Here is a 72,089-nt window from a genome sequence, read left to right as displayed (position 1 = left end):
AAGGCTACGTTGGACATCTTCGGAGGTAATCCTGGTCGTGCTGAGTCTTGCCGAACGTCCAACGTAGCCTTGGATTAAACGTCAGGGATTGAAGAGTTCCATGGACCACGGCCATACAATCCGGAAGAATTCTCAGCAGCTGAAGCATCCGGTCGTGAAAGCCTTCATTGTATGGTATTAGTGGAGTCTCGATCTAAGGGAAAGATATGGGGGCTATAGTTGTTTGGGTGGATATGTGTACGGATATCTGGTTCAGGGCGAGAGGCATTTGAAGTTTTCTTGGGGTAGGACACAAGTGGAGGTGGAGCGAGGGACTGACATGGATTGGAGAGGACTGGGCAGACAATGTGGTTTTGGACTTCTAGTTGAATATTCGTGGCAGACTTGAGTCCATCTTTATCACGAAGAGGAGGAAGTAGGCACGCGTGATCGAGCGGAATCCTGCGGCGGCCAGTGCCTCACATTCCGTGGAGGTTTCCGGTACTGGACTAGTCACGTGCGCAATAACGGGAATGGTTGAATCAGATCAGATTGTACAGCCTGCCACAGACATTTTGCAGGCAACGTACAAGAACGAGGCGGAGGCTGCGGCCAGCGGGGTACTTTCGCAGAGCCGCCAGGACGAGACCGTGATGTAGGCTGGCGTGGCGGTTGACTGGACGCGGCGCTGGAATACGCAGCCAGACAAATGGCGGTGCTAAATCAGCGTGGCACCTGGCCGTCTTGCGGAGGCTGTTTGTAAGCGCGGGGGCAGATAGCATCTCTGCCGCGGACCCCACAGGCGCTCAGCCACGATTAAACTCTCACGGCTCCGTCCAGAGGGGGCTTACCACTCCCATCTTGGCGCACCACCCAGCATTGGCGGTCATTCAACCTGTGCGTCCCCGGCCAGCGTTCACGGTTGAATAAGCTACCTAGCAAATAGCGCTTTCTGCATATTCAGAGTCACAAGTAAAAAGATATACATTGTGATTTATCTCATTTTTGCCTATTTGTTAATAAGTTCAGTGGTATAGTAATTATATTTATTCACTGTTCCGTCGGTCCTTGGAAGAATATCCTAAACGTTATAAAAACACACACGAGATTCGTGTAATATTCTAATGCGAAAATTTTACGTCGCTGTCACCTGTGTTTCCATTTATAATATATAGTAATAAAAACAATTTTATTTATTTGTCGCAGTCTCCATGTGTACAGCAGGCGGTGCATTTTTCAATCATGAAAACGGGTAGAAGTTACTTATTTCCCCCTGCCCCTCCCGTCTGCATTTCCACACAATGCACTGAAATCATCAGCAAAGCTTTTTCTATTGCGTAAAACAAATTTTCTCTATCTAATTTGCACTTTTATTAATTTACAAAGAAAATTGTATTAAATATGGTGCGAATGTTGGCAATGGCAGATTGTTCCGTACCTTAGAAATCGTTCAATCAATGAGAAACCTCGGTACTCGTATTGTGATAATGACGTCACATGCAGCAGGAAAGCAAAAAGGAAAGAAAACTATTCAATGCAGATTTCACCTACCACCTACCTTCCCTTACGATTTAATTAAAAAACATTGATCCACTTACTCAGTGTGCTGACGCAGATCGATCAGAGTAGAGTGAAGCTCTGTGTTGCCACGCTGTCGACCTTCGCGAGCACACTAAACAGACCAACGTTTTCTAGTTAAATCACGGGGGGATGGTAGGTGGATCAATGTTTATTAATAGTAGATCGCACATTCGATATTATATCTTTAGTACCCGAGTGTTCTATAGGCAATCATTCGTGTAGGCCCCCATTGTTTTGGCGTCTTTCAGTTCGTGTGACGTACTGACCGTCGGGAGAACGACTTTTTAAAGTGCCTCTGTGTCTGCTGTAATTAATTCAATCTCCTTCTCTCTAGCCCTACGCAGCATATGTAGAGAGTTAAAGCACATTCCCAGCTAGTTCTAGATTTTGATCCTCGAGCTTTTTGGAGTTTTGACGTCTATCGGCGTCGATATTTTCAGTAAATTTATCCAGTAGTAATAACAATAAGCAGCATTTTTAAAAATTAATATTCAGTACCGTCTCATATTTTCCAAAAAATTATAGACAGCCGACGACGAAATATATAACTCTTCCGACACAATTATCATTGTGCCTAACACATAATTTTTGTTGTCTTTTTTTAATTATTATTATTCAATTTCCCACAACGGGGGCGGGTTGGCAGCGGACAGAAACCACTCTTCAGCCAAAGGTACCAAAAACTGTATTTAAAAATGGCTAAACGTATAAAAGGCGACAATAACAGACGATTTTGTAAACAATACATAGGTGGGAGAAAGTAATGATAAAAAAGGATTTGTAAAATACATATAGATGAAAGTACTAACAGTTTTTAAAACTCTTATGAAGACTTTTTCATTACAGTTCAGTCACTCTTGAATGGGAATGATGCCAGGTTTATTGTTGATGCTAGGTGACACATGAAAAAATTCTCATGATGGGAGTGCGATGAATAGTATGACTATGAGGCCCTGTAGAACCTCAGGTAGTGACTAGAAGTCATTAAGGTGGGTAAGGAGGGAAGGAGAAAATTGGGGGATTGCGTCAGGTCGAGTATTGTGATTAGGGTTGCAAAGAGGCGTATATCTTGGGACGGATTTCATCGTCGGGGAATGGGAGTTGGTTAAAATCAGGGGGGAGGGGATGGCTAAGGCAATGAGTTATATGGGATGTAGCAGTGGAAGTATTTGGATTGGTGATTAGTGGATAGGAAATTGGATGAAGGGACTGGGTTTCGCGGTTAATGTATCGGACCTGAAGGTGGTCTCGGAAGAGAAGAAGGTGTGGGAAGATTATAACTTGTAACAGGATGCGAGTTGGGGAAGGTAGGTAGATGTGGAAGGCAAGACGAAGTTTATGTCTTTTCAGGATTTCAGGGATTTATAGAAATTAGGCGACTCAGAGGTTCAGGCAGTGTTTGCGTATGTTAGGATGGGACAGATGAGGGTTTTACGGTGAGGATGATGGTAGAAGAACGTGGACCTCAGGTACAGCCTGTAAGTAGTTTTAGTCGATTTCTGGCTTTGTGTTGGATGGTAAGGAGGTGTGCGTTCAATGTTTGTTTTCTGTCGAAAGTTAGTCCTAAATACTTTATTGTGTTAGTCAGAGGGATGGGTTGGTTGCCGATGGATAGATGGAAATCTGGACGATGAAAACGCCGAGTGGTGCGGCCAGAGTCGGTAGCTTGGCTTTTCTGAGGGTTTACTTGAAGTTTCCACGTATTACACCATTCGACTAGGAGATTTAGGTGACGTTAGCGGGACACATGCTTGAGTTGAAGAGTGTAACGTGTGCTGAAGTAGGCGGTGTCGTCAGCATATTACAGGAGGTGAGCTGGGAGTGGCGGTTTGACATTGCCTGCAGTGTACAGGATGTAAACGAGGGGTGAGGGGACAGAGCTTTCAGGTACACCTGCAGTAGCGTGAAAGATACGGGAGAATGAATGGTTGATTGTCATATATGTATGATGGTTTTCAAGAAAGAATGCTCTGAGTTGGACATAGCTAATTGGGAGTGCATAGGTTTGTAGCTTGAAGGGCAGTCCAGAATGCCTTACCCAGTCGAAGGCTTTTTGGATATCAAATATTTCGGTCTTCTGTTTATTCAGTTGATTGGAAATTAGGTGGGTAAGGAACAGAGTTTGGTCGTCAATGGAATCCATGGTACGAAGGCCAGATTGGGTATTGGTAATGGGTTGATTCATTGCAAGGTGATGATGGATTAGTTGGGTAAGAACAGCTTCAAATTTTGGCTGAAAACTGACATGAGGCTGACAGATCAATAGGATTAAGTCTGGAAGGGTGGTGTATCACACAGTATCAGAAGTATTTCTGCAGGACATATGGGTGATCACTCCCACTTGGCTCTAGGATTTCTACTGTGGCGCTCCTCAACAGACTGGTGGAGACAATAATGGCATCAGAGGTAGTATCTGTGTCAGGGTGAGTTGAACAGTGAGATGAATATCGTGGCCATTGAAGATGTTGGTAAACTGAGGCCACCGCAGTTTCTAGGCCGATGTGCCGGAATGAAGGTTAAGGTCGGCTGGAATGTGGTGAAGTTTCAGTCTATATGGGTCAGGAAATCGTAAGGGATGGGATGGTTAGGATGGATGTAGGTAGTGGCAAGAGTTAATGAGAGTTTTGGGAGAAAGATGGTGAGATGAGGTGCTCAGTTGGATTCCTGATGAGCAGTTGGGGAGTAGAAGGGATATTTCGGAGGTGGGCGAATGCCTCTCCACCACAGGCAATAGGATGGGGATTGTCAGTGCGATGCAGGATGTAAGGAGACATGCAGATGGAGTGGTGTGGAGACATGCAGATGGAATGGTGTGATTGGAAAAATTTTCGTTGAGAGGGGGAGCATGGATTTTATGTTGTTGGAGTGTATGGACAAGAATATGTTTACTAGAGTGGACGGACCGTGTATTTTGGCAGAGAATGTTGTGTGTATGGTGCGCCTTTTACTGTAAAAAAAAAGGGGTCCGAGGCGCAGGTTAGACTAGTATTTTAGACGGTCGGAAACGAGATGGATTTAATTTTGGGAATACATGACATACGTGTTGAGATGGAAGATGGTGCAGGTAGCGAGGTTTGTTTGCTGTAGGATGAGGGGCCTTTCAAAAGGATGTATGTTGTGCAGGATTAATGTTATGAAACGGATTATAACTTCAAAGGCGGATGGAGGACGGAGGGAATTGTCTGTGTGTGGTGGTTGATCAGCTGTGTGTATAAGAGCGATGAGTTCATGCTTTCGGGAGAGGGTATGTACTAGTGTTTGTGGGAGTAGGTGAGGTGAGGTTGGTCGCAGGTGTTGCATTAGGTGGGGAGTTTAGGTGACGACAGATGGAAGAGTTCCTGCAATGTTCTGTCAGATGGTCATGGTGTTGGAGGCATCGCTGACATCTATACGATATTGTAGTTAATTGAGATGCATCTGCAGGATGCTTCCTGCACTAAATCAAGGCCCCATGTTTTATAAGTGTGTCATTGGTGTCAAGTGATTCCGAGAGTACCCATATTAAGAAGTGAAGTCTATTATCACTTTGAATGCGAAGCGACATGTGCACATTGATTTCCTGCTGCGACTTGAGTTCACTTCCAATCCCTTCGTCGGTGTACACTAAGTTGACGGAAGTTGAGGTTGTTTAGGATGAGGATTTGTAGGCGCTATAATGGTAGTATTTCCATCAAAATAGGGGAATCATTCGCAGGACGAATGAATGGGAATGAAGATCGTTAGTTTTAATAATGATGGAATCACTCCAGGGAATGATTTGCTGGATTTAGATCCGTTTGAGTTAGAACTGTCTTTGGATTGAGAAATTTGGGCTCACATCTCCTGACGAAAATGGGAAATCTTTTGTTTTGCAAGTTTGTATCTCTCTTCTGCATCGGCGCTGCAGCTGCAACAACTTATTCGAGTTCACTTTTATTCCAGTAGAAGCTTCACATACGTTTTGGTCTTATAAGGTTTGTTATTTCCTCAACCAGAGGCGTCGCAGACGCCATATTGTGTCTGATTGGCTACTATCAACATATAAGGTTGCCATGTATGCTAGAGACATATGTCTCTTGCCAACCTAAGATCTGTATTTTGGCGAATATTGTTAATAGTTACGTAATCATAACAACTAATCGTATAAACACTATATGCTTCACTTAAGAAAATGTCAGAGCATACACTACAACCAATTTAGTGTTAGTTGCTTAATGAAAGCTTCTATTCGCCGAGAGGTCCAATACGTGAGTTCAGCTGTGGAAAGGTAAAGCTACACTCATGTAAGATACAAGGAACGAAATGTCACGGTTGGTTCTCTGCGTTTCCTCCTTGTCTGTAGCGCGTTTCTTTTGAAATTCCCGCTTTGCGCTCTGCTGTTTTCTTACAATATCCGGAGGTCGCTGTGGCCTTGCTGAAGCCGGTTGCCTACCGTGTTTGCGGGAGAGCGTCGGTTGGGAGGAGGAACTCTGACTGCGAACGTATGGGAGCGTACAGGAGGCGACCCCGTTTGTTGTTGGTTTGGCGTGAGTCGTGTCAGGTGTGGTGCATGGTTAAAGCCCGTGATAGCAGCCAATGTTACTGTCTTGGTCGCATGTGGATCCAAGGCGATGAGGCCTGGTTGTCCATTGAAACTCCTATCCTACGGATGTCATCGGACTTAATGTAAGACGTTTTGACCATTATTTGCGTTATTTGCAAGCATCTGGGAAATCCGTCATCTGCAGTGATTCGGCGAAGATTATTTGTTTCGTCGGTGTGTAAATGACTGAACAAGGAGCAGTTTATTTCATGTTCACCTTATACTCGTGCTCTGCGTGCGCTGCTTGCGAGTATAAACTTGACTCTCACCTTTGTTTGTTGATCTTAAGCGCATCGTCAGATATTGAATCCAAATAGTGACTTTCAGTTAATTAGCTGGATTCTTTCTTTCCTCATCACGACGTGTGTTAAATGACAAAGTAGAATTGTAGACCTTAATTCGCTACCTCATTTTCGTGGCCTCAAACAACAGAGCCTAACTTGTTAACTAATTAGGGCTTGTGGTAGACAAATGTATTGAAGTATGCTTTTTTAAAAAATAGTATTTCAAATGTGTCAATGATTTATGTTGCGCTAGTTGACTCTGGGATATGAACAGAAGTGTTGGCATGTCTGCCTTGAAATGGTATCCTGATAGTTTTGATTGTTTTGGAAACTTTAATTGAGCGAGAAACTAGTGTGCTTTAGTCCTGCCTTGGGTTAAGGCTATATTGGGGCTCTGGCATTTGTACTGCAAGCTGCAACATCATTCTGTTATTTTATGGTTGTTTTGTTCTAAACTAGGTGTTTGCCCTAAACATGCTTTGGGCTGGGCGTTCCGCCTCTCAGCATTATACTTGGGTTTTAGCTGAGTGTTCAGTCTATTGACTGTCCATCGCACGCCACATCGGTAATTGTCAACCTCTCATCAGTTGATTTCAGTGCTGCAGTTAGTTGTAAATAAGTACTGGTTCCATTACCTTCTGAACAGAGTTCTTGCTCGAAGTTTGTCTTTGAATACGCCGCTAACCTGGTTAGCGTTTGTTGTGGCTGGCTTAAATTAATCACTGCTCAATAGCCCAACACAGTTTGTCGGTCGTCAGAAGCCGTGTATGTGTTACTTATTCCTTCATTCTAGTCAATCTATAAGCATGCTATTCTTAATTTTGTTATTCTAGGTGGCCATTAAGCTGCCATTTTTCAGGTGTTTCGATGGAGTGCTGCTCCTTTGAGTATAGATTTGTCGATTTCTAGTTTAGTGTTTTTCCCGGTGAAATCTAAATGTTTTTTTATTACTATTGAGCTGTACTTAAGGTCACATTGTAAAGAAAGGAACTCGGAGGTTAACTGTTATTCGCCTTAATGTTCTAGTCAATGTATAAACTTGCTAATTATTTTCCCTTTAAAACGATTTTGCCTGCCTTGATGTTTTAAAGATGTTATAAGTGACTGTTTCATAACCAGTTCTTTAACGCACCTACGCGCATATTTATATTTATGGGAGAACTTAAATTGTGTTCGCCTGTTGAACTAAAGTGCAGAAAACTGAATCAGGTGTTTATTATTATTCTAGTGCTATTATCTCTCAAGTGTCTGTTATCAAGTGTAACAATAAATGCAAATTGCAGTGAAGTGATGCGCTATTTTAGTTGTGTAAGGTGTCAGGCAAATCCAACACCTTCCATGAAAACCCTGACACGATAAGCAAATCCAGTAGAATGCAACATAGCTCCGAATGAATCGTGACATTAAATTAACCAAAGTAATACGAGTAACGAGTGAGCAAATGAAATACCACAGACTAACACAAGAATGCCTAAATGCATGTCATACCTTCCCACCGTGAGACAGATGTAGTTCCGAGGGGAGAAAAGAGAACAGAAGCCGAGAGCAGAACCGTGTTAAGCTAGGAGGCTCTAAGATAAGGGACGGACTGAAAACCCACGTCGCAGCTAACCACTAGCACAACCCCAGCTACAAGTTTTTTCGCGTCTCTGTTACGTCAAGGACCACCCCCCCAGCCCATGTTAAAAGATAGAGCCCTCCAGAAGAACAGTATAGATCTTACGATAACGCTAAAAGGACCACACCAGCTGCAAGTTTTAGCGTGAGACTTTTTCGCGCCTCTGTTACGTTGCAAACTTTAAAAACATTGCCCCACCACGAAAATTATAACTTTTCTCATTGGAAAGACAGAATTTTTGTAGGTGGGGCTAAAGGTTAACATTGAGACCCTGATTGGTCAGATAAAAACACAGCCAGATAGTTTTTTTTTAAACTTCGGTAAATTGTAGTAAGGAGAAGTTAGAAAAGAGTTACTTCCGAGACAGCGAGGTGAGCGGAGCTGTGCTGCCCGCCGCCCCCTGACTAACACCGACAAGGTAATGAACGCACGCGATGCAACATAGCAGCGCATAAAGCTTCATTCAAAACTGCAGAAGTCTCATCTGTTACACCCCCTTTTTGCGTAATACTAGTGTCGATGCTCAATTAAAGCTCATGGTGTTCATATTTGCCACTTGAAGTAAAAATCTGAAACGCGATGATTTTTCTGTTGTATAGTTATTGAGAAGCCACATCAGCCACTGTAATTTACGACAAGTTAGATAAGAAATTAAAGATAATTGAGGGCCACTGTAGACCATTTTGTTAGTTTTGTCTTTTGTGAAACTATCCTGTATTAAAACATGTCCTTTTATCAATAGTGCAATTTATAAACAATGTATTGTGAGTAGAATAAAATTTCCAATGGTAAAATTAACTGCTTTTTCGACGTTATTTTACCAGCTAACTAAAAATAGGAAAGCCTTGAACCCCTTCCACTAAATTTAGTTAGTATTAAGATTGATGCCTGAGGGTATTTCCCCATCCCACGTATCTTTCGTACCAGGTGGAGTAATTTTTTCGTGGTTGGCTCTCCCAACGATGTCAGCAGCTCTGAGGCAATGTCGTCTACTCCAGGGTCTTATCTCGGCTTACGCCTTTCAGTGCTCTGTCAGATTCTTCTCATAGTATCATACCTTTCAACTCACCTTCATCTACTCCCTCGTCCCTTTCTACAATATTACTCTGAAGCTCATTCCCCTTGTATAGCCCCCACGCAGGTGCCTTCCTTTTCACCAAAGGCGTATTTAATATTCTTATAGACGGTGTCATTCCCCTTGAAGTGTGTGTATCTATAGCGTTGGCTTTGTCCTCTAGTCATTTCTATTTAACCATTCTGCACGTTTTGTCACTCTCATTTTGTAGGCGTCTGTATTCCCTTTTGCCTGCTTCATTTGCTGAATTTTCGTGTTTACTCTTCTCGTCTATTAAATTCAATATCCCCTTACATACGCAAGGATTTCTACAAGGCCTTTTGTTTCTAGCTATTTCATTCTCTACTGACTTCGCTATTTCGTCTCTCAAAGTGGCCTATTCGTCTTCTTCTCTACTCCTTTTCCCCCTTTCAGCCAATCGTTGCCTAATGCTCCCTTTGAATCAATGACCTCTAGAATTTATAATTTATTCAGGTCTCATCTCTTTAATTTCTTACATTTCTGCAACTTGTTTAGTTTTCATCTCCAATTGACAACCAATAATTTATTAGGTCCACATCTGCCCCTGGAAATACTTTCCATATTGAAATCTGATTTCGGAATCTCTGCGTTACCATCACGTACTTTATATTAAACTTTTCTTCTATTTCCAATTATCTTCCACGTATACTACCTTCTCTTTCACGATTCTTAAAGCAAGTGTCATCGATGGCTAAAATATACTTTGTGCAGAATTCAACAGGACGACCTCCTCGTTCTTTCCTTTCCCCAGTTCATAATTCCTTATTATTTTTTCTTCTCTTCCTACTACTGATTCAGTCGCCCTTACGATTTTAAGTTTCCTCTCCCTTAAGTGTCTGAATAACTTCTTTTATTTCATCATACGTCGTTTCACTATCTTCATCATTTGCGTTGCTAGCTGCCATGTAACCCTGTACTACTGTGGCGAATGTTGGCTTTGCGCCTATCTTGACTACGGTAATGCATTCCCTTTGCTATTCATAGTAGTTTATGCCATTCTTATTTTCGTACTCGTTAGACTTTCTCGGGTCTTACACCTACATGGTTTTATATTTTTAATCCTGTATTCATCTGACCAAAAGTCATGTTCCACCTGCCACCGAACTTCACTAATTCCCACCATACCTAACTCCAGCCTAGCCATCGACCTTATTTTCTAATCTACCTGGCTGATTAACGGACCCAACATTCTACGCTCCGACCCACAGAAAGTCAGTTTTTTTTCCTGATGACGACAGCCTCTTGAGTGGTCCCTACCGTGAGATTTGAATGGGAATTGCTTTATTTCCGGAATATTTTATCAAAGAGAATGCCATCATTTGACTGTAGAGTATAGCTACATGCTTTGGTAAAAATAACGGCTGTAGTTTCCCCTTGCTTTCAAGAGTTTGCTGTACCAACAAATCAAGGCCATGCTGGCTGATATTACACGACTACATAGTCAACCATCCAGACTACTGCTCCTGCAACTATTGAGAGGCTGCTGCAGGAACCACGCGTTGGTCTCGCCTCTCGACAGATACCACTCCGTTGTGGCTGTACTACGTTTCGACTACTTATGTTGTTGAGGGGACGCAAACTACCCCATCTCGGCAAGGTCCGTAGTTCACGTGGAGTTAGTTATTAGTTATAAAGTGTCACGCGAACTAATTTGGTTATAAAAGTCTCTGTCGCCAAGTGTTTAATCTCTCACGATAGTCTGTAGCACTGTGTGTCAAGTGAGTTACATTCTGAAAGATAAGGAGATCGTATTACCAGATGTTGTGATCGCACTCAAAGATTTCACTTTATTTGAATGCATTGGGTTTACATAAAACAAGCGTAAACTATATTTATATTTAAATTATATTCGTGACATAAGGGTTAGGTATAAGTGACCCTGACGGTAACTTTTCCTCCTGGAACACACGCAAAGTGTCAGTTATATTTTTCGATTTTTAATGCTTTTGCCTAAACTGAAGGGAAAAGTGTATTTACCTGTTTTGGTAGAATAATCTAAATAGACTGAAACGCAGTGAACAGTAGTAAATAAAAACCAATCTGTAGTACAACCACAAGCATTAATACTTCAAAAATTAAGAAAATATAAGAAAATAATTATTTTTAATGGATGAGAGCTTAACAATTAACTAGCTAAAACAAAAGAATTAAATTTGGTTTCAGTTTCATTCTTTATGGTAGATTCTGGGAATAGTTCTAAGATTCATACCATCAGAACAACAAACTGTTCTAAAATATGTCTGATGACTATAGTCAGATCGAAAGTTACCCTTATTCTTCCATAACGTCTAAAATAATCAGTAACCACTTTTGCATGGTTGCTGCCGATAGTTCAGGGCTCCTGCCGGTAGAATCGGAGGTGCAAAGAACTATTGTATAATAGGAACATTCCCGTAGAATCAAGAGAAACGTTTAACATTCAGCATAAAATCTGAAACAGCAAGAAACGATATCCAGTATCTGTCCTGACATAGACATGACGATCTGCCATAACACTGGAGACGGAGAAAAAGTTTCGACAGTTATCATCAATGTGGCTCTGAAAGCTCTCTCTGTTAGCGTAACTATGTCACAATAACATTGTGAACATAACAGCTGTAACATGTACTGCAAGCCTGAATTTCAGAGGCAAAACATTTGATTGATTGATTGCGGGGCGTTATGATGACTAAACAGCAAGGTCATCAGTCGCGCAAAGTAAGATCTGAGAAGTTATAAACAAGTCAAGCCAGGTTGCTAACACTCTCGTTCATTGATAACAGAATTACTCGAAACTGAAAGATAATGCGTGTAAGAGCAGAACGCATTTCAAAATTATGTGAAGGAGGAAGTGCGTGTCTTGAGAACCGTTAGCATTTCCATCACGCTCATTCATAAAACAGAACACAGTTTATACTGCGATCCATGTAAAGATATTAGTCTTAAGGCACTGCCCGAATAGTAACAGGACGTATATAGCTAGCACAAGTTAGGTAAATATTTCATATTGTACACCATCTTTATGTTTTGAAGCACGAAGACGAAAAAAGCGCGTATACACTGAGGTGACAGCCAGTCAAGTGATGACGGAATGTTACGTGATACCACGTACTTTTACGTTTGTGACTGTTACAGCGCCATCTACCACAAAGCGAAAAAAGTGGTCCAACTAAAACATTCATATTTCTTTACGTACTACACGAATATGTAATAAAAAATGGGGATTCCTATTTAAGAAACGAAGTTGATATCCGTTTGACCTATGGCAGCGCCATCTAGCGGGTCAACCATAGCGCCATCTGGTTTCCCCCTTCAAGCTAGACGAGTTTCGCTGTTTGTAGTTTTTTCTTTTGATGCTTATTTCGTGAGATATTTGGCCCTATCCCTGTCAATGGACCACCCTATATACAGGTTGTCCCAGATATCTTGTCCACCCAAAATATCTCTGGAATAATAACAGCTATTGGAACACGACTTTCACCGGTATCAATGTAGGGCTGGGGCCCATGAATGTACAGATTTGGAAACGTTCTAAAACGAAAGCATATGTGTTTTTTAACACAAACTTATGTTTTTTTTAATGGACCTCCTATATTTTTTCTTCAGCAATCCATAGCATGACAAGGCGCATACACAATGGCGTTGATTGCATCGCAATATTCTCATTACATCCCAAAATATTGAGACGCGAAGTTGACGCATGAAACACCCGACATGCGCTGCTAGCGCACGTCATGAGGCTCAGGCGTGAACCCCATGCTGCCCGTAATCGCAGCAGGATGGCAGCAGACCGTATTATTCGTTTCGGACTTCTTGATAAGTATGGAAGTGTGATTACGCATGTCAATCACATCGCGATTACGGGCAGCATGGAGTTCACGCCTGAGCCTCATGACGTGCGCTAGCAGCGCATGTCGGGTGTTTCAAGCGTCAACTTCGCGTCTCAGTATTTCGGGATGTAATGAGAATATTGCGATGCAATCAACGCCATTGTGTATGCGCCTTGTCATGCTATGGATTGCTGAAGAAAAAATATAGGAGGTCCATTAAAAAAAACATAAGTTTGTGTTAAAAAACACATATGCTTTCGTTTTAGAACGTTTCCAAATCTGTACATTCACGGGCCCCAGCCCAACATTGATACCGGTGAAAGTCGTGTTCCAATAGCTGTTATTGTTCAAGAGTATTTTGGGTGGACAAGATACTTGGGACACCCTACAATTGTGACGGTAGCACCACGTACACAAGGTATAAAAGGGCAGTGCATTGGCGGAGCTGTCTTTTGTACTCACGTGATTCATGAGAAACGATCTGTGACATAATTACGGCGGTACGATGGTTATAAAAAATTTGAACGCGGAATGTTAGTTGGTGCTAAACGCGTGGAACATTCCATTTCGGAAATCTTAGGGGATTAAATATTCCATGATACACACTGTCAAGACTGTGCCGAGAATACCTATTTTCGGGTATTACCTCTCACCACGGCCAACACAGTGGTCGAAGGCCTTCACTTAACGACTGAGCGCAGCAGAGTTTACGTAGAGTTGTGAGAGCTAACAGAGAAGCAACACTGCTTGAAATAACTGCAGGAATCAATGTGGGACGTACGACGATCTTATCCGTTAGAACAGTGCAGCAAAATTTGACTTTAATGGGCTATGCAGCAGTCGACCGACGTGAGTGCCTTTGTTAATAGCACGACATGGCCTACAACGCCTCTCTGGGACTCGTGACCACATCCGTTGGACCCTAGATGACTGTAGAACTGTGACCTAGTCAGCTGAGTCCTTATTTCTGTTGGGAAGAGCTGATGGTAAGGCCATGGACCCAAGTTGTCAACAAGGCTGTTTACATGGGATGGATTGGTCCTTTGATGCAGATGAAGCTATACTTCACTGGGTGTAGTTATGTTCGGCTGCTTGGAGATCTTTTTCACCAATTTATAGGGCTTGCTGTTCCCAAACAACAATGAAATGTTTTTTAGATGACAGTACGCCTGATCAGAACATTCTGGACATTTCGAGGGAATGATTTGGCCACCCGACATTAATTCCATCGTAAATTTATGGGACATAATCGACAGGTCAGTCCGTGCACAAAATCCTGAATCGACAACACTTTCGCAGTTATGGACAGCTATAGAGGCTGCATGGTTCTATAATTCTGCAGGTGACTTCCAAGACTTGTTGAGTCTATGCCTTGTCGACTTTCTGCACTAAGTCGGTTTCAATCTCTTATGCTCATTATAAGATATAAAATGCTGGCATACTACTAACACGTCAACACGAATTTCTGATAATGGTTTACGAGGCATTGAAACTAGACATAAGTTAATAAATGGTTTGCGAGTGAGGCAGATAATTTTTTTTATATTACCAGCAGTATTGCAATCGCTAAATCTCAGTGACGATGTCACTATTCTACTATTATGCCTCGTGTGAGGGTTTTCAGTCACAGTCATTTCGTACCAGTTGCTCAAACCATCCAGGAGTGGGTCTGCAGTGGCGCAGTATGTGGACTGTGATACATGTGAAGAACTTCCTGTTGCTGCTAAGCTGTTGTTGCCCATGTAGTGGACCCGTAACTGACGACGTATTTTTTTTCTAACAATCGTCAGTCTCATGAACATGTGCTTCATCCAAGGAAGAGAAACTCCTGTTGCCTTGCGTCCACAAAATAAAAAAAATGCTTTTAAATCGTAAAACCTTAAACGCAAGTACCACGTTTAGGCTAAAGTGACGCTGTTTCTCTAAATGATTTGTGGAGTTATATGTCAAATGAAAATCCCAATTACAGAAAACATATTATTGAATAATTTCCAAAATTGATTGCTTACATTTTAAATTTTTATGAAGGATGAATAGAGTGTATGAAAAGTTCATCAGCAACAAAGTTGGTCGGTATGGAATGCAGACCCAGAATGTAAAATCGACCGTGCATTGAATCGAGAATCATTTATTCGCCAAAAGCATCCAAGGAGTATATATGGAGTTCGTGCGAAGATTATAACTGTCAATGACATACTCGACAGAAATTTTAGCTATTTAAGAGGAATTCTTTCCTACCTTCATTATAAGGATCTTTCAGACATACTGCATAAATGCAAATTACGTTTGGCACTATATACTGAAAACTTAGCCACTAAAGAATAAAGAAAATACAATTTATAGTGACAGTAGCGCCTATGAAGTTATACAGTTGTGCAAATTGGTCAATCGAAAGAAGAGGGAAGAAGATAGTGAATGAGCAGACATGAAATTGTGGAGAGAAGGAATTGGATTACACCATTAGAATCTATGTAAGAGCTGGAAACATGATCGTGGAATGAAAGACATTTATTATAAATTAAATCATTAAAAAAAAGCAGAAAATCAGTTGGTGCGAGCACTTATTACGAATGGAATACAAAGGGACTCCGAAAAGGTATTTACTATGTCAAACGATAATACGAAGGGTTGTAGGACTCACATGGAAGAAAAAGGATTTCCATTTGAACGGAATGATAATGATGATGATGCGTGAGAGATTTCAAGGTCACAAGGAAAACAAAAATATGTTTGATCATAGATTGCAAGTCCTGATGGTCTACTGCCCTATTAGCTCTACTAAAACCAGTAAAAGCTCTAATCTGACATACAGTATTCGCCGCTATGCAACGAGTTCATATGACTGTGCCAAGTGACAACACAGCGTGAGAGATTCTTGATACGGAATTAAATTTAAACAGAAGTTGAGAGGCAAAAATAAATCAAAAAAATGGAGTACGATAAATTGCTTACATAATCTACACATCGTCACTGTACGCCACACAAAACATATCTCTTTCGCCAGATCCGCCATAAAAGAGAAGCTATGGCGAAACGCTCGAGGGCATTACACTTCTGACGTCGGCGCATTTTGCTCAGCGCCGAGGGCAGGTAATCCGGCGTTTGGCGTCGACATTAAAAGTTTTATGAAACGTTTCGCAGTGGCCGATGAAAAAGCCCTAAAACGCCGTCTGAGCTGTCCTTTCAAAATCGGAACACAGGATACACTGCAGCACAGCCTCGGGCGCGCGACGAAGCACCGCTTAGCGCCACAAGCGCGTTGCGTTGAACGCTCTCTCAGGCGAGCCGACTGTGCAACAGTTAATTTTTCCGTTTCGGTAATAACCGACTGCCTGCCAGCTAATTTCGTTCGCGAAGCAACGAAATCCAATTAAATTTTATACTGTTTTGACGATTAAGGATGGAGCCTTTTAGTGTGTTCCGAATGACGCACAACCCCACGGCAGTGCTCCCTGCTAACTGCCGAAAACAAAAAGGCCTTAGAGCTGACGCAGACAGCCAGGACGCGCCGATACCTCCCTCCACAGCACCACGTACCGAAAGTGGATGTCAGATTAAGGCATAATTACCTACACACACTACACTCCCAGTGCGAACCGTTTGTTCCTTATCGATACACTGATGCCAAAAACTGGGCTTCTGTTACTTACATTCAACGGTTCGTTGTTTCTTGACTACATACACGGAAACGATTGAACATCCATCAGTCTACTGTACTTATCCATAGTTACGACGCTTATCAGATGCATCTGTTACATACATCGACGCTGGATCACCCCGTAAGTCGTGTAGATGAGATGCTGTTATGACTAATTGGAAGACCATCCCTGAAGTTGTAAATATGCACACAGTAGACAAACTGCCTATTGGCTTCTGTCTCGGGTTCTTCGCCCGACGTTCATCTGATGATTTTACTGTGGCACTGTCAAAGCTTCACCCCCCCCCCCCCCTTGCCGGTGGTGAACTGGAGCCGAGATCTCTCTTTTTTTTTTGCCTTGCTAGAGCTTGCTTTGCTCTTTTTCGGCCGAGTGTGTACGGGAGACATCATTTGATTATTTTATTTTATTCGTTTACAGACGTGCTAATGGGAATTGGGGGGGGGGGGGTACTTGTATCTCCAAATTGGGAATTTATTTGCAATAAGCTCGGGGGACAGCTCCAGTATTCAACTTACGAGCTTCTTCCTCTTCTCTCTTCCTTCGCGGCCGGTACTCCAGACAGCTGCACTGATCTCGGTCTCGCTCTTCATGATTTGCGCATACTTCTTCCATGATCTCGAGATCAATTATGTATCTGCTGTCTGCGATGACTTCTTTCGTCATCACTTCTTTCTCGATCAGCGTGGCACCGTTTGTCTGCACGGCTTGGTCACCTGCAACAGACAGTTGTTATTCAGTTTGTACCGCCGCCGCTGCCATACGCAGCTTGCGCTCGAATGCCTCACGTAGCATGAGGCAGACAGCTTCCATCTCCGCATGCAGCGCGATCTTGAAGCGCGTTTCCACTTCTTTCAGCGCGACTTCAGTGGTTGCGTGCGATTCTTCTTCGCTGCTGTCCTCTCGCGCGCCGCCTTCTGCCACTGCGGCGTCTTCGACTTCTCGGCAGTTTGGTTCCGGCTCACGTCACCTGTTCGCGGTCGGCCGGCCCGCACCTTTGCCACTCTCACTTGAGGTGGGGGCGGCTGTCCGCTCAGGGAGACAGCTTGTTGCCATCTCCTTGTGCCTCCGCACTGGGAACAAGATTGAGGATTTCTTGCGTCGTCTTCTCCGTCGTCTTTTGTTTTCGGCCTTGGCAGGTTCTTCAGGTGCAGCTCGCTGCGCCTAGTCGTTTTTGGCACGGTCCTCCAAGGCCTTGCTGCCACGCCAGCTGGCCACTTGCGGCCCGCCGCAGCGGACGCACGTCGGTGCTTCTTCTAATGGTCCTGAGCATGTGTGGCTGTTATGATTGCCAGAGCACTTGACACCGGTTGACTGGTTGCGGCAGTATTTTGCCACATGCCCCTCTTGTTGGCGGCAACGGCCATGCTGCAGTGGATACACCGGTTCCCGTGAGATCACCAAAGTTAAGCGCTGTTGGGCGTGACCGGCACTTTGATGGGTGACCATTCAGCCACCTCACGCTGTTGCCATTTTTCGGGGTGCACTCAGCCTCGTGATTCCAATTGAGGACCTACTCGAATTAATAGTAGCGGCTTCGGTGAAGAATACCATCATAACGACCGGGAGAGCGGTGTGCTGACCCCATGACCCTCCAATCCCCATCCTCCTCTGAGGATGACACGGCGGTCGGATGGTCCCGGTAGGCCACTCGTGGCCTGAAGACGGAGTGCCTCTTGTTGGCACTTAAAGCACTGAGGACTGGTGTCCAGTTCCGCTGGGAGAGGCTCCATCATCACCTGGAATCCCAGGATGCTGTTGATCCCGAGTACTTTGTCCACCGGAGTCATCCCTGTTGTGTTTACGGCCAGGATGAATAGTGGAGGTCTTCTCGTGTTGGTTCGGTTGTGTAGCTTTACCGCTACATCTCCGAACCCGTCCTCGTAGTGCTCTCCGCACCATTTCCTCGGAGCACAGCCAGGGAAGCCCTCTAAGGAGGGCCATGGTGGTTTCTTTCTTCTCTTTCGGCTGCGGCTTCCTTTGGGCCGGCGCTCTGTGTGCCTCCAGGATGGCAGCAGCGTGAAGTCGTGGACGGCTTGTTCTTCTTCACGTGTTTTATCTTCTCCGTCGTTCGCCAATTTTCCTCCGAGGCGGATACTTCGATCAACGGACTCCTTGTTTCTGCGTTCGTATTCTAATTCGATTTTCTGCTCATACTGCAGTGGCGCTTTACACAACAATTTTGCTCTCGCCGCGAGATCGCGGCCGCAGACTATATGTACAGTTTGCTCAAAAGTATCCGAACGACCTGAACAGCATTTCGCCTGATTCGCATGCAACCGGCATAACGCGGCTGTCGAGCAGGTCCTCTAATCGCTCCTTGGTACAGTCGTTTGACTATTGAAAATGGTTACAACAATGACCACTAGAAAACACTGCTCTGTATCGCAGTAACTCAAGATATAAAGTAATACCACGATGCTACAAATATCAGGGAACACCTTATCACAAATAAGACTGTCCTTAAGGCTTCTAAGCTCACATTTATTACAATAAGTGACATACCTGAAATGTTACCATTCTCATTATTACGTCAGGTAGGTAATGCACGTAGTAAGTTCGTTTTATTCACGATTTCCTCTTCAAAGTAACATACAGTACTTATTATTTAACACAAAATGACATTAAAAATTTAAGTTATTCACGAGCAGTTAGTTGAGAACATGAATGAACCGTCTCGTTCTGCATATGGATTCAAACCCAGGTCAGGCCGACTAAGCAAAGATTTCGTGACTGACACAAACTAACAGTCATTCCTGATTAGGCATACAGAGAGTGATATACCTCGATTTTAAACAGTATGAGATAGCAAATATCAACTTTAAATTACATAACGCAAACATTTTTAACGGACGCGAATTCCTACCCAGCGTCTATTGTCCCTGTTAACGACTACGGAAGATGTTAAATATTGCTTCTTCACAAGTAACTTACATGGAAGGCCGTAAGGCAAAGCTTTGTGTTGGACAGGGATTCGAACCCAGAACCTAATCGGATTGATATCGAAGCACAACCAACTGTGATATATCGGATTTTCTCGGCGTAGCTAGATGTTTTAACTGAAATGACGAGACGAAACATTAATTTTTCCCATCCCAGTACTCCAACCCAGCACCTACCGCTGTTATATTCTAGAGAAAACGAACGTTAAATATGGGTTTGTTGCACCAGCAACGACATGTGAGCATGTCTGAACTAGAAATAATATGACGAAGAGTTCAGTGCTCATTGCTAATAGAGCCCCACACATATCGTTTTTGACTACACACAAAGAGACGTCAGCTACCGAATTTTTCTCCACCAGCAGCTCGGAATAATATCTTGAACTTACAGTGATCTCGCAAATAGTTGTGTGTTCCACTGGGAGTCAAAAACGTCAGATATCGTTAGTGTTGACAAAGAAGGAAAAAACATTAAAAATCAAAATTATTATCCACCAGGCGATAGGTGTTCTCATGCTAGAGCTTGATAATACATAATGAAATCTTTAGTGCCGGGCCAGGATTCGAACCCATTCACGCGTAATATTTGGAGATGTTGAGGAATATGCAGTTTTGAACAAACAACAAATTGTAGCCAAGCTGTATTGTCACGCAGGGATCAAATTCCGCGTTAAGGGCGGTCTGAGTTGCATTATCAGTTCAGAATCAATTTTATCGACATACAGAAACTCAAATACAAGATGGAATAAGTGTCCTGTGACCCTACATAGCGTTTGTTTCGTCACTAGAAATAAATAACTAGTATAACAGCAGGCCGGTGTGGCCTTGCGGTTCTAGGCGCTTCAGTCTGGGACCGCGTGACCGCTACGGTCGAAGGTTCGGATCCTGCCTCGGGCGTGGATGTGTGTGATGTCCTTAGGTTAGTTAGGTTTAAGTAGTTCTAAGTTCTAGGAGACTGATGACCACAGATGTTAAGTCCCATAGTGCTCAGAGCCATTTGAACTATTTTTGAACTAGTATAAGAAAGGTTGCTGATGATAGTTTCTACATGTCACCACTCCAGACTTTATTGTGGTCCAACCTAACGTCTACTTGGCAGAGAAGGAATATCATCTTTAACGTGAATTCCAGACCACACTGTCGTTATATCTTCTTCACGTGGTGTAGCTAGAAGACAATGAAATGTTTCTTTCACTATCTAAAATCATTGACAGAAGTGAGAATCGAACCCAGACCATAGGTATAAGAAATTACCAGTAGTCCAACAGACCACGAAACCATCTTTTCTGTGACTCATTTTCCTATCGTAACGCCGTTGCGCCACACTGGATGATAATTCTGACACACAGGCGCCGTGTACTGGTTTGCAGAATGTTCAGTCAATTCATTTACTTGGTTGACCGAATCGCCATGAACTAGCTGCCTCGGCTACCCAGTGCATACATTCGACTCTATTTTGTAATCACCGAAATAAAATCACATAACTGCCACCTACACAGAACTACCAACAGTGTATGATGCAGAAATTTAAATAGGAAGTGTTCCTTTTCACTTGAGCTATTCTATTGCGCTATCTGTTTGTAGCAAACGTCATGCAGCGCAACAGAAAAGCTGTAACTGTTTGTCTCAGATGTCCAGACCCGGCTATTTGCATTATCTCGCAGCTATGTGGTATGCAGAAGTTCTGGAGGAATTGTTTTTCAGTTTTGAAGCTGTTGTAGGTATGTGTCAGCTGGTAGCGTAATGGTGTCGTGCACCATAGAGAAGATGTCGCGAGTTCCAATACATTTACTCCTAAATTTCTTTAAAGCGCAATTCTGCTGTCTGCTGAAGTTACCAATCTAATAGAACTTTGAACATAATTCCCTTCACTTCTCAATCCAAAATAGTCGCATGAGGAAAAAGGGTTAACTTCTGTGACACTTTGTTCTTTTCAGGTTTAATAGACAGCCAGGCAGCAGATGCGTCTCGAAGCTTTTGTATAATGTATGGGGAGAGTGCATCGTGCCCAAATACGTCAGAAAAGTATTTTCTACATTAGCTGTCGTGTGGTAGTCTCATTTTATTCTTCTTCAAACATAGTTTGACAGTTTTAATTCAGAACAAGTTTTCTACGTGCATGTAATCGATAGACTGCATGTACATCGTCAGACTGTTATAGATAACATCAGGGAATTTGCAATATATCGTTGATGATTAATTTCGCTCTCATGTTTACTATTTTTTCAACAACACTAAAGGAAACCTTACGAAAATTGTGCACTGTATTATAAGAAATGAAATAAAACTACCCATGGTAACCTTACGATGAAAGTCTGTTTTAATAAAATTGAGTATGTGTACACAAGAATGCCTCTATCGACACGAATTAGTAAAATACTACTCACTTAGATTTTGATTGGGTCTGTGTTTAATTGGTATGCTGTGTCATACTCAAGAGGTATGCAAATGTGGCATTTCATAAACATAGTTATGTATTTCTAGAAACCCAAAATTTGCTTGTCAGCAGCGGAAAGAGGCGTTACCTGTTGTGCAGCATTGTAAGTTTTTCACCATTGCACTACGAGCCGAAATTATTTTCTTTCAATTTCCTTATCGACGTTTGATCTGAGTGTTTGTAGCACTTTCACAGAAGGGTTAAAAACGTTGAAGTCAGTAAGACTGGAACTACGAACCATAACAGACGCTTTTTCATAGGTCAGCACGTTACCACAGAGCTGGCGAGGAGAAGTGTGTCTTAGCGTCCTCTTACAAGACTAATAGTGTCTAGAATTCATAAACTGCTATTTAAAGGACGAGATTAGTTGCGATTTCCACCTGCAACGACATTCCTGGGCTGAAAACCGTAAGTTTACAATCTTTTGTTACACCTCAAGCGATAATAATTGAAATTAATCAATGGAAATGACAGGTAAAATCAACTGAACTTTGAGGCTTAATTCCGTGCACACAACGAAGTAACTCTTTGATCACAGAGTTGCCAAACATACGTTGCCTTGTTGCCAAATCTCAGTTACAGTACCAGTAGGAAGAAGACGAACCGATGTGATCTTACATCGGGCTAGGAAGTGACCATAGCTGGTGTCTCCAAGTCGCAGCTGTTACAGCCTGGAATACGTAATGCATCTGATTCGCATTTCTGTAACTAGGTTTAGGTACTGGAGCGTAGACACTAAAAATACTCAGAATTGACTGCAAAATAAGCATCATAAATTCATAAATCAGTAACTTTCATAGTTCTTTTTATATTTCTTTCGTAAGTGTACTCAAAACTAAGAATCTCATTCAAAGGCGTTTTCGTGCCTCACCGGTAGTCGAGCACAACAAACAAATAAAAATAAAAAAAAGAATGTGTGTGTGTGTGTGTGTGTGTGTGTGTGTGTGTGTGTGTGACAGAGAGAGAGAGAGAGAGAGAGAGAGAGAGAGAGAGAGAAATAAAATAGAATGAGAGAGAGAGAGAGAGAGAGAGAGAAATAAAAAAGAATGAGAGAGAGAGAGAGAGAGAGAGAGAGAGAGAGAGAGAGAGAGAGAGAGAGTGTAAAAAATTGTTGTAAGGAAATTGAATCATGGTATGTAAAGAAATCTTTCATTTAAAATGACACGTTCCACATCATTATGAAATGTATTCATGATCTATGGAACAAGAATTAATCTTATCTAATCTAATCTAATCACATCTTATTGATGACTAGCCATGAAGAGTCATGAATTACCGAAATTTTTTGCAAATACCGGTAACCAAATCTAAGCTTGAAAATAAAAGACAACAATTTTTGTAATAAACCGGGACTCCTATCAAGACCCTTTCGTCCCTGTTAACTAACTACGAAAGATGTCTGATATACCTCCATTCTGAAGTAACAAAATGTGCATGCATTTAAAGATGAAGTGCATAGTGTGAAGTTCTGTGACGGAGATACGAACCCAACACGTAATCACATTGTTAACTAAGAAAACTCAAATGTTATGTATCGGTTTTCCTTACGAGCTGCTAGGTGTCTGAATCCAAAATAAGGATACAAACGTTTGTGCCTAAGTGACAATCGAACTGAAGACCTATCGTGCATCCACGAATACATCTTAAGTGTCAGTTGCTTACTCACCAACAATAAGATGTGTGCGTGGTTGACCAGAAATAACGACACCTGTTGCAATTGTTGGCAACAGCTGAACAGACATTAAAAATGCACGTTAATTTTCACTAACAGGTGGGTGTGCACTTGATAGAGCTTGAAATGAAATTATAGATATTTTTGTACTGGATCCTTTGGACGAGACCTAGGGAAGATTGCACGCCTCGGGAAAGGAACGAAATGATTGAACTATACTGTCCTGAGAGATTCAGATCCTCGAAAGAGGAGATACGAATTCGAATCAAAGTCCAGCACCAAATTTTTCAACGTCTCAGGTTCAATCAAGTACAAGTAAAATAAGAGACCTGTTCCTTTAAATGACTATCGGTTCATCAAATAAAATAAAATTTTCTAATGTAAGTTTACTGGCAACTGTACTACTGTTTGCCAAGACTTCCGCTGTGTCATTTCCCAACGTAAACCGGCTCTACCCAGTTGGTAATGAAGGAACGTGATGTTTAATGCGGATTATGGATTATAACGTATTTCTTTTGAGGTTACCAGAGGTAAAATAAATCTGTGTCTGCCTATTAAAAGTAAATTCCTGAACCCACGCAATACACCTGTGATAATTCGTTCCACCAGTCCATTGTGGCCACGTTTCCCAGCCTCAAGAGTGTGCTGAAACGGATGATGTGCTTAGCTTACAAAATTAGTCACGGTGGAAAAAATGCGAGTCTATTAAATAGTTAAGTAGAAGCAAGCTTCTGACGCGGACATTATGCTATTATCATGTCAGCAGCATGTAAAGACTCTTCTAGGCATCATAGGCTCGAAGTAAAGCCATTTTGAATTTTCACAAACTGAGCAAATTTCTTAGTCGAGAAAATCCACTGTGAAGTGTGAAGTTACCGGATAATTCGATTATTACCGTCATTATTACTATCATTTTATTCATACCGCTGCTGGAACACACGTGCTTGAAGATCATTTAATGCCGTTTGGTCAATATACACTCCTGGAAATGGAAAAAAGAACACATTGACACCGGTGTGTCAGACCCACCATACTTGCTCCGGACACTGCGAGAGGGCTGTACAAGCAATTATCACACTCACGGCACAACGGACACACCAGGAACCGCGGTGTTGGCCGTCGAATGGCCGTAGCTGCGCAGCATTTGTGCACCGCCGCCGTCAGTGTCAGCCAGTTTGCCGTGGCATACGGAGCTCCATCGTAGTCTTTAACACTGGTAGCATGCCGCGACAGCGTGGACGTGAACCGTATGTGCAGTTGACGGACTTTGAGCGAGGGCGTATAGTGGGCATGCGGGAGGCCGGGTGGACGTACGGCCGAATTGCTCAACACGTGGGGCGTGAGATCTCCACAGTACATCGATGTTGTCGCTAGTGGTCGGCGGAAGGTGCACGTGCCCGTCGACCTGGGACCGGACCGCAGCTAAGCACGGATGCACGCCAAGACCGTAGGATCCTACGCAGTGCCGTAGGGGACCGCACCGCCACTTCCCAGCAAATTAGGGACACTGTTGCTCCTGGGGTATCGGCGGGGACCATTCGCAACCGTCTCCATGAAGCTGGGCTACGGTCCCGCACATCGTTAGGCCGTCTTCCGCTCACGCCCCAACATCGTGCAGCCCGCCTCCAGTGGTGTCGGAGCAGGCGTGAATGGAGGGACGAATGGAGACGTGTCGTCTTCAGCGATGAGAGTCGCTTCTGCCTTGGTGCCAATGATGGTCGTATGCGTGTTTGGCACCGTGCAGGTGAGCGCCACAATCAGGACTGCATACGACCGAGGCACACAGGGCCAACACCCGGCATCATGGTGTGGGGAGCGATCCCCTACACTGGCCGTACACCTCTGGTGATCGTCGAGGGAACACTGAATAGTGCACGGTACATCCAAACCGTCATCGAACCCATCGTTCTACCATTCCTAGACCGGCAAGGGAACTTGCTGTTCCAACAGGACAATGCACGTCCGCATGTATCCCGTGCCACCCAACGTGCTCTAGAAGGTGTAAGTCAACTACCCTGGCCAGCAAGATCTCCGGATCTGTCCCCCATTGAGCATGTTTGGGACTGGATGAAGCGTCGTCTCACGCGGTCTGCACGTCCAGCACGAACGCTGGTCCAACTGAGGCGCCAGGTGGAAATGGCATGGCAAGCCGTTCCACAGGACTACATCCAGCATCTCTACGATCGTCTCCATGGCAGAATAGCAGCCTGCATTGCTGCGAAAGGTGGATATACACTGTACTAGTGCCGACATTGTGCATTCTCTGTTGCCTGTGTCTATGTGCCTGTGGTTCTGTCAGTGTGATCATGTGATGTATCTGACCCCAGGAATGTGTCAATAAAGTTTCCCCTTCCTGGGACAATGAATTCACGGTGTTCTTATTTCAATTTCCAGGAGTGTAGAAGTGATTTCCCAAGAACAAGTTCTTTCCCTGTCTACGGAATCCTTTCATGATTTTGGAAAGGCTTTCGATTTCTTCTTTTTTTTTTTTGGTCATCTGTCTTCTGACTGGTTTGATGCGGCCCGCCACGAATTGCTCTCCCGAATTTGCCTCTTCATCTCAGAGTAGCACTTACAACCTACGCCCTCAGCTTGTTGCTAGAACCATGAAAGTCATTCTCTGATGTCTTAACTGAAGTCCTATCATACTGTCCCATCTCCTAGTCAGTGTTTTCCACATATTCCTTTCCCCTCCGATTCTGCGTGGAACCTCCTCATTTCTTACACTATCAGTCCACCGAATTTTCAACATTCGTCTGTAGCACCACATCTCCAATGCTCCGATTCTCTTCCGTTCCGGTTTTGTCACAAATCATGTTTCACTACCATACAATGCTATGCTTCAAATATACATTCTCAGAAATTTCTTCCTCTGATTAAAGCCTTTGTTTAATACAAGTAAACTTCTCTTGGTCAGGAATACCCTTCTTGCCATTGATAGTCTGCTTTTGAAGTACTTGCTCAGTCCATCATTGGTTATGCCTAGGTAGCAGAATTCCCAAACTTCATCTACTTCGTGATCATGAATCCTAATGTCAAGTTTCCCCCTGTTCTCATTTCTGCTACTTCTCATTACTTTCGTCTTTCTTCGATTTGATCTCAGTGCAAATTCTGTACTCATCAGACGGTTCGTTCCGTTCAGCAGACGATATATTTCTTCTTCACTTTGACTCGGGGTAGCAAAAGTCATCAGCAAATCGTACTATTATATCCTTTCACCTAGAATTTAAATTCCAATCCTGAACCTTTCTGGTATTTCCACCATTGCTTCTTCTAAGTACAGATTGAACAGTAGGGGCGAAAGACTACATCTATATCTTATATCCTTTTTAATCCGAGCACTTCGTCGTTGGTCGTCCAGTCTTATTATTTCCTCTTGCCTCTTCTACACATTTTGTACCTAATAGTCCTCCATTCGGATCTCCAGGTGGGGACTACTCAGGAGGACGTCGTTATCAGGAGAAAGAAAACTGGCGTTCTACGGATCGGAGCGTGGAATGTCAGATCCCTTAATCGGGCAGGTAGGTTAGAAAATTTAAAAAGGGAAATGGATAGGTTAAAGTTAGATATAGTGGGAATTAGTGAAGTTCGGTGGCAGGAGGAACAAGACTTTTGGTCAGGTGAATACAGGGTTATAAATACAAAACCAAATAGGTGTAATGCAGGAGTAGGTTAATAAAAAAATAGTAGTGCGGGTAAGCTACTACAAACAGCATAGTGAACGCATTATTGTGGCCAAGATAGACACGAGTCTACCACATTAGTACAAGTTTATATGCCAACTAGCTCTGCAGATAATGAAGAAATTGATGAAATGTATGATGAGATAAAAGAAATTATTCAGGTAGTGAAGGGAGACGAAAATTTAATAGTCATGGGTGACTGGAATTCGTCAGTAGGAAAAGGGAGAGAAGGAAACATAGTACGTGATTATGGATTGGGGCTAAGAAATGAAAGATGAAGCCGTCTGGTAGAATTTTGCACAGAGCATAACATAATCATAGCTAACACTTGGTTCAAGAATCATAAAAGAATGTTGTATACATGGAAGAATCCTGGAGATACTAAAAGGTATCAGGTAGATTATATAATCGTAAGACAGATTTAGGAACCAGGTTTTAAATTGTAGGACATTTCCAGGGGCAGATGTGGACTCTGACCACAATCTATTGGTTATGACCTGTAGGTTAAAACTGAAGAAACTGCAAAAAGGTGGGAATTTAAGGACATGGGATCTGGATAAGCTGAAAGAAACAGAGGTTGTACAGAGTTTCAAGGAGAGAATAAGGGAACAATTGACAGGAATGGGGGAAAGAAACACAGTAGAAGAAGAATGGGTAGCTCTGAGGGATGAAGTAGTGAAGGCAGCAGAGGATAAAGTAGGTAAAAAGACGAGGGCTGCTAGAAATCCTTGGGTAACAGAAGAAATATTAAATTTACTTGATGAAAGGAGAAAATATAAAAATGCAGTAAATGAAGCAGGCTAAAAGGAATACAAACGTCTCAAAAATGAGATCGACAAGAAGTGCAAAATGGCTAAGCAGAGATGGCTAGAGGACAAATGTAAGGATGTTGAAGCTTATCTCACTAGGGGTAATATAGATACTGCCTACAGGAAAATTAAAGAGACCTTTGGAGAAGAGAACCACGTGTATGAATATCAAGAGTTCAGATGGCAACCCAGTTCTAAGCAAAGAAGGGAAGGTAGAATGGTGGAAGGAGTATACAGAAGGTTTATACAAGGGCGATGTAGTTCATGACAATATTATGAAAATCGAAGAGGATGTAGATGAAGACGAAATGGGAGATAAGATACTGCGTGAAGAGTTTGACAGAGCACTGAAGGACCTGAGTCGAAACAAGGCGCCCGGAGTAGACAACATTCCATTAGAACTACTGATGGCCTTGGGAGAGCCGGTCATGACAAAACTCCACCAGCTGGTAAGCAAGATGTGTGAGACAGGCGAAATACCCTCAGACTTCAAGAAGAATATAATAATTCCAATCCCAAAGAAAGCACGTGCTGACAGATGTGAAAATTACCGAACTATCAGTTTAATAAGTCACAGCTGCAAAATACTAACGCGAATTCTTTACAGACGAATGGAAAAACTGGTAGATGCGGACCTCGGGGAGGATCAGTTTGGATTCCGTAGAAATATTGGAACACGTGAGGCAATACTGACCTTACGACTTATCTTAGAAGAAAGATTAAGAAAAGGCAAACCAACGTTTCTAGCATTTGTAGACTTAGAGAAAGCTTTTGACAATGTTGACTCGAATACTCTCTTTGAAATTCTGAAAGTGGCAGGGGTAAAATACAGGGAGCGAAAGGCTATTTACAATTTGTACAGAAACCAGATGGCAGTTATAAGAGTCGAGGGGCATGAAAGGGAAGCAGTGGTTGGGAAAGGAGTGAGACAGGGTTGTAGCCTCTCCCTGATGTTATTCAATCTGTATATTGAGCAGGCAGTAAAGGAAACAAAAGAAAAATTTGGAGTAGGTATTAAAATTCATGGAGAAGAAGTAAAAACTTTGAGGTTCGCCGATGACATTGTAATTCTGTCAGAGACGGCAAAGGACTTGGAAGAGCAGTTGAACGGAATGGACGGTGTCTTGAAAGGAGGATATAAGATGAACATTAACAAAAGCAAAACGAGGATAATGGAATGTAGTCAAATTAAATCGGGTGATGCTGAGGGAATTAGATTAGGAAATGAGACACTTAAAGTAGTAAAGGAGTTTTGCTATTTAGCAAGTAAAATAACTGATGATGGTCGAAGTAGGGAGGATATAAAACGTAGACTGGCAATGGCAAGGAAAGCGTTTCTGAACATCGAATATAGATTTAAGTGTCAGAAAGTCGTTTCTGAAAGTATTTGTTTGGAGTGTAGCCATGTATCCAAGTGAAACATGGACGATAACTAGTTTGGACAAGAAGAGAATCGAAGCTTTCGAAATGTGGTGCTACAGAAGAATGCTGAAGATAAGGTGGATACATCACGTAACTAATGAGGAGGTATTGAATAGGATTGGGGAGAAGAGAAGTTCGTGGCACAACTTGACTAGATGATGGGTTCGGTTTGTAGGACATGTTTTGAGGCATCAGGGGATCACAAATTTAGCACTGGAGGGCAGCGTGGAGGGTAAAAATCGTAGAGGGAGACCAAGAGATGAATACACTAAGCATATTCAGAAAGATGTAGGTTGCAGTAGGTACTGGGAGATGAAGAAGCTTGCACAGGATAGAGTTGCATGGAGCGCTGCATCAAACCAGTCTCAGGACTGAAGACGACAACAACAATAGCTTGCACCTATTTCTCTCATAATTTTGAACATCACCATTTTATATCATTGAAAGCTTTTTCCAGGTCAACAAATCCTATGACTGTCCCACTTTGTAACTGAACTTCGATGACCAGAGAAGACGTGTCTAGAGACACCCCGGACACGGGAGGGATGACAATCTGACTGACGCCTGCCCACACACGGCGATTATTTCTACAGCTTCTCTTCGTGTTTACCAAATGCTACCTTGGGCAGCGAGGTCGCCCTGTGACTCCTCAATTGAGGTTTGGAGCATTACGGACAGAGACCACCAAACAGCTGACTATTTTGACAACATACCTCGTCAATTGATCAGAATTTGGTACCACATCTCTCAGGACGACATCCCACCATCGTATCAATCAATGCCAAGATGAATGACTACCTGCATAAAGGCTAGAGGTGAATCATCGCTTTACTCACTTGCTCAATTTGTGTAGCTCTTTCTCTAACATATTGCACCCAATTTTCTGAACTGTAATCTTTTGTTTTTCTGTACTTGTATATCATATCTACGGCTTTCTGTTTCATTCGATTAATTCCCTCTTTCCGCTTTTTTTATTTTTTAGTGTGTGGAGAATCATTATCAACTGTAGTCCGTGACATCTTCGCTTAGAGAGTATAACGATGTTTACGAACATAAAGATAGGTAGATTAAAGGCCAATGAGTTGTAGGGAGCGATGGGACCGTCCTACCGAACACGGGAGGGGCGGTCAGCGCGGCGCGCTTCCTTAAATCGCCTAAGCAGCTCACCGTGGAGGAAGTTCGGCGGCTATGCTGTGACTGCCGGCGTCCGCTTTAATAGCAGCCATAATTAGGGGTCAGAGCGGCAGGCGGCCAGGTTGATCACCGCCTTTGTAGCGCGGCTGACCGGGCTCCACCACAAAGGCTGGCCGGCGGCTTTTCCGGCTGCGTCATCCAATTACTGCCGAGCTGGAGCTGGACGTGGGCACGCGCCTCCGATATCCCACCGGCAGCTCCAGACAGCTGACGCTGACGTGTCGACAAGGGGTGACTGATTTGCTCGATACTGCAAAATTATCGGTTGTTGCTTCCCATGCCCCCATCATACTTCTCGTGACGAAAATCTGCAACTGAGCTCTTGTACACTTGTGGTAAGGATAATCATTTCTACGTATCTCCGTATCATTAGTGACAGTGCATCTTTCTGACCTTTTAAGACACGCTGAAGTACGTAACTAGTTTAGTATCTAATGATGTATTTCGAATTCATTTCCCAGGACTCTTCATGTCTATCAAGCTCAGCATTCCACTCACAATAATTTTCTCTATTAGATCCTGGGGAAATAGATCAAGTAAAGTGAACTCCGACCGAACAGGCCACGAAAGCCCAAGGTGCCGGCAGGACGCCATGTAATCCTCAGCTCAAAGCCGTCACCCGCACTCCCGGAGGTATGTCAGTTTACAAGACCGGAAGACCCTGGGCAAATCTGCCAGGAAGTTTCATCTATCAAAATACACTCCTGGAAATGGAAAAAAGAACACATTGACACCGGTGTGTTAGACCCATCATACTTGCTCCGGACACTGCGAGAGGGCTGTACAAGCAATGATCACACGCACGGCACAGCGGACACAACAGGAACCGCGGTGTTGGCCGTCGAATGGCACTAGCTGCGCAGCATTTGTGCACCGCCGCCGTCAGTGTCAGCCAGTTTGCCGTGGCATACGGAGCTCCATCGCAGTCTTTAACACTGGTAGCATGCCGCGACAGCGTGGACGTGAACCGTATGTGCAGTTGACGGACTTTGAGCGAGGGCGTATAGTGGGCATGCGGGAGGCCGGGTGGACGTACCGCCGAATTGCTCAACACGTGGGGCGTGAGGTCTCCACAGTACATCGATGTTGTCGCCAGTGGTCGGCGGAAGGTGCACGTGCCCGTCGACCTGGGACCGGACCGCAGCGACGCACGGATGCACGCCAAGACCGTAGGATCCTACGCATTGCCGTAGGGGACCGCACCGCCACTTCCCAGCAAATTAGGGACACTGTTGCTCCTGGGGTATCGGCGAGGACCATTCGCAACCGTCTCCATGAAGCTGGGCTACGGTCCCGCACACCGTTAGGCCGTCTTCCGCTCACGCCCCAACATCGTGCAGCCCGCCTCCAGTGGTGTCGCGACAGGCGTGAATGGAGGGACGAATGGAGACGTGTCGTCTTCAGCGATGAGAGTCGCTTCTGCCTTGGTGCCAATGATGGTCGTATGCGTGTTTGGCGCCGTGCAGGTGAGCGCCACAATCAGGACTGCATACGACCGAAGCACACAGGGCCAACACCCGGCATCATGGTGTGGGGAGCGATCTCCTACACTGGCCGTTCACCTCTGGTGATCGTCGAGGGGACACTGAATAGTGCACGGTACATCCAAACCGTCATCGAACCCTTCGTTCTACCATTCCTAGACCGGCAAGGGAACTTGCTGTTCCAACAGGACAATGCATGTCCGCATGTATCCCGTGCCACCCAACGTGCTCTAGAAGGTGTAAGTCAACTACCCTGGCCAGCAAGATCTCCGGATCTGTCCCCCATTGAGCATGTTTGGGACTGGATGAAGCGTCGTCTCACGCGGTCTGCACGTCCAGCACGAACGCTGGTCCAACTGAGGCGCCAGGTGGAAATGGCATGGCAAGCCGTTCCACAGGACTACATCCAGCATCTCTACGATCGTCTCCATGGCAGAATAGCAGCCTGAATTGCTGCGAAAGGTGGATATACACTGTACTAGTGCCGACATTGTGCATGATTTGTTGCCTGTGTCTATGAGCCTGTGGTTCCGTCAGTGTGATCATGTGATGTATCTGACCCCAGGAATGTGTCAATAAAGTTTCCCCTTCCTGGGACAATGAATTCACGGTGTTCTTATTTCAATTTCCAGGAGTGTAATCCTTGAATGTTTAGGTCATGCATAAAGTCAATGAATGAGCCCAAATCTTCGCCGGCCGTGTGGCCGACCGGTTTTAGGCACTTCAGACTGAAACCGCACGACCGCAACAATCGCAAGTTCGGACCCTGCCTCGGGCATGGATGTGTTTGATGTCCTTAGATTAGTTAGGTTTACGTAGTTCTAAGTTCTAGGAGACTGATGACCTCAGATGTTAAGTCCGATAGTGCTCAGAGCCTATTGAACCATTTGAACCCAAATCTTCCATTCAATTTCTTGTGGAACCTGTGACGGGCCAACTTGATCTTGACTTCGTGTATGCCACTGTCTTGTTTTCTTGTTTCAAAATTTTCATCATTTCTGTATTTTTTCCCTTATATTACGTATTTTTTACGTTGTGATTATTTTATATACATCTCCCCATGAGCCACCGACCTTGTCGTTGGTGGGGTGGCTTCTGTGCCTCAGCGATACACATGGCCGTATCGTAGGTGCAACCACAACGGAGGGGAATCTGTTGAGAGGCCAGACAAACGTGTGGTCCCTGAAGAGGGACAGCAGCCTTCTCAGTAATTGCAACAGTCTCGATGATTGACTGATCTGGCCTTGTAGCACTGACCAAAACGAACTTACTGTGCTGGTACTGCGAACGCCTCAAAGCAAGAGGTAACTACGGGCGTAATTTTTCCCGAGGACATGCAGCTTTACTGTATGGATAAATGATGATGTCGTCCTCTTGGGTAAAATATTCCGGAGGTAAAATAGTCGCCCATTCGGATCTCCGAGCGGGGACTACTCAGGATGGCATTATCAGGAGAAATAAAACTGGCTTTCCACGGATCGGAGCGTGGAATGTCAGATCGCTTAATCGGGCCGGTAGGGTAGAAAATTTAAAAAGGGAAATGGATAGGTTAAATTTAGAAATAGTGGGAATTGGTGACGTTCGGTGGCAGGAGAAACTACACTTTTGGTCAGGTGAATACAGGGTTATAAATACAAAATCAAATAGGGGTAATGCAGGTGTAGGTTTAACAATGAATAACAAAATAGGACTGCGGGTAAGCTACCACAAACAGCATATTGAACGCATTATTGTGGCCAAGATAGACACGGAGTCAATGCCTACCACATTAGTACAAGTTTATATGCCAACTAGCTCTGCAGATGATGAGGAAATTGATGAAATGTATGATGAGATAAAAGAAATTATTGAGGTAGTGAATAGAGACGAAAATTTAATAGTCATGTGTGACTGGAATTCGACAGTAGGAAAAGGGAGAGAAGGAAACATAGTAGGTGAATATGGATTGTGGCTAAGAAATGAAAGAGGAAGCCGAATGGTAGAATTTGGCACAGAGCTTAGCTTAATCATAGCTAACACTTGGTTCAAGGATCATAAAAGAATGTTGTATACATTGAAGAATCCTGGAGATACTAGAAGGTATCAGATAGATAATAAATGGTAAGACGGAGATTTAGGAACCAGGTTTTGAATTGTAAGACATTTCCAGAGCCAGATGTGGACTCTGACCACAATCTATTGGTTATGAACTGTAGATTAAAACTGAAGAAACTGCTAAAAGGTGGGAATTTAAGGACATGGGACCTGGATAAACTGAAAGAATCAGAGGAGAGCGTAAGGGAACAATTGACAGGAATGGGGGAAAGAAATACAGTAGAAGAAGAATGGGTAGCTTTGAGGGATGAAGTAGTGAAGGCAGCAGAGGATCAAGTAGTTAAATTGACGAGGGCTATTACAAATCCGTTGGTAACAGAAGAAATATTGAATTTAATTGATGAAAGGAGAAAATATAAAAATGCAGTAAAAGCAGGCAAAAAGGAATACAAACGTCTCAAAAATGAGATCGACAGGAAGTGCAAAATGGCTAAGCAGGGATGGCTGGAGGACAAATGTAAGGATGTGGAGGCTTATCTCACTAGTGGTATGAATGATACTGCCTACAGGACAATTAAAGAGACCTTTGGAGAAAAGAGAACCACTTGTATGAACATCAAGAGCTCAGATGGAAACCCAGTTCTGAGCAAAGAAGGGAAAAGCAGGAAGGTGGAAGGAGTATATAAAGGGTCTATACAAGGGCGATGTACTTGAGGACAGTATTATGGAAATGGAAGAGGATGTAGATGAAGATGAAATAGGAGATACGATACTGCGTGAAGAGTTTGACCGAGCACTGAAAGACCTGAGTCGAAACAAGGCCCTGCGAGTAAGCAACGTTCCATTGGAACTACTGACGGCCTTAGGAGAGCTAGTCCTGACAAAACTCTACCATCTGGTGAGCAAGATGTATGAAACAGGTGAAATAATCTCAGGCTTCAAGAAGAATATAATAATTCCAATCCCAAAGACAGCAGGTGTTGACAGATGTGAAAATTACCGAACTATCAGTTTAATAAGTCACAGCTGCAAAGTACTAATGCGAATTCTTTACCGACGAATGGAAAAACTGGTAGAAGCCGACCTCGGGGAAGATCAGTTTGGATTCCGTAGAAATGTTGGAACAGGTGAGGCAATACTGACCTTACGACGTATCTTAGAAGAAAGATTAAGGAAAACCAAACCTACATTTCTAGCATTTGTAGACTTAGAGAAAGCTTTTGACAATGTTGACTGGAACACTCTCTTTCAAATTCTGAAGGTGGCAGGGGTAAAATACAGGGAGAGAAAGGCTATTTACAATTTGTACAGAAACCAGATGGCAGTTAGAAGAGTCGAGGGGCATGAAAGGGAAGCAGTGGTTGGGGAGTGTGACAGTGTTGTAGCATCCCCCGGATGTTATTCAATTTGCATATTGAGCAAGCAGTGCAGAAAACAAAAGAAAAACTCGAAGTAGGTATTAAAAACTATGGAGAAGAAACAAAAACTTTGAGGTTCGACGATGACATCGTAATTCTGTCAGAGACAGCAATGGACTAGGAAATGCAGTTGAACGGAATGGACAGTGTGTTGAAAGGAGTGTATAAGATGAACATCAACAAAAGCAAAACGAGCATAATGGAATGTAGTCGAATTAAGTAGGGTGGTGCTGAGGGAATTGGATTAGGAAATGGAACACTTAAATTAGTAAAGGAGTTTTGCTATCTGGGGAGCAAAATAACTGATGATGGTCGAAGCAGAGAGGGCATAAAATGTAGACTGGCAATGGCAAGGAAAGCATTTCTGAAGAGGAGAAATTTGTTAACATCGAGCATAGGTTTAAGTGTCAGGAAGCCGTTTCTGAAAGTATTTGTATGGAGTGTAGCCATGTATGGAAGTGAAACATGGACGATAATTAGTTTGGACAAGAAGAGAATAGAAGCTTTCGAAATGTGGTACTACAGAAGAATGCTGAAGATTTAATGGGTAGATCACAGATATAATGAGGAGGTACTGAATAGAATTGGGGAGAAGATGAGTTTGTGGCACAACTTGACAAGAAGTAGGGACCGGTTGGTAGGACATATTCTCAGGCATCAAGGGATCACAGATTTAGTGTTGGAGGGGAGCGTGGAGGGTAAAAATCGTAGAGGGAGACCAAGAGATGAATACACTAAGGAGATTCAGAAGGATGTCAATTGCAGGAAGTACTGGGAGATGAAGAAGCTTGCACAGGATAGAGTAGCATGGAGCGCTGCATCAAACGTCTCAGGACTGAGGACCACAACAACAACAATTTTATATAATGTCTATGTACGTATTTTAAATGTAAATATAATTTTACTGTAACTCTAGACCTCCGACTGGAAGGAGAATAAATATTGGTGCTTAATGTTAATAATGCACAGAGGTGGAGAGAGAGAACTGAAGGGCAGCTTAGGGAGTTCAGCGAAGGACTTAGAGGAAATCATATTAAGGCCAGAGCTCTCCAATTTGATTAGGAAGAGAACTGTTAATCGTTAAGAGAAGAAGGAAGAGCTTTGATTAATGTGGTTTGTTGCAGACAAAAACATTATACTCTGAACATACTAGAGACTCAGGAGTTGAAAGACAGCCACTGGTACAATTCACGTACTCCACAAATCATTCCGGAGTAAACAAACCCATATGAGCGTAAATTAATTCGAAAGGAGACTCTGAGCTGTGTTATGCTACCAAGTCCAGTGAAATATTGTCGTTAGTGTTGTAACTTGTATTGCGTGGCTACATGCAGTCATGATTGGTATTGTCTCTAGGGGCTGAGCGTCATACAATATTTGACTTTGAGAATTAAGAATATATGGGCTTATTTTGAGCCATCACTCTTGTGACTGGTTTGATGCGGCCCGCCACGAATTCCTTTCCTGTACCAAGCTTTTCATATCAGAGTAGCACGTGCAACCTATATCCTCAGTTATTTCCTGGATGTATTCCAGTCTATGCTCCACTGGAAAACGTGACAAGACACAACCGACCGCCGAACGTAGAAATCCTTGGACAGCTGTTTAACATAAAAAACGATGAGCTTTCATCAGGTTAATTCTCAAAACAACACAATTTTATAATCGAAAACACGGAAGAACATCAAGAGGATCTTCAAACCTTAGTAAAATGAGTGATTCTCAAAGTCAAATATTGTTTAGACGCTCAGCCAGTAGATATAACACCAGTCATGACTGCATCTAGCCACGCAATAGAATACAACACCAACGACAATATTTCACTGGACTTGGCAGCATAACACCACTCAGAGTCTTTTTTCGAATTAGTTTACACTCATATATCTGGGTTTGTTTACTCCGGGATGATTTGTGGAGTACGTGAATCATGCCACTGGCTGTCTCTGACAGGTTATGAGTCTCCAGTATGTTCAAAGTATATTCTTTTTGTCTTCAACAAACAACATTTGATCAGAGATCTTCCTTCTTCTCTTATCGATAAACAGTTCTCTTCTTAATTAAATTGTGGAGCTCTAGCCTTAATATGACTTCCTCTCAGTTCTTCGCTGAACTCCCTAAGCCTCTCTTCAGTTATCTCTCTCTTCCTGTGTGCATTATTAACAAGGACTGATATTTATTTTCCTACCAGTCCGAGGTCTAAAGTTACAGCAAAGTTATATATGCACTTAAAATACGTACATACACCATCATCATCATCATCATCATCATCATCATCGTTTAAGACTGATTATGCCTTTCAGCGTTCAGTCTGGAGCATAGCCCCCTTATAAAATTCCTCCATGATCCCCTATTCAGTGCTAACGTTGGTGCCTCTTCTGATATTAAACCTATTACTTCAAAATCATTCTTGACCGAATCCAGGTACCTTCTCCTTGGCCTGCCTTTCACCTTAACGAGATGTCTAGTGGCTAGCGTTGCTGCCTCTGGAACACGGAGTCCAGGTTTCGATTTCGGGCTGGTTCGGATATTTTCTCCCCTCGGGCACTGGGTGTTTGTCTTGTCCTTATTACCACCAAAAAGACTATTATTTGAAAAAACGCCGATAAAGGCCGCCGTGTATACAACTTCTTTCCTGACATCCGGGAAAGACTAAAACTAAAACATATCGATCCCAGCCACGGTATGGTACATTTCCTCACAGGACATGGCCCTTATCCAACGCACCTCTACCGCATGAGTCTGCAGCAGACTAATAGATGCACATGCGGGGAAGAAGGTTCCCCTGAACATACCGTCTACTTCTGCGGACAACGAACGAACATGAGACACACAGTACACATAAATCGCCTGAACACACTGAACGAACTACATGCCATAATACACTACCCGGAAAGCTGGACTGAACTCAACAAACTAACGGACGAAATCTCGAAGATCCAACAAATAGAATACTAGTGCAACAGACCCTACCGAAGGCAAGTCGGTCCAAACAAACATTACGATGCCCAGGGGGACACAGATATCATTAGCACTACGAAGTGATGAAGAAGAAACACATACAGACCAGGGCACCAACACAGATAATTGAAGCGTCTAGCGCGGATGATCCCTAGTGTCAACCAAGTCAACTTCAAAAAACAGAGTGGAACAACCGACAAGAGGTGCACAAGTCACACACAATCCTAAAAACAGATTGCACCTTATATGTAAATAGTTAACAGCATCTCCATGTCTAATAAGCGCTTAAAGCTAGGTACAGCTTCATGGGACCTACGCCTTCCGTTAAGAGGCAGCGCACAGTCTGGATGGGAGGACCTTAATTGTGGTCCCTCTCTTTTGAGCTCAACCCGACGGATACCTATGGTAGATCGGGGAAAACCACCGTTCAGGCTGTGTTGCTGGTGAGGCCAGAAGGTGCTAACTGCCACACCACGTATCATTGTAAGTCTCATTGGCTCAGCGTGAATTGTTTGTACAACCAACCTACACAGCCTATACCTCAACCTCCACTACACTAATAACTTCTGATCTGAAGCTTAAAGTTTGGCACCTCTTCAAGGGACCTACGCCCCCTGGTAAGAGGCGGCGCACGGCCTAGATGGAAGGATCTTAATTGTGATTCCTCTCTTTTGGGCCCAAACTGACGGATACCTATGGTAGATCGGAGAAAACCACCGTTCGGGTCATGTTGTCGGCGGGGCCGGGAGTCGCTTGCGCCTGATGTACTCTACTAGGAGCCTTGTAGACTCAACACAAACCGTTAGCAACATTACATTATTACTTTTACCACAAGTACCCTTTCATTAGCAACTTTGAGCCAAGCACAAAATCAGTTACTTCTCTATTGTATATCGTAAATAGTTTAGCAGGCTGGACATGGAGGTCTTAGTCTTAGTTTCTAGCATTAACGTACCCTCTTCTAGTTAAGTTAGTTTTTAGGATGGTAGATGTTAAAGGCATGGTGAGCGACGGCCAGCGTCTTGAGGGTCATTCCAAGACCCGGGCCGCCGCCCACAACCAGGAGACGGGCAATATTACACCTATCCCTTCTCTATTCAGTTCTCTTCCTTCCTTCTAAATATTTGATTTCGTTTTGTTTATTAATATCTTACTTGATTATGTATTAGTTATAAGTTTTTCTAATGCTGCAAAAAAAGATATCAAATAGATCTAAAGAAATAGAGCCCGCCTCCACGTGGCGGGACACGGGCAACGGTGTAAGTGGGGACGGGAGCCAGTGTGGTGTTACTTTCAGTCAGTCCGGACCCTGCACCCAGTAATAGCGGCTAAGTGGCATCCTACGACCCACCATAAGATATTAGACGGCGGGTCATAAAATATAAGCAGCTAGTGAAAATAAAGTGTCCTTATCACTTCATCACCATTCGGGAAACTTGGCGAGACTGGACAGTGAAAAGATCGGGAATCTGTACGGGCGCAGTTGAGCCATCCAGAAAACAACTATCATTGTCATCAAAATCTAACATTCGGTCTTAATGTGAGTTCTTATAAAGTTCCAGTAACGAATTGCATGGTTATAGTGTTGTTGGCTGACGAGCGCGCTAACGCGCTGCTTCCTGGACTCGGGTTGGCGAGCCGGCCCCGGATCGAATCCGCCCGGCGGATTAACGACTAGGGCCGGTGTGCCGGCCAGCCTGGATGTGGTTTTAGGCGGTTTTCCACATCCCGCTAGGTGAGCACCGGGCTGGCCCCACGTTCTGCCTCATTTACACGCGTCGCAGGCATTTGAAACACGTCCGCACTATTTCACGATTTACACTAGACGCAGACAGTTGGGGTACACTGATTCCGTCCTGGGGGGGGGGGGGGGGGGTACGGTGGGTGGCGGCAGGAAGGACATTCGGCTATCCCTACACTGACCTTGCCAAATCCGTTGTAACCACGCCACCCTGCGATCGCTGAGCGACTATGGCGTAAGCGAAAGAAAGAAAGTCTTGTTGGCTGAGCTAGTATCCCTGAGCCGTACTGGCGTTGGAGGAAGACTCGTAGGGTGACCTGTGGCGTGCCGGTATGTGCGGCGACCGTAAACACGGCCGGCTGCCTCGCGACGCAGGCGGCAGAAGTGCAGGCAGCCCCGTGCAACAGGCGGCGAGCGCGCTGATGCCATCGCCGGCCCTGGCTGCGCATACATTAGGTGTCCGGCCCACGTTACATCATTCGCTTTATGAAGCCATCAGACCTGGCCGCGAGATAGCCCCTGCCGCCGCCGCCGCCGCCCGGGTTACGCGCTATCTGCGCTTCCCGCCCCCGCTTATCTGCCACGGCGCGCCTCCTGAATTTATGCTCTCCGCCAGCAACTCAGTTACTAATATCTCCGCCGACCGGCCGCGTTTGCCTGTGGTAGGTACGGGCCCAGTTTTTTCCCTGACCCGCTCCCGACAAGACAGTAAACCAGCAATAACTTAACACGTCGAGACGCATAAACACAGATATCGGGGCACTGGTGTCAGACAAGGGGTTGGCCCGAGCGTCAGTTGGGGAGGAATTTCTATTAGGGAAGCAGAGATGCTGTATATTTTCGTTAGTGGAGTGCGACAAATGCTGCTCTGTCTCCCGTCCTTTATAAGTTGCTGAACATTAAAACACTCCCCGAAGGAAGTACGACAAACACTTATTTATCTTTTGCTGTCCTTCCTTTCGTGCATATTCTAAAGAACAGACGACACATGTATATTTAAGACGAGGAAAGCCAGTTATCACTTCAGAGTGGACGTACAAATGCTCGAACTGTTACGGAAATCGCGAAATGCGGCGAGTAATGAGGATTAATGGACAAGGAGTGGATACGTTGTGAATTTGAGTCTGACGGGAGAAGTGCTGGGATAGTCCGGGACACTGCAATGACCACTGTGTCGGCTTGGTCAATGCATTTACCTAATAAGCAGGTAACCCAGGTTCGAATTCCGGTCAGGTCCTAATTTTCAACTTTCCCGACTGATTTAAATCAATGTCCACTGCCAGCTAATGTCGTTAACATCTTTGAGTTTTAACTTATAGAGAAGTTACTCGCCTTTTGACAGACCTGTTCAGGGTGATAATTATTTGAACCGATAAACTTTGGGAGGTTGTATGCGACACCAAAACAAATATTGGCGTGTAATGTCATATTTGCCTGTGACGATTTTTTAACCGGTGGAGGGAGTTTTCTATGGATGAAAATTAACTAAGCAAACAAACTCTGGGAGGTTTCTTGCGAAGACAAAAAGTAACACAAAAAGTTTTAATTCTTTATTACCGAGAGACAGCAACCTTAACAGAACACAACTATTTCGGGTACGATAAAGGTTTAGAAATGTCTCCATTGATTTGTAATCAGAGATTCCACCGGCGTCTCGTGTTCTGCCTAACAAAGGCAGCAGAGGTGTCCGTAATTCCTACTGCTGCTGTTGATATTGTCTGGGCAACCAGATCCTCTCCTGATTCAGAACGGATTTTTTATACAACGTTGCACGTCAGTGCTCACGGAAAAGAGTCCTGAGGGGTCCAAAAGGGAATCCAGTAGGCCGTGGTACAGGACCATCACTGACAATCCACATTTCTGGGAATTGTCGGTTCAAGAATCGATTCACAGGACGACTAAAATGTGCAGGCGCCCCGTCCTGCTGGAACCACATGCGCTGTCTTCTATCGAGTGGCACCTCATCCTAACTCTGGCGAAGAAACTGTAATAACGCCTGTCATTTAATGGCCCCCGTAGGAGATATGGCCCAATCAGACAGTCACCAACCAGACCTGCCCACATATCCACGTAGAACCGCACTTGATGAGCGCAGGTAAATGTGGCATGTGGATTAACCTTTCTCAAAACACGCCAATTGTTAGTGTTGAAGATCCCATGAGTCCCAAATCTTGCTTCACCTGTAAAGAGCACAGAGTACGGAAGTGTATGACGCACTTAACATTTCCCTAGGTACCACTGCGAAAAATGTGGTCTGAGTGGATAGTCAACTAGTTGCAGGTTGTGCATACGATGCAAGAGAAATGGATTAATAACTGCTCTGGGAGGACGTTTCCTATACTCGCCCGATACGTCCCCGTGTTACGATCAACTGTACGAGTTCTGAGAGCGTTTATCTCCTCCATCGAATGAAGAAAATAATCTCAGGTAATTATTACGTTTGAAAATTTTTTTGTGTCCCGTGCAACCTCCATGTTTGTCGCTTTAAAGAAGTCTCATCCTGTACACCCCTGTTATAAACATTTTATTGCCTTCTTCCTGAGTCATTTGATTGCTCCTTCCGAAAAACTTCACATCACAAAACCTACTCTTAGCATGTACCAATGTATAAAATAATCATCTAAGATTTGTGACGGAACAGAAAATCATGCTGAGAATGATGTGACTTTTGGAAGACAGAGTTATTTTATTCGAGTTTCAGTTGCGACGTAGAAAATACGGCAATCCTGGAGTGCGAACCAGTTTGGTTTGGCTGGAATGAGAATGTAGCATTACTGTACCCTGTTTTAGTTATTAGCCGATGTCCCAAACCATAATGTAGACGATTCGTCTGATTAATGCAGACCTAGACCTAGTTAATTTCTATTTCATTATATCATAAGAACAAGAAACCACGGTGAGCATACCATATCGTTCCGATTAGTCCCTTGTTAGTTGACATGTTAAGTTGCAGGTGGCATGTATTAAAAAAGATTTTTTATGTTCTATTCAGATTGATTTAATTTCTTAAAATGACCAGTTGAGCTTCACATGAACCAGCCTTAGACCTGACTGTATCAGACACAAGAGTAACATATTCATCTCATCAGCAAAATTTACATGCTATGTCACAGACTAAAATACTTTGTTCTGTGACATAGTCTGTAAATTTCGCTGAAGTTGGAGCAGTTTCTCTTGCAAGAGATACAATCAGATCTAAAGATGGTTCATATGAAACGAAATCAGTAATTTTTTGAAGTTAAAGTACTTTAGAGAGATAATAAAAAATCTGTTTCGCAACAAGTGACTGCGGGTGTCCTCCGAGGGCATTATGCCAGTTTTTCGGCACATCTATTTTTGAGATGCTTTTGTGTATTTGATGTGGCACTTGGTCACTTATATGAGATTAATGACATACTGTTTGGTAGAGTCTGTTGATTATTTACTTTGTTTTTTTCTTTTTACTGTGATGTGTTGATAAACTGCATGAATTATTTCACACAAACTATTACTCAATTAAAAGTAAATATATATTTGCAGACCATTTTTTAAAGATTTGCCAACTTCATTAACTGTATTTCAGTGTTTCAACAATAAAGCTGATTTATAACAAAGAAAATATCGAATCAAGAAGATATAATAAACGTTGATACCTACTGATACGAAGATTTTGCATTAGAAGTCTGTTTACCGTTCTAATATCTTTATGTGACTAAGTCATCTTATGTTGAGATATTAGTAGTAGCGATGTATTTTACTTGATAACGAATGTTCTGTAGCCGAGGTTACATAAATTCTTATTTGTTTTTGGTTGCTATCTTCTGTTTTTCAAACATTTTTTGTTACTGAAGATGTTCATTGTGAGTTGGAGCCTTGTGCCATGCTGTCATTATGGTTGATAAAATGTAACACATTATACTAAGGCTCGTCAGAACTAAAACACCCAAAGTAAAAAGCACCTTGTGCACATGGCCATGTCTAACATGTGTAGCACTCAAAGATGTTTGTGTGACATTTCAATGGGTCAACAGATGTGAAAATGTGTATCTTACGCTACGCTGTGATTTTTAAGACTTACCAGCCATCCGTGACCATTATGTATGTAGATGTGGCCACGTGCACAAGGTCTTTTTAACTGTAAATGTTTAATTTCTGATAAATGTTTGCATAACGTGCTACATTTCATCCACCATAATGACAACAAGGCCTAACGCTGTAACTCAGATCATGAGCACGTTCAGAAACTAGAAGTTTTTGAAAAGCAGAAGGTGACAGTTACATGTAAAACTTTTGTCAATTATGGATGTGGAACACCGCGACTGGCTTACTAACTGACATCTATGTTAATCATCAAGAAACCAAACTTCTTGAAGCAGACAAAATAGAATATGACACAATCATTTACTATAAACATTATTTTGATGGTACCTTAATACTATACAAAGAGGCAAGCATTGAAATAGAGAGCCTAAAAGAGAAACAAGAATATACATGCTAAAGAACATTTTACTGTTGAACAGCAAACCAATATGGAATTAATTTTCTTGACCTAAACAGAACACGTGATAACAACAAACATAAGTTTCAAATTTATAGGAAACCCACCTAAATCACCACAAATTTTCAGTGCAAAGGAAATTCATATTGAACCTGATGTAAACGTTAAAGAAATAAACTTCTTAAAAACAACGCCCCACATCAATGGTTATGACACATCCACAACTGAAAAATCAGATGAAAAAATAAAACCCAGCCGAAGAGACGACAGTCTTCAATGGCAGAAGAAACTAAACATATATCTCCATGCCTTTCCTTAGTGACATCTCATATCCACTTGAAAGACTGTTTAAACCACAGAAAATCGAAATAAGATTGCACAGAAAAAACAAAACGCAAAACAAAATAGTTCATAACACTAAAACGGTCAAGCCACCATTTTCCAAGTCTGTTATACATAGATTAACCTGTGACAGGCGCTCATGCCACTACATAGAGCAAACAGAAAGAAAATTTCCAATTCGATAGAAAGAGAACACAGACACACTCTCTTTAAAAAATTTAAGTAAATCAAGTATTCCAACGCATCTAGGACAAAATAGTCACTCAGTTACAGACATTAAAACAAACCAATATATCCTACACATTGTAAACAGAGGAATAAAAATGGATCTCCTGAAAAATAATAACAAATAACAATAAAAAAATCAACCTACACCATCTTAAAAGAACAAACTGACTTAACAAACAACTACTTTTTTTAATTTTAAAGAGTCTTTAATCTTTAAAAACTATACAACGTAGGTAAAAACAGAACTCTATCTTTCCATATCGGCACATCTACTCATCGTTCTCCATTTCCTTCTAGTGTATGTACACACACACACACACACACATACACGCACACTCACACACACACACACACACACACACACACATACACATACACACACACACACACACACACACACACACACACACACACATTGTTTAATAGATTTTGTAAATAGCACATAGCAAGTTTGTAATGTAAATATATATTATTTACAAACAAACAGTGTTTAACAGATTTTGCAAATAGCACATGACAAATTTGTAATGTAAATATAATATACTATTTTTCCAGTAGTTAATATAATATAAATAGCTATACAATTACTATCTTCAATGTGCAATACAAGTACTGAACAAAGAAACCCTCTGCTCCAACACAAACTCGTAGAACGTAACTTTAATCAAGTTCTGTGGTTTATTTTCGTTTTGTAAAGTAAGTGGAAGTTGTTGCCTGTTTCTAAATTTGAGAAGTGGTGTAAAATTAACGTCACTGGAAAACACACGTAATGTTTTCCAAGACAATGTGTGTTCGAAGAACAAACCAACAGATACTGCTAATTGTAAGTTACGCAGCTAAATCGATCTCATAATGTGACTATTTTTCGCCAAGTCCAGTGCTTAGAAGTTTCGTTTACACATTTTTCCACAGCCACACGATCTCCACGCTACTGCAAACATGCAATGGATACGTACCATCTGATGCTGAATAGCTAGGCGATTCGAGACTGATAACGGAAAGTAAAAGTTGAATAATGAAACAGAAGGCAACTGCTTGCAGTAATTTGTGGAAACAATAAAATATGGCAAAGCCGGTTATCAAAAATAAACGTAAATATATTCGAGCTTAGCTGCAGAAGATTATTTTTACCAAGATCTTTATGTGCTGGATTCAGCCTCCTGAGGTTAAGGGGGAATGTGCTTAAGCAAACAATAATCAAAGTTGGCATCACATCGAATTCCTGTGAGCGTTTCCAAATACACTACTGACCATTAAAATTAGTACACAACGACGATGACGTGCTACAGACGCGAAATTTAACCGACAGGAAGAAGGAGCTGTGATATGCAAATGATTAGCTTTTCAGACCATTCACACAAGGTTGGCGCCGGTGGCGACATCTACAAGGTCCTGACATGAGGAAAGTTTCCAAGCGATTTCTCATACACAAACAGCAGTTGACCGGCGTTGCCTGGTGAAACGTTGTTGTGATGCCTCGTGTAAGGAGAAGAAATGTGTACCATCACGTTTAGGACTTTGATAATGATCGGATTGTAGTCTATCGCGATTGCGGTTTATCGTGTCGCGACATTGCTGCTCGCGTTGGTCGCGATCGAATGACTGTTAGCAGAATATAGAATCGGTGGGTTCAGGAGGGTAATACGGAACGGCCTGCTGGATCCCAACAGCCTCGTATCACTAGCAGCCGAGATGACAGGCAACTTATCCGCATTGCTGTAACGGATCGTGCAGCCACGTCTCCATCCCTGAGTCAACAGATAGGGACGTTTGCAAGACAACAACCAACTGCACGAACAGTTCGACGACGTTTGCAGCAGCATGCACTATCGGCTCGGAGACCATGGCTGCAGTTACCCTTGACACTGCATCACAGACAGGAGCGCCTGCGATGGTGTACTCAACGACGAACCTGGGTGCACGAAAGGCAAAACGTCATTTTTTCCGATGAATCCAGTTTGTGTGTACAGTATCATCGCGGGGAACGCACATTGGAAGCGTGTATTCGTCATCACAGGGTGTTGGTATTGGGTGCATTGGTTACACGTCTCGGTCACCTGTTGCTCGCATTGACGGCACTTTGAACAGTGGACGTTACATTTCAGATGTGTTACGACCCGTGGCCCTACGCTTCATTCGATCCCTGTGAAACCCTACATTTCAGCAGGATAATGCACGACCGCATGTTGCAGGTCCTGTACGGGCCTTTCTGGATACAGAAAATGTTCGACTGCTGCCCTGGCCAGCACATTCTCCAGATCTCTCACCAATGGAAAACATCTGGTTAATGGTGGCCGAGCAACTGGCTACGCACAATACGCCAGTCAATACTCTTGATGAACTGTGGTATCGTGTTGAAGCTGCATGGGCAGCTGTACCTGTACACGCCATCCAAGCTCTGTTTGACTCAATGCCCAGGCGTATCAAGGCCGTTATTACGGCCAGAGGTGGTTGTTCTGGGTACTGATTTCTCAGGATCCATGCACCGAAACCGCGTGAAAATGTAATCACATGTCAGTACTAGTATAATATATCAGTTCAATGAATACCCGTTTATCATCTGCATTTCTTCTTGGTATAGCAATTTTAATGGCCAGTTCTGTATATTCATCCCTTAAATCATGTAACTTTTAACTGATCTGGAGAGAAAGGGATGGAATGCAGATATAAATTGACGTACAACCACAAAACACGTGTTTCTGATGAAGCAGCGTACGCGTGTTTGTTAGCGAACCGTGTGGCGTACAGGAGGGCCAAGCAGTAACTGCAGTGATAGCGACGTGACGGCGCGCTGCCGCTTTGCGCAGATAAGTACACAGCGGCGCGGCCAGCACTCATTACGAGCGCAGCTCGCGTGTGTTGACAGGGGGGCGTAGCCTGGGGTCGGCGCTAATGAAGGCCGCCTGGTGGTGCGATGCGGCTCGACGCGCCGGCCATTAATCACTGCCACCCAGCGCACCTGTCGTGCTGCTACGGACGAGGCGTTTGCTCCGCTTGTCAGCGGCAGGGCCGCATCCTTAGGTGACACACCCTGTGTCTTACTCGTATCGGGTAACGGTTGTATGTAAGATATCAGGCTCAGGGCCATGCCGACGACATATGTAACAAATTTCAAATGCGTCAGCTTACGGGACAAAAGATTGGTTACGTTTGTCTATTGTTGTCATTGCTGCTGCCGTGACCGTTACATTCCAAAAAACAGAAAACAAATAGCCTTCAGTTACTAATCTTATTTTTTATTACAATGCACAATCCATAGGCTCATCTTCAGTTGATTAGGCTTCAGTTTACATCAAGTTTCGAAATCAGGTCACGACTGGTCTTACCGAGCGTGGTTGGTTGGTTGGTTGGTTGGGGGAAGGGGACCAGCCAGCGTGGTCTTCGGTCCCATCAGATTAGGAAGGATGGGGAAGCAGTCGGCCGTGCTCTTTGAAAGGAACCAACCAGAAGCGATTTAGGGAAATCACGGGAAACCTAAATCAAGATGGTCGGAAGCAGGTTTGAACCTCCTGAATTCGAGTCGAGTATATTAGCCACAGCGCCACCTCACTCGGTGGTGCAGTGTTTAACACAGTATACTCGCAATCGGGAGGACGGCGGTTCAAATCAGTGTGCGGCCATCCTGATTCGGGTTTTCCGAGACTTCCCTAAATCGCTTCAGGCAAATATCTGGATGGTTCCTTCGAAAGGGTACGGCAGATTTCCTTTTTTATCCTTCACTAATCTCAGCTTGTGCTTCGTCTCTAATGATCTCGTTGTCGACGGTACGTTAAACACTAATCTACTCCTCCTCTACCACGGCTCCTGCTAAGCATCCTGCTGCACAGCAGATACAGTTCCCGGTGTACGTATAAATATTCGAAATTATTACGTGCTGCAGCACCAATTCTGGCTCGTACCGTGTGTTACATTCGGAATCTGGAGTACACAAAGAGTGCCGCCGTCTCAGAAGGTACGGCGTTACTCGCGATGCATTGCAAAACTGAGCCGAACGGTAAGCGAAGAGTGCAAACGATTAGTCGTCCAGCACCCAGTACGGCATTTGCAAGTGACGCAAAATGGAGTAATAACACGTAACATCCGAGCTCTATTTTTCTCTCTACTTTCAAAGCCGCGCGGTGTGGCCGCGCGGTTTAGGGATTACGCGGCCCTTCCCATTGGGGATTCGAGTCCACCCTCGGGCCTGGCTGTGTGTGTTTTTCTTAGCATAAGTTAGTTTAAGTAGTGTCTAAGTCCAGGGACCGATGATCTCAGCAGTTTGGTCCCTTAGGAATTCAAACATATTTAAATATTTCTGTTTTCAAGCAACATAGTGACTGAGCTAAACCAGCAATACGTCTGCAAGCGCTTTAAATTAGGTGCAAAACATGCGACGAGAGACAACATTCTTCCTTGAATTTTGTGTGACTGTAAATGGATATACTGTCTTAACAAAAAATGATTCAAATGGCTCTGAGCACTATGGGACTTAACATCTATGGTTATCAGTCCCCTTGATCTTAGAACTACTTAAACCTAACTAACCTAAGGACATCACACAACACCCTGCCATCACGAGGCAGAGAAAATCCCTGACCACGCTGGGAATCGAAACCGGGAACCCGGGCTTGGGAAGCGAGATCGCTTCCGCACGACCACGAGATGCGGGCCGTCTTAACAGATGCATTAAATTTACGTTGTTGACGCATAAATAAAGTCCTGTGAATAAAGTTATGCCTTTGTTCTCCAGATCAATAGATGGAGTACATAAAAAAAGAGAAAATGAATGTACCAAGCAGCAACGAAATCAGGTGCTATTGTGTTTTGTACTATATTTAAAATCCATTACATTATGATTGTGTAATAAATGACTCTAGTCAAATTGATTGAAGCAGCTTGTAGTATCAAGCCAAATAGGTAAGTATTTCCGTCGTTTTTCGATGAGATGCAGAAGAAAATATTAAACACTACCAACACAGAGTTGACTTGTAGTTTAGCATTTTATTTAAACTGCTCAGTTATGGAATATAATTACTTTATTAGACTGTTATTATCAGTTATCTGCTTATACGTAGTGTGCTAAATGAAATTCTAGAGACTTCGATGTTGACTGAGAAAATGATCAGATCGGACCGAGCAAATAACCGCATTGCCTGGAGCGATGGCGTTATGTGCAGCTTAAGTACCCCCATTTCAGAAGCCCCAGTCTCAGTGACTGGTCATCCTGTCAGCTTCTCACATTCCACTGAAATGACAGTACCGCTAGTTACAGGGTAACTTGGTTGGCAAGTCTTGATCTGCTACCTGATTGCTGCTTGTGTGGAGATTTCGCCTCCGAAATTGCAGCCAGGCGGCTGTGGAAGGGCTTAGCCGGTGTAAGGTGCCACTGCTGTTTGGTGGCATCTACATCTACATCTACATCTACTTCATACTCCGCAAGCCACCTAACGGTGTGTGGCGGAGGGTACTGGTACCACTAACTAATCCCCCCTTCCCCTCCACCACGTGCAAGTGCAGTCACATCCGTGACTGTTAAAAGACGGAAAATAGCTGAGGTTTCCCCTGGTGAAGGGCCGCACCAAATGACTGTGGGCTGTTGCCTTCAACCTATTTAATAAGGCACCTGAATATTGCCTCCTTGGTTGTACGTTGTACCTGTTCACTGCCTATATGTTGTGCAGCTGCTTGAGGTCCTGCGATTCTGCCTTCGCGACATGTGCCATTTGTGGTATGCCGTTGGTACCTATGGAAGCACGCGTCCACTTTCCAGAGGACTGAGTCGTGCCGCACTCACTGTCGGTGATCCACTGTAGACTTGCACCTGTAGGCCCCCTACCCTGATACCTGCACTACATAGCTGTTGGGTCGTCACTTGCAGAAATATTCATAGTCTCCATAGTACTGCATTCATGCATTAATATTCTTCGTCATGCATGGGTGTGCCTTTTGTTGCAACGGAGACGACAATCCATGATATAAAATCACGACCAAGAAATATGATTCCAGACAGTGCTGTTTAACTGACATCTTCAGGCATATAAAGCCTCCACCACTGACTCTCCTAGCTCAACATCCTGCAACTGTAACATCACCACCTCAGCTGCTCAGACTCCACGCACACTTAAAATCCTGAACCTGAGGGGTGACTCCGACAACTGACAGTCACATGTAGTCCTGACGCTGTCGCCATTATGACTGGCCCCAAGTTCTGAAGTTGCCATCATCACCACAGCAGCTACGCTCATCTTACTTTGACACCTCAGACAATTTAGTTCACCGAGCGAGGTGGCGCAGTGGTTAGACACTGGACTCGCATTCGGGAGGACGACGGTTCAATCCCGAGTCCGGCCATCCTGATTTATGTTTCCCGTGATTTCCCTAAATCGCTCCAAGCAAATGCCGGAATGGTTCCTTTCAAAGGGCCCTGCCGATTTCCTTCACCGTCCTTCCCTAATCCGATGAGTCCGATGACCTCGCTGTCTGATCTCCTTCACCAAAACAACCAACCAACATTGTAGGTCAGTGACTGAGAGGCATTTTCTTTATCTTGTAACTGGCCTCCTTCAATGCATAATACATTATCTATGGTAGACACCTGACGTTCACTTACATCTAAGTGTAACTCCTGTGCAACCATATGAACTTACCAATCTTACCACAGAAACTTTGATAACTCCTTTCTCGGGGAGGGCTACAGACATAACTCTGTTTTTCAATAACCTATTAGTTACAGACAAGCTTGGAAGCTGGTCTCACGAAATGTACCTTCTTACTGCATATCCTCCGTTGATTGGAGTAGCTAAGGTGTATTTTATTTACCATGAAACCTGCTGCGCCGAGAAGGCGAGAATAGGGATGTCGACGTACTTTTGCATGGCATTCTCTGTGAAATGTCGCTTACAGTTAGGATAGAAAATCTTACTGAAGTAGCTGCAGCGATTGCGATCGCCGCACAGTTGGAAGACATAGATATAACAAATAAGGTTTGTGGTGATCACAACGTTTCTAGCTAGCCGCTGTAGCCGAGCGGCTCTAGTCGCTTCAGTCTGGAACCGCGCGACCGCCAAGCTCGCAGGTTCGAGTCCTGCCTCGGGCACGGATGTATGTGATGCCCTTGGGTTAGTTAGGTTTAAGTAGTTCTAAGCTCTACGGCACTGATGACCTCAGATGTTAAGTCCCATAGTGCTCAGAGCCATTTGAACCATTTTGAACAACGTTGCTTCAGTCATAAAGTGTCACAGGTGTGGATATAAGGAACAACAACAATACTGTCATCGGCCTGAGTTCTACAAGTGTGGACAAGTAGATCATAAAGCATGGAAGTGCAGGACTAAGAAACGGGAAAAATTAATATTTGCAAAATCCTTGGCTGAATGCGAATAGGAATGCAACAGTCATCAGAAGACACTCCCAATAAACTGTACTAGTGCACAGTTAGATGAAGAGATAGAATGCTGCTTGTGGAGTTTATGGTGACAAAGAACAAAGGACTTTAATAGATGTAGAGGTGCATGTATTGGTTATAGCTCTAGATCTCTTGGGTTGCAAGGAGTTAGTGATAATGATACAAGTTCATTGGGGACAACACTACTGGGGCTAAGTCTTTTTCCGAGAATATTGAGGTGTTCACACAGGTTGGTGAAGGGTATACTGCATATATCAGGCTTGATATCCATAGTAAACATCATGCTAAAATACATCTTTCATTGCACACAACTGAGCTTGAGGGCTTTTTTTCCCACTGGGTGACACTGCCGCAAATAATCTCAGCTATAAAGAATTCCTCTCCAAAGGTTGCCAGAGGCATGAAAATCTTCTAAAATGATCAGAATTGTTATTTTGGACCGATTTAACACAAACCCAGCAGGTACTGACTATATATTAACAATTTATTACCATATTTTGCGGTTTATATCTATGATAGCAATCCCTGACCAGCAAGCTGCCATGGTTGTTTCAGCACTGGTTAATAACTGGATTCTTAAAATAGGCATATTAGAAACTTTAGTGTCCTTTTAAACTTACCTGATTTGGTGAAACTCCTGTGTCTTGTACTTCACGTTCAGAAATTATGGACAAGTCCACTTCATTTGCAAGCAAGCAGGTGAATGCAATGCATTCATCAAACAAACACGAAGATGATGCGTCATTACGTTAACAGCCAACTTACAAACTGGAACAAATATCTCCAATATGCGGTCGGAACACGGAACTATAAACTACGTATTGGTACGTAAGGAAAATGCCGTCCAGCGTGCTATGCTACAACCTATGTTACGATCTGATGCTGAGTAAGCAAACAAATAGGCGAGAAGTATTACGTTTGGCAAAGAGTCAGACGAGCAAACACGAAAACTTCGGAGAGACAAGAACATTTGGGACAGCGTGTAAGTCAGTTTCCATGTTTTAGAGATGGCCAGTGGATGTTGGTTTCTAATCTATAAGTCCTGGAAAAGATCTTGCTGGCCGTTGTCAAAATCCAGTCACCAACCAAAACTCAGTAAAGAAAAGCCATCCGATGCTGCAGCCGATGTCTTACCACAAATTCCACTATCGGTGCCACAGCAGGACTTTATTTTATTTTATTTTATTTTTCATTTAAAGAAGGGCGTTAGCTGTTGGAATATTCCTTATCTCAGATGGCGTAACGACATGGACACCAGGTGTTGGGCAGTGACCTTTGTAAGTTGGGACTAACTTTCAAGGTAGAACTTAGGAAGAGATTTATAGGCTACATTGAAGGAGTTAGGCAAGGAGACGTGGAAAGAAGCCTATTCTCGGGTATTAATGGCTAGTATCAAGAATTGACTTTTTTTATGGAAAGGGAAATGAGAATTCGGGGTCATTGGCCGTGAGGACCTTACGGGGCAGATCCGGCCTCCTTGGTGCAGGTCTTATTGCATTCGACGCCACATTTGGCGACCTGCTAGCCGGATGGGGATGAAATGATGATGAAGACAACACAACACCCAGTTCCTAAGTGGAGAAAACCCCCGACCCAGCCGGGAATTAACCCCAGGCCCCTTAGGACAGCGTCACGCTGACCATTCATCTATCCGGACGGGCGACAGTTTTTATAAGAAGCTAAGAGCACAACCAATGCAGATGTTATACCGCAGTCATCTGGGGGATGGCTCGACGCAGGAGGAAACTTGTTGAAAACCTTGTTGGGACGGCAAACGGAAAAGATGTGTGGAAATTGAACGCGATGAAAATGAACATGACAACAGGTCAGGTGCAAAATGCAATAGGAAATATTAAGACCACAGTAGAATGGCGTACAGCACAGATAACGACTTTGAAGCAGAATATATTGAACATTACCTGAGTAATACGGTGAATAGCTACGGAACTCACTTTTAGTGCATCCTTAATGTGGTAGCAACAGCAAATAACAACATGACAAAGATTCAGAAACGACTGAGAGGACTGGATGAGAAGATGACTATTGTCAGACTCTTACACATACTTGGTGACAGCATTAATGATGCAAGATTTCAAGCAGCAGCAAAGCAAGAAACAGTATTTCATGCCTCACGCGGCCAACTTTCGGTACTGGTGCCGCAGCAACAACTTTTGGAAGCGTTACGCCAGGCACCCACCTTCAGCACAGATATGAATTAACACAAGAAAATTTAGCACTGTTCTGTCTCATAGAAACTGTCGAAGTTAAGACTGACGGAACAAGATTGCTTATATATGTCGTATATTTCACAGTAGGGAGGAACGCAAGTTATCAGCGCTACACCATTCATCCATACCTGACGAAATGGAAAGCCATGAATAAATCAGTGTCGGAACGAGGAGATGCACATACTCTTAGCGTTAGAAGATTTGAGAGAGTGCAGAACATGAAGCATTAGTATTTACCCCAGAATAATAGTTCGAAAAGATGCATGGTCATGCGTAGTTCAGTTGTTCAGAGCGAACTTGATGCTATCTAGTGTCATAGAGAAGTTCTGGAACCTCAGCCACATTCAGTAAGGAACGGTCGCACTGGATTAATTGACTCTTTGTACCAGAAACCTTGATCATCAACTGTTACTTGAATGGGGCACGGAAATGATGGAACTTCAGAACAATGGTATCTGGAGCAATGGCACGAATTGCGATGTAGCAGACGCTAACTATCGTTTACTTGCGACCATTACCGGTACGGCCATGATTAAATTATGTCGCACTGGCCAGAAAAACTTTTGAACATACTACCGACCCAAAATGTATCCCTTCTTAACGACACTTTGAATTGGGAACTCCTATATTCATCAGATGAACTAATTTCATTAGAAAAGGGACATATTGCTATGGAAAAAATGATCAAACTTACCCAGTATTTTTGGTAAAAGCAGCACCAGAATGTCATCGCTATAAGTATCTCTTCTACTAGAATAATCATGTTTCTTATAGAAACTTGTATGCTCTACTTACACTTGAGGCGTAAAACTGACATTCCTCCGGATCTACCTTTGCACCATTTCTCTGTAGAAAGGCTTGATGCCATAACTAAGAAGTTAGAACGAAACCAATTGTAACAATGTGTATGTAATTAGCTTATAGCAAGTAGATCGAGAACCTAGATCTCAGGACAGGCTGACAACAGATATTATAACTCGCACTCATGAGATGTTAACCGAGACTGTACAGTATAAAAGACTGTAAATGTAATCAGTGTCAAATGAAGTTGTCCTAAAATGACACCAAAATAAACTTCGGGATCAGTTTTTTGAAGAACGAAGTAAAAACTTTGTCTAGTGGTAAATTATCGTTTCCTGGTTGTCAGTATTCATAAACAGAAATAATACATTTAATGCGACAAATTTCGTTTACATATCTTCACACAGTGCTTCGCACATCAAAAACTACCTATAATTTAATAACATCGTGGGCTCTTTCTCTGTGTTTTCTTCTCTGCGTTCAGTTTCAGGGTATCTTTCAAGAGGATCATCTCCAAGATAAGTGTGACCACTACTGAGTTCAGTTTTCCATTTATTAACTGCTAAAAATAAAGGAGGAAAGAAATTTAGCAACAATGGATGAGGTTCCATTTTTCTCCCACAGAAAGGATTTCATGACAGTTAGATACTTAGGTTAATCCAAGTGGAGAAATTCATCTCTTGCAATCAATTACTCAGCAAATGCAACTGACACTGGACTTCCGTTCTTATTGATGACACGATCTACTCTCTGTCGAACTGAGCTACCTAACAAGCACGCTTAAAAGAGCACCCTGGTCGCACTGCAACTCTGTAGGTGGTGTAGAGTCGCTATTATGCGTTCGTCGGACCCTCCAGTGCTGAGGAAGTCACGACAGTGAACTGGTGTGAATGCGCCGGTCAGTTGTATGGAATCAGCACAGTAACACGAATCGATGTGGAGGTGTGACAGAATGCAAGAGAACGGCTGTCATGTTGGGATGCTCCCACTATCACAACATAAAAGTTGCCTCTTTGCGTTTCAACGCGAACTGTCGAAATTTTGTATAAGAAATGATTTACAACTCCCAGCATAACAACGGTGGTCGTAAAAAGTTCCTGAGCTGAAGACGAACGTCACGTCTTATCAACGACAATCAGTTTCAAACTCGACCTGAACTGCATCCGTTGCTGAACTAAGTTCATCTGAAGTAGTTCCGGGTAATCACTGCGGAGAAAACAGCATACAGTGCACATTTGGAGTCAGATATATTCCAATACAAGAACTGGGCAGTTGCTGATCAGATGCGTGTGCTGTTGTCAGGTGAATCACGATTTTCCTTCTATTTATGTGATGCAAGGCGTCGAGTTCATCGAATGCCCAACTAGGCGATCAGTCTACGCCGTGGTGTAGTTGGGGCTGGAGATGGTTCTGTGATGTTCTGGGAATCTTTTTTGAATTATGACTTAGTACCACTCAATGACGAGCACGCTGTGGACTCCCTCGTCTTGCAAAATGACAAAGTCGTATTCACACGGCTGCATGTATAAACAACCGGTTACATCAACACTCAGGTAACCTATAGCACTTTGAAATCGAAATTCGTCGTAAGTTCCTATGGGACCAAACTGTTGAGGTCATCGGTCCCTAGATGAATACGCTACTTAATGTAACTTAAACTAACTTACGCTAAGGACAACACACACACCCGTGTCCGACGGAGGACTCGAACTTCCGAGGGACGCAACCACGGGAACCGTTAAAGGCTCCCCAGACCGAGCGGCTATCCCGCGCGGCTATGGCACTTTGACTGGCCCTCTACATCGCCCAATCTTAACACCAAGATGTCAGTGACAATTTGGAACATGGCGTGATAGGTACCAATCATTGTGGCAGTTTGGTAGCTCTACGGGGTCTAGTCATCAATGAGAGTCTTCAGCTTCATGTGTCACACTTTAACTCGAGAACACTGAAGGGGGCAAAGCATTACATTGCTATTGAAACTTTGTAAATTTTACTACTCTTAATTTTATTCAAAGTAGTTCATAACTTCTAGGTTATACGTTAGTTAACTACAATTATTAGCTCTTAAATGCTATGTTACATACCAAATTAAGAACAAAAGGTCCTGTTCAATACTCTACTGCAGTAGTAAATTTTATGACTACTTTAGTAATCTAGGGATAAAAGACTTGATCATCCCATCTTGTGACACGTTCACAGCGGTGTTGGGCAGAATTGTGGTGGAATTCGTTTGTCAGTGAAAGATCAATAACCCGCATTACAAGCCATGTGGACCTTTTAGCTCGGGCTTTTTTTTCCGACACTTTGCTGTTTGAAGGTCGCTCCTGACCGGGACACCGCAGCACGCCACTCTTTTGTACCATTACAGAGCAAGGTTCTAAGCACCTTTGTGCCAACTTCCAAATTTACACGTGACAATGGGAGACAATTACGGGCTTTTGAAAAAGTGATCCTTTATTTCTGTTGGCCAGCGTAGATTTGCAAACTGCAGTTTTCGTTCGTTTCATGAAGTTTCTATCATTACCAGCTACTACAATTATCAGCCGGTCACACCGAATGACTGAAATATAGGTAGGTGAATGATCAGATTTTATGCCCAGTGGTAATTATTTTCTAATCCAGTTTATAATACTATTAGGTACGCATATTTTGAAAATTTTGAAGACAGACAGCAAATCAAATGCCTTATTTGATTGTTTTAAATTATTCTAAACTGTGTTTTCAATTTTTATAGGAGACTTACAGTCAATGTGCAGTCCTTTATAAAAGATGCATAATTCTGTTCAAATGGCTCTGAGCACTATGGGACTTAACATCTGTGGTCATCAGTCCCCTAGAACTTAGAACTACTTATACCTAACTAACCTAAGAACATCACAAACATCCATGCCCGAGGCAGGATTCGAACCTGCGACCGAAGCAGTCGCGCGGTTCCGGACTGCGCGCCTAGAACCGCTAGAACACCGCGGCCATAATTCTGTACTAATTATCGTATTGACTTAAACGCCAGTCAAATTCGTTATACTTCGTATCGTTATTTCCTTTTTAGAGTGTTTTGAAGAGAGCAGACCTCTAAGTACGCGACCTGTTCTCTAAACAGTGACTCTACTCGTTATTCACTTGCTAAAACATTCTGTTTCCCAGCTTTTTTTATTTCTCCATAAATATATCGAATTGCGATAGTTAACACGTCCTTCTGTGGTTGTTATAACTCTTCTTGCATATATTTTGCTATGCCGCTGTGATCAAGACAGTGTCCATTACTAAGGTAATTTCTTTCGTATAATCGTTTAAGGTCTGAATATTTATTTTGGCTTACTAAGTCAATTACGCGTACTTCAGTTACAAAGCATTCTATACCAGCAAATTTGCAACTTTTCACATGTATCAGGGCAGTGGGCCCAGACTTACTCAATGTCATATCATTTTATAGAATTTGGATATATTTTTGTATCTTTTATTCTTCTTTTCCCATCCGCCGAATTGCTTGAAACGTGACCAGCATGTTACTACTCTCATATATCATCTTTCATCATACACAAATGAACCATTGTTAATCAGAGAATATTTTCCGTGTTGTGACAGCTAATCAGTTTTTTTTTTCTTTTTTTATACGAAGGTAACATGACAACATTGATGCATCGGCCCATAAATGGATGAACTGAAGAACCTCACACAAATGATGTCTGTTCACTGCGTTTTGCAACAAAGAGAATCAATAATTAGAAAACATTATGTTGGACATAAAATACTACTCATCAGATTTTTCCGTAGGGAATAATTTCATTCAAAGCGCCGTCATTTCATAGCTATGAGAAATTTTTATTGCTATGTGTGTTAGTTAAACATTCATGGAACAGATTACTGTTTACAAATGACACAACGTCATACCAGAAATGTTGTCCCGCTATTAATAGAATTCACTGACACGTTGAAAAAAAATTGCAATTACTTTACGGCAGTAAAAAGAGGTAATTACTCTTAGAATCCGTCGATCTGACTTCTCGAACACCATAAGTGGAAAGAAAGAGTGTTTTCTACACTGTCAGTGGAAGTGAGAGACTGAACGTTTCGTTCGGCTATAAAATGTTTGGAAAAAATGTTTCCAAGAATGGCTCCAAAAAGTGGCGAGGTGCATTCAGCATAGGGAAACTTTTCTGTAAAAGGCAAATGAATGAAGCCCTGATCGTAGATGGTGTACTCTATACATGAAACATTTACGGGTTTTACTCTGCAGACGACCATCCGTCAAGACCATCGAATGCTTTCTAGAAGCACATTGCTCCTGAAATTAAGCGCAGCGTACTTTACCAACAGGTGTTGACAGATGTGAAAATTACCGAACTGTCAGTTTAATAAGTCACAGCTGCAAAACACTAACGCGAATTCTTTACAGACGAATAGAAAAACTGATAGAAGCCGAACTCGGGGAAGATCAGTTTGGGTTCCGTAGAAATGTTGGAACACGTGAGGCAATACTGACCCTACGACTTACCTTAGAAGAAAGGTTATGGAAAGGCAGACCTACGTTTCTAGCATTTGTAAACTTAGAGAAAGCTTTTTACAATGTTGATTGGAATACCCTCTTTCAAATTCTGAAGGTGGCAGGCTAAAACACAGGGAGTGAAAGACTATTTACAATTTGTGCAGAAAGCAGATGGCAGTTATAAAAGTCGAGGGGTATGAAAGAGAAGCAGTGGTTGGGAAGGGAGTGAGACAGGGTTGTAGCCTATAGGAAACAAAAGAAAAATTTGAAGTAGGTATTAAAATCCATGGAGAAGAAATAAAAACTTTGAGGTTAGCCAATGACATTGTAATTCTGTCAGGGAAAACATACGATTAGCCGACCGCGGTGGTCTCGCGGTTAAGGCGCTCAGTCCGGAACCGCGTGACTGCTACTGTCGCAGGTTCGAATCCTGCCTACAGCATGGATGTGTGTTATGTCCTTAGGTTAGTTATGTTTAAGTACTTCTAAGTTATAGGGGACTGATGACCACAGATGTTAAGTCCCATAGTGCTCAGAGCCGTTTGACCCATTTTGAACAGCAAAGGACTTGGAAGAGCAGTTGAACGGAATGGACGGTGTCTTGAAAGGAGGGTATAAGATGAACATCAACAAAAGCAAATCGAGGATAATGGAATGTAGTCTTTGAGTCCGGTGATGCTGAGGGAATTAGATTAAGAAATGAGACACTTAAAGTAGTAAGAGTTTTGCTATTTGGGGAGCAAAATAACTGATGACGGTCGAAGTAGAGAGAATATAAAATGTAGACTGGCAATGAAAAGGAAAAAGTTTCTGAAGAAGAGAAATTTGTTAACATCGAGTATAGATTCAAGTGTCTGGAAGTCGTTTCTGAAAGTATTTGTATGGAGTGTAGCCATGTATGGAAGTGAAACGTGGACAATAAATAGTTTAGACAAGAAGAGAATAGAAGTTTTCGAAATGTGGTGCTACAGAAGAATGCTGAAGATTAAATGGGTAGATCACATAACTAATGAGGAGGTATTGAAAAGAATTGTGGAGAAGAGGAGCTTGTGGCACAATTTGACTAGAAGAAGGGATCGGTTGGTAGGACATGTTCTGAGACATCGAGGGATCACCAGTTTAGTAATGGAGGGCAGCGTGGAGGGTAGAAATCGTAGAGGGAGACCAAGAGATGAATACACTTAGCAGATTCAGAAGGATGTAGGCTGCAGTAGGTACTGAGAGATGAAAAAGCTTGCACAGGATAGGGTAGCATGGAGAGCTGTATCAAACCAGTCTCAGCACTGAAGACCACGACAACAACAACTTTCCAGGACATGACCGGCTGCAAAGAACTTGTTGTTGATGAAAAATTAAAACTTCTAGATGTTTCTTCTTCAAACATTCGAAGTGTTTTTAATTTTTGTCTTCGAAAACACATTTCTAATGTCATAGACACCCCTAAAAATGTTATGGAAATTTATGCTGGAAATTCCCACAGCGCAATTATAAATTAGCATAATGTTTGGTCAAATGTCTCTTTAAAGAGTTCCAAATAAATGAATGTGCTCTGCCTTTTGTAGGGACCTTTTCACAACTAAAGGCGACGAATGAATTGATTATGCCTCTTCCTATTCATATGTGCATCCATGGTTTACGCACTGGGAGCTAGACAGGCCCATTCGCTGGTTCATATCCAATTGTTTGAATCTGAATCTCATAAAGACCTCAATTATGGTGTTTAAGGCAACCAAATTTAACCTTCTGGTATAAGAAAGAGACATTAATGGGCTTACACTAATTGACTTAGCATATGTGAAACTCATTGAAAGGGATTCTACATCTACACTACGAACGTCCATTTCCGGTGTGCGCCGTGGAGTGCTAATGGTACGACTACCATTCTGTTTCCTGTTCATTCGCGAATGATTGGTAGGGAGAACGGATGTCGTCGAATCTCTGTTTGATCTCAAATTTCTCTTATTTTTCCACTGTAGTCATTAGAAAATACCAAGTCGGAAGGAAGAAACGAAGACTAGGAGGGCTTAACATCCTGTCGATATCAAGGACACTAAAGACGGAGCACAAGGTCGCAATGTTTCAAAAAAGAGGAAGGAAATCGGTCGTGCATTTTCAAAGGAACGATCTTGGCTTTTGGGTGGAGCGATTTATTTAGAGAAATCTGGACGACTGGATGTGGATCTGAGCCGTCGCCCTTCCGCAAGCCAGTCCATTCTGGTGCTAAATCGGGAGATTAACAGTGGAGTTATCCGTGATGCGCAACAACTCTCTTGTAGTGTATGCCACGACACTGGGGAACAATCAAGAATGGGGTGCCGCAAGGTTCGGTCTTGGGTCCTCTGCTGTTTTTAAAATACAGGGTGAGTCACCTAATGATACAGCTGGATATATTTCGTAAACCAAGTCAGATACTGACGAACCGATTGCACAGACCGAACGTGAGGAGAGGGGCTAGTGTAATTGTTTAATACAAACCATACAAAAATTCACGGAAGTATATTTTTTAACACAAACCTACGATTTTTAAATGGAACCACGTTAGTTTTGTTAGCACATCTGAACATATAAACAAAAACGTAATCAGTGCAGTTTGTTGCATTCTAAAATGTTAATTACATCCGGAGATATTGTAACCTAAATTTGACGCTTGCAACCTCCGACGTTCAGTTGCGTGTTTTAACAAACACGGACCACGGTCGGCGAGCAGCATCTGCAGGGACATGTTTACGATGACTACCGTGTTTACGAGTGCGGCTGTAGTGCACTGTTGTGGTTTGGTCTAGCTGTCGCAGTGTCCGCATGTAGCGCTTGCTGCTTTTGTTATTGTGCATTCGTCTCCACCCGCAGACCAACTGTAGTACACCGTGTTACCAGACGTCTGTGATAGTGCAGCGTTGTAGGAACTGTGATCATGGTGTATTAGAACTCTGAAAGGTGGAGATGATACTCATCTATGGCGAGTGTCGACGAAATGCAGCTGAAGCCTGCAGGATGTATGCATAACGGTACCCGGAGAGAGAGCATCCAACGTGCCGCACATTGCAAAACATCTACCGCCAGCTGTATGCAACAGGTATGGTCGTAGCACGCAAACGGGTCCGTAACAGGCCCGTCACAGGAGAAGCGGGTGCAGTTGGTGTGTTAGCTGCTGTTGCCATGAACCCACACATGAGTACACGGGACATTGCAAGAGCCGGTGGACTGAGTCAAAATAGTATCATGCGCATACTGCATCGTCACCGCTTTCACCCGTTTCATGTGTCGCTACATCAGCAATTACAGGGTGATGACTTTAATCATCCAGTGCAATTCTGTCAATGGGCATTAACAGAGAATGTGTTGCAGTTCTACCTGTTTACCGATGAAGCGGGTTTCACAAACCACGGGGCAGTGAATCTACGGAACATGCACTACTGGTCCGTGGACAATCCTCACTGGCTCAGACAGGTAGAGCGACAGCGACCGTGGACTGTAAATGTATGGTGCGGAAACATTGGCGACCTCCTCATTGGTCCTCACTTCATTGCAGGGGTCCAAACAGCTGCAACATACATAGCGTTTCTACGGAATGATCTGCCAACGTTGCTCGAAAATGTCCCACTGGGAACGCGGGGAACGCGTCGACGTATGTGGTATCAGCATGATGGCGCACCTGCACATTCCGAAATTAACACTAGGTTGACCTTTGACAGGATGTTCGACGGGCGTTTCATAGGACGTGAAGGACGCATAAATTGGCCAGACCGTTCTCCTGATCTTACACCTCTGACTTCTTTCTGTGGGGTACGTTAAAGCAGAATATGAACTGTGATGTGCCTGCAACTCCAGAGGATATGAAACAACGTATTGTGACAGCCTGCGGCGACATTACACCAGATGTACTGCGGCGTCTACAACATTCATTACGCCAGAGATTGCAATTGTGTGCAGCAAATGATGGCCACCACATTGAACATTTGTTGGTCTGACATGTCGGGACACACTCTATTCCACTCCGTAATTGAAAACGGAAAACACGTGTGTACGTGTACCTCACCCCTCATGGTAATGTACATGTGCGTCAGTGAAAAAGACCTATAAAAAGGTGTTAGCATGTGGACGTAATGTGCTGTTCCAGTCTCTTCTGTACCTAAGGTCCATCACCGTTCCCTTTCGATCACTACGTAATTCGGTGCTCTCCAATTCACACTATCGAACAGTGGAGGAGTGATACTCATGCGTCAACTTTAGGTTACAATATCTCTGGATGTAATTAACATTTTAAAATGAAACAAACGGCACTGATTACGTATTTGATTATATGTTCAGGTGTGCTAACAAAACTAACGGGGTTCCATTTTTTAAAAAAAACGTAGGTTTGTGTAAAAAACATACTGCCGTGAATTTTTTTATGGTTTGTATTAAACAATTACACTAGCCCCTCTCCTCACGTACTGTCTGTGGAATCGATTCGTCAGTGTTTGATGTGGTTTACGAAATATATCCAGCGGTAATGTTAGGTGACTCACCCTGTATATTAATGGCTTGCCATTCTATATTCACGAAAATGCAAAACTGGTACTCTTTGCCGATGATACAAGTATAGCTATCACACCCAACAGACAAGAATTAACTGGTGAAATTATAAACGATGTTTTTCAGGAAATCATTAAGTGGTTCTCTGCAAATAGGCTCTCATTAAACTTTGACAACACACAGTATATGCAGTTCCACACAGTAAATGGAATGACACCATTAATAAATATTGACTTCGATCAGAAATCGGTAGCTAAGGTATAATATTAAAAATTTCTGAGTGTATGTATTCATGAGGGGTTGAACTGGAAAAAACACACTGAGGATCTCCTGAAACATTTGAGTTCAGCTACATATACACTCCTGGAAATGGAAAAAAGAACACATTGACACCGGTGTGTCAGACCCACCATACTTGCTCCGGACACGGACACTGTGAGAGGGCTGTACAAGCAATGATCACACGCACGGCACAGCGGACACACCAGGAACCGCGGTGTTGGCCGTCGAATGGCGCTAGCTGCGCAGCATTTGTGCACCGCCGCCGTCAGTGTCAGCCAGTTTGCCGTGGCATACGGAGCTCCATCGCAGTCTTTAACACTGGTAGCATGCCGCGACAGCGTGGACGTGAACCGTATGTGCAGTTGACGGACTTTGAGCGAGGGCGTATATTGGGCATGCGGGAGGCCGGGTGGACGTACCGCCAAATTGCTCAACACGTGGGGCGTGAGGTCTCCACAGTACATCGATGTTGTCGCCAATGGTTGGCGGAAGGTGCACGTGCCCGTCGACCTGGGACCGGACCGCAGCGACGCACGGATGCACGCCAAGACCGTAGAATACTACGCAGTGCCGCAGGGGACCGCACCGCCACTTCCCAGCAAATTAGGGACACTGTTGCTCCTGGGGTATCGGCGAGGACCATTCGCAACCGTCTCCATGAAGCTGGGCTACGGTCCCGCACACCGTTAGGCCGTCTTCCGCTCACGCCCCAACATCGTGCAGCCCGCCTCCAGTGCTGTCGCGACAGGCGTGAATGGAGGGACGAATGGAGACGTGTCGTCTTCAGCGATGAGAGTCGCTTCTGCCTTGGTGCCAGTGATGGTCGTATGCGTGTTTGGCGCCGTCCATGTGAGCGCCACAATCAGGACTGCATACGACCGAGGCACACAGGGCCAACACCCGGCATCATGGTGTGGGGAACGATCTCCTACACTGGCCGTACACCTCTGGTGATCGTCGAGGGGACACTGAATAGTGCATGGTACATCCAAACCGTCATCGAACCCATCGTTCTACCATTCCTAGACCGGCAAGGGAACTTGCTGTTCCAACAGGACAATGCACGTCCGCATGTATCCCGTGCCACCCAACGTGCTCTAGAAGGTGTAAGTCAACTACCCTGGCCAGCAAGATCTCCGGAGCTGTCCTCCATTGAACATGTTTGGGACTGGATGAAGCGTCGTCTCACGCGGTCTACACGTCCAGCACGAACGCTCGTCCAACTGAGGCGCCAGGTGGAAATAACATGGCAAGCCAATCCACAGGACTACATCCAGCATCTCTACGATGGTCTCCATGGGAGAACAGCAGCCTGCATTGGTGCGAAAGGTGGATATACACTGTACTAGTGCCGACATTGTGCATGCTCTGTTGCCTGTGTCTATGTGCCTGTGGTTCTGTCAGTGTGATCATGTGATGTATCTGACCCCAGGAATGTGTCAATAAAGTTTCGCCTTCCTGGGACAATGAATTCACGGCGTTCTTATTTCAATTACCAGGAGTGTACTATGAGGGTCATTGCAAATTCTGGCAATATACACTCCTGGAAATTGAAATAAGAACACCGTGAATTCATTGTCCAAGGAAGGGGAAACTTTATTGACACATTCCTGGGGTCAGAACATCACATGATCACACTGACAGAACCACAGGCACATAGACACAGGCAACAGAGCATGCACAATGTCGGCACTAGTACAGTGTATATCCACCTTTCGCACCAATGCAGGCTGCTGTTCTCCCATGGAGACCATCGTAGAGATGCTGGATGTAGTCCTGTGGATTGGCTTGCCATGTTATTTCCACCTGGCGCCTCAGTTGGACGAGCGTTCGTGCTGGACGTGTAGACCGCGTGAGACGACGCTTCATCCAGTCCCAAACATGTTCAATGGAGGACAGCTCCGGAGATCTTGCTGGCCAGGGTAGTTGACTTACACCTTCTAGAGCACGTTGGGTGGCACGGGATACATGCGGACGTGCATTGTCCTGTTGGAACAGCAAGTTCCCTTGCCGGTCTAGGAATGGTAGAACGATGGGTTCGATGACGGTTTGGATGTACCGTGCACTATTCAGTGTCCCCTCGACGATCACCAGAGGTGTACGGCCAGTGTAGGAGATCGCTCCCCACACCATGATGCCGGGTGTTGGCCCTGTGTGCCTCGGTCGTATGCAGTCCTGATTGTGGCGCTCACCTGCACGGTGCCAAACACGCATACGACCATCATTGGCACCAAGGCAGAAGCGACTCTCATCGCTGAAGACGACACGTCTCCATTCGTCCCTCCATTCACGCCTGTCGCGACAGCACTGGAGGCGGGCTGCACGATGTTGGGGCGTGAGCGGAAGACGGCCTAACGGTGTGCGGGACCGTAGCCCAGCTTCATGGAGACGGTTGCGAATGGTCCTCGCCGATACCCCAGGAGCAACAGTGTCCCTAATTTCCTGGGAAGTGGCGTTGCGGTCCCCTACGGCACTGCGTAGGATCCTACGGTCTTGGCGTGCATCCGTGCGTCGCTCCGGTCCGGTCCCAGGTCGACGGGCACGTGCACCTTCCGCCGACCACTGGCGACAACATCGACACCCGGCCTCCCGCATGCCCTCTATACGCCCTCGCTCAAAGTCCGTCAACTGCACATACGGTTCACGTCCACGCTGTCGCGGCATGCTACCAGTGTTAAAGACTGCGATGGAGCTCCGTATGCCACGGCAAACTGGCTGACACTGACGGTGGCGGTGCACAAATGCTGCGCAGCTAGCGCCATTCGACGGTCAACACCGCGATTCCTGGTGTGTCCGCTGTGCCCTGCGTGTGAATGTGTCCTTTTTTCCATTTCCAGGAGTGTACATCTGAGTAAATTAGCTTATCACGCCTATTTTCATTCTCTGATTTCGTATGGCATCATATTCTGGGGTAACTCATCATTGAGTAAAAGAGTGTTCATTGCGCAAAAGCGTGTTATCAGAATACTTGCTGGAGCTCATCCAAGATCATCCTGCAGACACTTATTTAAAGAGCTAGAGATCTTCACTGTATCCTCACAATATGTATATTCACTTATGAAATTTGTTATTAACAATCCGAACGAATTCAAAAGTAATAGCAGTGTTCACGGCTACAACAGTAGGAGAAAGGATGATCTTCACTACTCAAGGTTAAATCTAACTTTGATCAGAAGGGTGTAAATTATGCTGCCACAAAAGTCTTTGGTCACTTATATAATAGCATCAAAAGTCTGACAGATAGCCATATAGCACCTAAAGAGACATTAAAAGAATTTCGTAATGGCAGCTCCTTCTCTTCAGTAGACGAATTTTTGGATATAGTAAGTGGGTAATTTCCCTCCCCCCTTCCCCAAAAACATATTGAGTGTCATGTAATATTTTGTGTAATGTAATATCTTGTATAGACACCTTTTATTAATCTGACACGTTCCACATCATTAGGAAGTGTCATATTCTTGATCTATGGAAGAAGTACTAATCTAAAGAAAATCTAGTACGACGTTTGGCTACAGAATAACGAGACTGATGCTGTCACAGAGTAAGTACGAATGCGCCAAAGATGAACGACCAACAGTTGCGGAGCGTGACGCTTTCTGAGTCGAATGCGACGTTCCTGGTGTCTGTAGACAAATCAGTCTGCCCGTGGCCTTCGTTTGTGTAAGAGGTGTTGCTACCGGAACCTGTCTTTTACCAAAAGAAGTACATAGTGAAAACTATTCATCATCTAAGCGAGTTTATGAGTGGTTTAATCGCTTCTAAGGTGGACGAGAAGACGCTGAAGATGACTCACACCCCGGACGCCTTTCAACATGAAAAACGGATGGAAATATCGAAAAAGTAGGTAATCTCATTCTATCGGACCGTCGGTAGAGTATTCGATCGATAGCAAAAACTATTGGAATTAACAAAGAATACGTAATGGAATATTTACGTGACCAATTTAACAAGAGAAAAGTGTGTTCGAAACGTGTGTCGAAAATTGTCACGACTAAATAAAAAGAAGCTCGTAAAAATGTTTGTACTGGACACTTTGAATACCACTAAAAATGACCCTCTTTTGGTCAAAAGAGTGATAAATTGTGGCGAATCTTAGTTTTTCACTTATAACTCAAAAACGAAGGGCCAGTTCGTACACTGGGAAGGTTCAACTCTACCGAGAGCGAAAAACCCTCGAACGAACAAATCAAAATTCAAAGTGATCACTATTTTTCTTTCAAAATTCATGAAATTGTGTATCTTCACTGTGTTTCTGATGATCAAACTATTAAACAGCATTACTACCTTGAGGTTATTGATAAACGTGGGAAAATAAGAATTAAACGACCCAAACTGTGGAAGATCATGTCATGGATTTCACATCAAGACAACATACCAACGCATACCACACTGTCTGTGAAAACGTTTCTAGCGAACTACAGTATTCCAAAGTCTGACCATATCGCCGGGCCTAGCACCAAGTGACCTTCATTCGTAAAGGTCAGATCTGCATTAAAAGCAACGAGATTCCAGTCTGTTGAAGGAGTGAAAGAAAAAACGGCACGCTCCATCAAGAAACTCAAACAGGAAGACTTCCAGCACTGTTTCGTTCAGTGAAAAAGTTGCTCAGTGAAGGGTTGTAGGTCCAGAGGAGGTGAGTATATTGAGGGTGACAATAACAAAATATCTGTGTTTCTGAAATAAAGTATTTTACAGCAGTAGTTCTGTTATTTTATAAGCTCACCTCGTGTAATCAACACCGTTATTGCTGTACACGCCGGTATCTCTAATACCCAAATGCACATCCTCTTGCACGCCTGTATTCGTCGTGTCATACTATCCATCAAGGCACTGTTGTTCCAGATTGTCCCATTCCTGTGTGGCGATTCGGCGTGGATCCATTAGAGTGGTTGGTAGGTCACGTCGTCCATAAACAGTCCTTTTCAATCTATCATAGGCTTGTTCGATATGGTTCATGTCTGGATAACATGCTGGAAACTCTAGTCGATCGATGTCGTTATCCTGAAGGAAGTCATTCACAAGATGTGTAGGACGGGAGCGCAAATTGTCATCCATTAAGACGAATGCCTCACTATTACGCTGACGATATGAGAATGGCATTCACATATCGCACAGGCGTCGTAACGCCTTCCATAACCACCAGCGGCGTACGTCGGCCCCACATAATGGCACCCCAAAACAGCAGGGAACCTCCACCATGCTGCACTGAATGAACAATGTGTCTTAAGGCATTTAGCCTGACCCGTTTGCCTCCAAACATGTCTCAGACGACTTTTCTGTTTGAAGGTATATGTGTCACTCATCGGTAAAGAGATCGTGATGCCAATCCTGATCGATCCATTCGGCATGTTGTTGGGCCCATCTGTACCGCACTGCGTGGTGTCGTGGTTGCAAAGATGGACCTCGCATTGGGCGTCGGGAGTGAAGTTGCTCATCAATATGAGTAGTAACACGCCGTCCTGTGGCTGCACGGAAAGCATTACTCATGTTGGCGTTGCTGTCAGGGTTCCTCCGAGCCATAATCTGTAGGTAGAGGTCAACCCCTGCAGTAGTAGCCCTTGGGCGCCTGAGAGAGGCATGTCATCGACAGGTCCTGTCTCTCTGTATCTCCTCGCCGCGCGAGATTAGCCGAGCGGTCTAGGACGCAGCAGTTATGGATTGTGCGGCTGGTCCCGGCGGCGGTTCGAGTCCTCCCTCGGGCATGAGTGTGTATGTTTGTCCTTAGGATAATTTAGCTTAGGGAATGATGACCTTATCAGTTAAGTCCCATGAGATTTCACACACATTTCAACATTTTTTTGTATCTCCAACATCGCTTTGGTTCACTCGGAGACGCCTGGACACTTCCCTTCTTGAGAGCCCTTCCTGGCTCAAAGTAGCAATGCGGGCGCGATCGAACCATGATTTTGACTGTCTAGACATGGTTGAACTACAGACAACACGAACCATGTGCCTCCTTCCTGGTTGAATGATTATAGCTGATCGGCTGTCAGACCCCCTCATACTAATAGGCACTGCTCATGCATGGTTGTTTACACTTTATGCGGGTTTAGGGACATCTCTGAACAATCAAAGGGACTGTGTCTGTGATTTCATATCCACAGTCAACATCTGCCTTCAGGAATTCTGTGTACTGGGGTGATGCAAAACTTTTTTTTTATCTGTGTATAAAAGAAGTAAAAAAAATCTATTTCCAGGATTAACTGAATGTTACACGCACTTGGGCTGGAAGCGTACGTGGTATTCATCAAGAAAGATAAGTAAGTTACCACGTTGGCTCTGGAGTATTGCCGTGTTGCGGGTTGTGAGATGTGAACGAACTCAACAGTTAGTTTGTATTTGTCAGATTTGGAGTTCTGTAGTGGTGTAAACTCTTGACCACTGAAAATCTACCTACTCTTTCCTGATTGCTCGAAACCAGCTGCCGTGCCGGCCGGGGTGTTCGTACGGTTCTAGGCACTACAGTCTTGAAGCGCGCGACCGCTACGGTCGCACGTTCGAATCCTGCCTCGGGCATGGGTGTGTGTGATGTCCTTAGGTTAGTTAGGTTTAAGTAGTTGTAAGTTCTAGGGAAATTATGACCTCAGAATTTAAATCCCATAGTGCTCAGAGCCATTTTTGAACCATCTGCCGTTATGGCGTATTCCGTATGACACGCCTATTACCAATACACTGCACAAAATGCAACAAACATTAATGTAAACTTTACACACAAAAATGAAGGGGTAATATCTCAGACACTGCAAATATTCTTTTATTCTTAGTTAACGGCGGGGAAAACATGAAATGGAGAATTACGTATCCCCTGCGGAGATTTTCAAGAACATGTAATACATGTGAATTCCACCCGACTAAAAGAAACGTTAAAAAAAAGCATTCCCATGCATATTTTTTTTTACTGACGTTGATGAGTGGTGCTTGGTTGTCTTAATATTTTCGTAATTTAGTAAAACTTGTTAGTAAAG

Source organism: Schistocerca gregaria, chromosome 1 (assembly GCF_023897955.1).
Source record: "Schistocerca gregaria isolate iqSchGreg1 chromosome 1, iqSchGreg1.2, whole genome shotgun sequence".
Taxonomy (NCBI): domain Eukaryota; kingdom Metazoa; phylum Arthropoda; class Insecta; order Orthoptera; family Acrididae; genus Schistocerca; species Schistocerca gregaria.
This window is presented reverse-complemented; position numbering follows the sequence as displayed.